Source organism: Silene latifolia, chromosome 1 (genome assembly GCF_048544455.1).
Source record: "Silene latifolia isolate original U9 population chromosome 1, ASM4854445v1, whole genome shotgun sequence".
NCBI lineage: Eukaryota > Viridiplantae > Streptophyta > Magnoliopsida > Caryophyllales > Caryophyllaceae > Silene > Silene latifolia.
Window position 1 is genome coordinate 75,313,741 of NC_133526.1, and position 72,089 is coordinate 75,385,829.

At 37.5% G+C, this 72,089-nt stretch overlaps 1 protein-coding gene, 1 long non-coding RNA gene and 1 other non-coding gene across 3 annotated transcripts; 1 reads left to right on the top strand and 2 right to left on the bottom strand.

Moving 5' to 3' along the window:
- The first annotated feature begins 6,292 nt into the window (after positions 1–6,292).
- LOC141606551 (uncharacterized) lies at positions 6,293–10,212 on the top strand. The gene is made up of 3 exons (XR_012526756.1): positions 6,293–6,411; positions 6,539–6,816; positions 9,683–10,212. It is a non-coding gene; the product is annotated as an uncharacterized LOC141606551 (long non-coding RNA).
- A 12,485-nt stretch (positions 10,213–22,697) lies between these two features.
- On the bottom strand, positions 22,698–22,804 carry LOC141624604 (small nucleolar RNA R71). The gene has a single exon (XR_012534414.1). It is a non-coding gene; the product is annotated as a small nucleolar RNA R71 (small nucleolar RNA).
- Positions 22,805–70,040: 47,236 nt separating this feature from the next.
- Positions 70,041–71,336, bottom strand: LOC141648965 (protein FAR1-RELATED SEQUENCE 5-like). The gene is made up of 2 exons (XM_074457673.1): positions 71,023–71,336; positions 70,041–70,464 (listed from the first exon to the last, which is right to left on the bottom strand). Exons 1-2 carry the CDS (start codon positions 71,334–71,336, stop codon positions 70,041–70,043), a joined length of 738 nt encoding a protein of 245 aa, XP_074313774.1.
- Positions 71,337–72,089: the final 753 nt, after the last annotated feature.

The following is a 72,089-nucleotide window of genomic DNA, read 5'->3' on the forward strand; positions in this document are numbered from 1 at the left end:
TCTTGGGCGGCATCTTGAAACTATACATATATAAGAAAGGGTAGATATGAACACACGTACTAAACTTCAAAACATGAAAACACGCCACCCAGGACCTACTCGATCGAGTTCCCAAACCCACTCGATCGAGTAACGGGCTACTCGATCGAGTGCCCAACATACTCGATCGAGTACCCAAACATCAGACCCCTAACAGACCTTCTGATCTCTTACCTACTCGACCGAGTGACCCCCTACTCGATCGAGTACCCCTAGTTACTCGATCGAGTACCCAAAAACATGATTCTGGACTCAAAATCGTCAAAAACCCACCCGATCGAGTCAGTCCCACTCGATCGAGTCATGCCAATACATAAAAGCTACCCGCATGTTACGTCATATGCTAACATGCTAAACTTTATAAACCACATTATATCATAATAAACATGCTACGCATCTTTTCTACTATCTACGAGATCATTTCATCATGTTATGAAATGCCACATTGTAAATCATCCAACATGTTATCATCTCATCAACAAGTTCCCACATATCACCATTTTCTTTCACATGCTCAACTTTCTACTTCAACACCCAACAATTAACACATTTTATCACATTCTTACACAAGTTAACCAAACACACATACGACTCGACAAACACTTCCCCCATGTGACCGGTTCAAAGTTGTAGGGCGACCCCTGCGACTTTAGGACGTCTCCCAAGCCTTTGCACTAGCTCCTACAACTTTTACCCCGGGTTCATTTTAATTGACTCCCTATGTTCATTAGGTTCATTGGTTACAGGCTTCAGGATCATCGCTCTGATACCATTTGTAACACCCCCATACTCCAAGTGCCTTACCAGGACCACTCAGGTATGAAGACATTACCATCTCGGTTACCCGAGGAAATGATAATCAAACAACAATGAAGAAACAACGTGTTACAATCCTTAAAACCAAACCAAAAGTACGATACATGTTCTCAAACTGACTGTTCTAACTGAAATGTAAATAAACTAAAAGCTACAGCGGAAGACTCCTATCATCATGTCGTGGCATCCCAGCTATCCCAGTACTCATCTCAATACCTGCTCAATATCTGCTCACCATCCCCGAATGGATCACCGCAGTTTACAAAAACAACACCGGGTCGATACTAATCACACAATCAATATAAACAACAATGATAAGATAAACAGACAGCTTAACTGACACACACACACACACAACCAACCAATTCCCATCATCTCAATACTGACTGTCCACTGGACCCGCCACCGCCATGGGGGACCGCAATGCACCCACCAAATCCCCGCTCCACATAGTGAGCGATAACCCTGTCCATTAATGTGCACATCCCTTCTGTGGCGGGTTCCACAGAAGGCGAAACTAGGGCGTGAAGCCACTCCCGCAAGTGACCCCACTCAGCCGAGGCCACGCCTCGCGAACCATCAACCACGATCACAACCACAAACACAGTACAATTATTACATCAAACAACCAAATACAACACAGCAACCAATATCCCATTATGGGACTAATACTGAGTAGGAAATCCTACCTGGTATGCACACAATCAGACGGTCTCTCTCTCTTTGAGTCAAAAAGCCTCTTCTATGAACCCTCCTCCTATCATACAACACATAGAGGCTACCACATCACATACTACACATAAAACCCCCAATCTCTAAATTAGGGTTTAACCAAATCAAAGGAAATACAATAAAAAGGGTACATAGATCTTACCCTCGACGCTAGGAACTCAACGGTACGAACAACGACAAGAACTGATCGTCTGAACTCCGGGAATTGCTAAGAATGCGATTAAGAAGATGAACTTGTTTGCTTTCTCTCTTAAACAGGAATTTAGGTTTTGTAAAAGTGATTTAGAATAATGACGATGAAGCTTAAATACCTTAATCGCATAATTAACAAAACCCGAGAAAACTCCCCGTAAAACCGGACACTCGATCGAGTACCCAAGGTACTCGATCGAGTACCCCCTTACTCGATCGAGTGACCCAGCTACTCGATCGAGTACCCAACAGGTCAGAAACTATTTTATTTCGCAACTTACCCTTACTCGACAGAGTAAGGCCTACTCGATAGAGTACCCCAAGACTTATAAATACGGAGTATTACAAAAATTTTCGAAATTTATCGAGAAAAACAATGTTGCGGTTTATCGGATTTATCAATTATTACCATAAAAATATGAGAAAAATTATTTTTATCAACTTTTTAATTTTAGATCTGAAATAGGTGATAAAATTCAACATGTGACATTTTTCCTTAGTCATGAAGTATGTTTTAGCAATTTTTACTAATTAAAGTCACTATTTATGTGATTTTTCATAAAAAATTCATAAATCATGCATAAAGACTTCATTATAGCCAATAATTTTACACACATCTTGTAAAATTTCATGTGACAACATACTAAATTTCTATGACCAGATTCGAAATATAACTCATATTAACCTATTTTCTCATTTAAATATGATTTTATCTTGAAAAATCCATATTTCAAGCATAACAACTCATATTATTATGAAAATTTACAGGCCATCAGTAGATAATATATGTGAAAACATATCCAACAACCACTGGAAAGGTCGAAGTTTAGCTAATTTTCGTCCAAAAATGACATTTTTATCATAAAAATCACATTTTAATGCCAATAATATATAAAATGAACAATAAAAATCCATAAATAAACCAAAATATTCTAAATACATTTTAGGACCAGAAACTTTAAACATGCAAATTTATTTTAAGGTTTATCTTCATAACCAAATTAATTAGTTTTGTATGTTAATCATATAACTCGGAAAAACTATAAACCGATTTGCATGCAAACAACCTAAGGCTCTTGATACCGCTTGTTAGAAATCTATGTCTCATAATTTCTACATATTCATATATGTTTCAATTAATTTAGTCATAAAATTAATTTAGATCTTATGCATGCAAACATAAATAAGATAAGAGAAGAAATCATTGTTCTTACTATATGATTTCGGTTTTATGGGCACCAACAAGATCTCCTTCTTGTTAGTTCTTGAGCTTTCCAATAATGGATGAACATCCATGACTTCAAAATAGAAGCCCTCCAATAAGTAGCACCCAAGACTATCCCAAAATCCCACAAACTAACATGTACTAGATATTTGTAATGTGGTTTACCTTAAAATCGATTACTAATACTCATATACTACTACTAGTATTATTAGTGTTTGATTTGTACAAATTTGATTCATAAAACTTGATTTTATGAAGAACAAGAGAGAGAAGGTTGTTGGGTTTTCATAAAACATGAGAGAATGAATTATGGAGAAAAATCTCTTTATTTGTCTCTCCAAAAACCGGTGGGATTAAGTGGTTATGGACCATTTTTCTTTTTCCTTTTTGTCTTCACAAGACAAATTGTGTAAGCCTTTGTCCATAGTCATGTCACTATCAAGTGTCATAGACAAATGAATAAGACAAAACTTCTAAAATTTGCCCACCAATTTCGGTTTTGATGTGTAATATGGAGTCCATTTTATTTTCGTCAATTGTACAATTGTATGTCATGTGACATGTCTTATGTCATGTTTTAATTTAAAATGCATATTTAACAAATTAAATATCATTTACAAATTAAATTAATTTCTCATAAAATGGTCATTTAAATACTAGTTAGTATAATTCACAACATCTTGTAATTATAACTAACTTATCATTCTCATTTCGCGTGTTTCGCAAACACCGATTAATTTTAGTAATATAACTTCTTAAATTACTAAATAAAATCTTATTTAATCACATTATAATAAGATGTCATTTTCTCTCTTATGATAATAATTTGTTCAATTTTAAGGAATTAATTAATCTGTATCGACATACAATTGATTAACCTTTTTTAATTAAGGGAATCGTCATTTAGGTGTGACCTCAAGGGATCAATCGATCACCACCGTCGTCGCCACGACGACAAGAATGTCAAACTCTAGCCAGCCAATCATTATCGATATGTGTGGACCAGTTGACTATATATGTTATGTATCATCCCTTTCGTATTCTTGATATGGGATTTAAATATGTGATCAATATGATCGACAATTGTGATCGCATTATTGTCGGGGACACTTACTCCAACAACATGCGTGTCATGGCCCGCCGACTGAGGAATTCAAAATTTTATTTTGAAAAGGGATTAGATTGTAAAATTTAATTTTACAAACTAGGATGCAAAATTTTATTTCGCAAAGAGGAAAGTTCAAAAAAATTTATTTTAAGAACTCGGATGCATGTCAGGGTCTGCCGACCAAAGAATTCAAAATTTTATTTTGAAAAAAAAAAAAAAAAATAGAATGTAGAATTTTATTTTACAAACTAAGATGCGTGTCAGGGCCCGCCGACCAAAGAAATTTCAAATTTTATTTTGAAAAGGATGGATAAGATCGTAAAATTTTATTTTACAATCTTAGATGCGTGTCAGGGCCTGCCGACCGATTGATTTAGAAATTGCAAAATTTTATTTCACAAAAAGGGCAAGTTCAGAAAATTTTATTTTAAGAACTCAAAATGCATGTCAGGGCCTGGCGACCATGGATTCAAAATTTTATTTTGAAAAAGGATGGATAAGATCGTAAAATTTTATTTTACCAACTTAGATGCGTGTCAGAGCCCGCCGACCGATAAGTTTGAAAATTGCAAAATTTTATTTTGCAAAAAAGACAAGTTCAAAAAATTTTATTTTAAGAACTCAAATGCATGTTAGGGTCTGCTGCCGACCATGGATTCAAAATTTTATTTTGAAAAAAGATGGATAAGATCATAAAATTTTATTTTACAAACTTAGACGCGTGTCAGAGCCCGCCGACCGATAAGTTTGAAAATTGCAAAATTTTATTTCGCAAAAAAGACAAGTTCAAAAAAATTTATTTTAAGAACTCAATCTCAAATGCATGTCAGGGCCTGCCGACCAAAGATTTGAAAATTCGAAATAGAATTGAAAATTGCAAAATTTTATTTCACAAATGGCTGGAGAATTGTAAAATTTTATTTTACAGAAAGAGAAACATAGACAATTCAATTGGTCTCCCTTGTGTCGGATTACCATTTGTGGCGGATATTTTGTGAGTTAAAATGGTAACAAAATGGGTTAATGGAGAAAGGGGACCACATGAATAGTGTTGCAGAGAGAGAAAAAGTGGGTACTTTGTGAGGTAAAATGGTATCCGTCACTCAAGAGTGACGGCATGTGCCGTCACAAACAAGAATTTGTGTAGACAATTTTATTGTCGAGGAAAATATACGGACCATCTGCTTTACTCGTACTGAGGTGGATCATGTTTGTTGAACCACACATGTAATTGACGTATTCATTCATTGAATACTCCACAGAGAAAATGAATTTCATTTTGCTTCTTTTACCTTCAACCGACCATACTTTCACCTCCCTTGGGTTATGGGTGTCCTGTCCCTTAATTTTTGGGGTGGCTTGTAGTGCTGTGTCTCGGAACCATATTAGGGTTATGGCTATTCTGCAGCTGATTTTGGGCATGGATGCTCCGTCCCCGTGGCTTAGTGTTCGTGGTAGTCATCGCATGTCAGATTACCTGGTCTGTTGGTCCTATGATCAAAGGGTACGATGTCGAAGGTGTAGGAGGTTCTTCTCCATCGGTGGCGGACTTTGTCGTCTTGCTTACCACTTTGTCTTTCTATGCTCTTTTCGTAAGAGTGTAAGTATACCTTGGTATTGTCACCCTGCAGCTCGTATGTATCGATGGAATTCGGAAGTCTCCCGTGTGTATGATGCTCGTTTCATGGTCAGCGGCTTGTTTTCCTGCTTCTACAATCACGCCCTAATGGATCTTGACCGTCTTGTGGTTGTTTTAATGTTTGCTAATGTGTATGTTATCGTTAGGATGGGCTTGGTAGCGCTAGAGTTGATAGTCGATTCTGCAGTGCTTTATTTAGTCGAATAAACTGCTTTAAATTCGAAATAATGTAAGTTATTCATCGCTTGTTGTCAAAAAAAAAAAAAAAAAAAAAAAAAAAAAAAAAAAAGACCATACTTTCACTTTCCCCTTTTTGTTCAATTGAACTTGCAATTTCTTCATTTCATCAGAAATCCAGTAAATCGTCCTCTTCTTTGATTTGATTTTTTTCCTTAATTCATCTATTGTTACTCAGAGCATTAAAGCCCAATCGTCCTCGAAGATCAGTGCCTATGCCGCCCTTATCCCCGCTCCGTCAGAGCGTCGTCGAGACTGCTCGTTCCTGATATGGGATGCCATTAGCGGTTTTGTGCCGCCATAGCCGTCATTTGAGCTACCGATTGGGGACAAGATGATCGATGATCTTCGAACGGAGTTTGCATGCTGGAATGACAGATACTAATCTCAACGATCAAGTTTTCCGCCGTAATATGACTTCAGGTTAGTTTTTTTTCATCCCGTTCTCTAATTAATTCTCTTAAATTCCTCCATTGTCGCTCAACGAAGCTCCAATCAATTGTCACTTTGTGAACCTGATAATTAAATATTTTATTCATTTATTCACTAGAGAATGTGATCAAACCACTACGGCTCTCTGATATGGAATGAATTCAGCGTCGGTTGCGCGTCGTGGTTGACATTCGAGTGCTTGATTGGCAACAAGATGGTCGGTGTTGGAGAACCGTTGAATTGGCTCCTGATATGGGATGTAACCAGCAACAGTTATTGTACCGTCGGATAAGCAATCGTTCGAGCTTCAGATTGGTGACTGGATGACTGATGATGGAGCATTGTCGCACCCCTTGGCTGTGACATTTAAGCAAATGCACCAGCTCCGATCAAGCTGTGAGTATTTCCGTCTCTTTATTGACTGATTCATATTTATGCCTCTTTTCTTTGTTTTATTTCTTCACTGGTCAAGTCGTATGCTTGATTATACGATTGAACTGATAGTTTTACTAGTCTTGCGAATCAAGTTGTGTGCTTGATACATAGCTTCTGGCCAAATTATGGGTGCTTCCCCTTTCTTAGTCGATTGATGTTGAAACTATGCTCTCTTTTTTGTTTTTTATATTTTTGGTTTTATGGTTTTACCGATTTCTCTAATCAAGTGGTGTGCTTGATAATACGACCGAACTGATTCCACAATTATGACATTAATGCAAATAATTTATGATGTAAGACGCAAGTAGTTTGTTGATAATGCAAATAGAATGCTTATGATGCAAATGATGCAAGATGCTAATGTACTTAAGACAATGGAGACAAACACTAGCTAATTGACAATGCATTATTTTCCTAAAATAGACCACAGACACATGACACATCTCATTTCTAGTCCTGTTAATTTTTTTCAAAACGTGCTACTGAGCATGACCTGGTAAAGGGACGGAGTATTCGAGTTCGGATAGCAATCCAACCTTTGGCCCTTTTTTTTCCTTTAGAAATTTAACTGATCGCGATCGGAACTATTTAATTTGGGTAGCTATTCTGTAACTCTCATGGATAAGAATTCATAACTGGTAACTCCACATTTGATATGGAAAAGGATTTCTATTAGCTCCTGATTTTCTTAGGTGTGTGTAGGTCCTTCCATCATTTTGTATTTGGCTGTTTTCTAAATGCAATCAAAACCTATGTGCAAAGAGTGTTAACTTATGCCCCTGGTCTTAGCTCAAACTCTTCACTCTGTGTTTTGTGGTATCCTCTTGTTACTTTGGTAGCCCCCTGGTACTTCAGGTATTTTCGTGTGTAAGTCACATAGCTAGCACACCTGTTTTCTTCTCCTTTTTCCGTTTTTTTTTCCGACCTGATATGGGCCGTGGTGTGCCAATTTTTTTTTCTTATTTCTTTTTTTTTGCCTTGGATTTGGAGATTCATATTGTATAATGAGTTTTGATCTCTTTACAGTAACAAGCTCGGCTAATTACCCAAAACTAATAGCATAGAAACAAAATACTTTTGTGACCGTATAAACTTAGTGTACATCCCCCAAATTCTTAGATGCTAAACGAGGGTGATAAATGGAATGGAGTAGAAGGTTTTATGGTGTTAGAAGACACTGGAGACCTGTGTGCCTCTCTCACTCACCTAAATGAATGAAAGGATCGTCCCAAGAGGAATGGAGACAGTAATTGTGAATTGACTTGTCTGAGAAATAAAAAAAATGACTACTCTGCAATTTTTATTTGCATCTTGGACTGGATCTTTTTTTTGCCTTTTTTTACTGGAACTTTTTTTTGTCTTTTTTTTTTTACTGGAACTTTTTTTTGTCTCTTTTTTTTTACTGGAACTTTTTTTTGTCTTTTGAATTTTTGAGATTTTTGATACGGGATAAAATTGCAACTTTGGCTGGATTTTTTTTTGTCTTGTGAATTTTTGAGACTTTTAACATTGGAGTTGATTGCAAATTTGACTGGAATTTTTGTTTACTTGTGAGAGTCTTTGGTGTGAGTATTTTTGAGCTTGTATTAGTAGTTGGACTCACATCTTAAGTTCATTCTAAGGGACTAGTGGTCACCTATAAAACAGCACGGAGTGCGCGCTTCCGTGGCTTATTTGGTATGTTTGGGCACGGGTGTACTAGAAATATGGTTTGAATATTTTTGAGCTAGTTTCCTAGCACTAATGGGAATAGATGACAATATTTACTAAAATTGTCGATTATGTGAGTTTGTGTGCTCATCTAGTAGTCGTTTTTTTTTCTTTTTGGATCTAGTAGTCATTTGAAATATGGAAAATTGACAAATTTAGTAGAAAGAGAGTTGTGCTCATTTAGATTAGTAGTCATATGAAATATGGAGAATTTGACAAATCGGGAAAAAAGAGAGTCTCCAAACCTAGAGGTCACCTAGAGACACGACGATCAAGGAATTATCACACCACAGATGATGGAAAAGATGGTCAAATGCACGCCCTCGTTTAGGCTGACTCTAAGAGATCGACTGATCTACACTAAAGAGATACGACCTAAAGTATTTCAAATCTATTCTACTAGTTAAGGGTAAATAGTAGAACAAGTGACTAATAAAAATGACATGCTCTTTTTATTTATTTATGCAACTAAAAAAGGACTAGGATGGTCCTATCTTAATTAGACACTTATGTAAACTAGTGTGTTTTTTTTAGGTAATGTCAGGAACACTCGTATGAGATTATATGACTATAAGAGTGAATTTTCTTATTCTATTGACATTTTTGTTCTTACTCTTGGTTTTTTTTTATATATATGTAAGTGAGAAAGGACTTGAATGGTCCTAATTTTATTAAATTTTGATGGAAACTACATGTCAGTAGGTATCGTCTAGTCTTCATGTACCCTTCTTTTGTTCCCAAGCTAGAGTGGCTATTAAAATTAGGGTATAGTTTACTCCTCCCTATCCCGGATCATGACATCTTAGCTTTTAGAAAACGATTTTATTTATTTTATAACAGACAAGACTAGAATGGTGGAATATGGTGAATGCACATGTATCTAATGCTAGCTAAGACCTGAATGCGAGTACCTAATTTTTTTATGTCTGCAATACTCTGCTTTGCTTAGCTTTGCTGTACTGAACCTATTATATGCAAATGCAGGCCCTATATAAGACAGTCTAAGAATGGAATTTACTATGTGAAGTGCATGTGTCGAACTACCTAGGATGCTGAATGCTGCACACTGGATTCAATGATGCAGGTACTGATATTTATTTTTTGACATGTCATGCAGGGGACGGGACGGACACGCCGACGGACTAACGCTGACACACTGAACTGCTGAATGCCAAAACCCGTGCCATGTTCTATGATGCTTCTATAAATGATCAGATTATGTGCATAAGCATGCCCTTACTGAGGAATGTAATGGTTTACGTACCGGCGATGATATGATATCTAATGCAAGGCTAACCAGTGTAGTGACCGCCTACTGATAACGCTATGTGTAGATGTAAAATAAAAGTATGGTCAGAATGCAGGCTACATAACTTCCTATTTGAGACTTTGTTGTACAGAACTGAAGAGCTATGCTATGCTATGCAGACGATATGATACTATATGCTGATGCTCGGAGGGGGTGTGGTCATGTGCAGATGCTTTTTATATTTACAAGATGAAACCTGAAGTGTGTAAGGACTCAATGCAATGTTTAGACCAATTTATTAATGCACATGTACGTTCATGATGTCTACTGTAGTTATCGGTAGCTGAGACATGTCCATATCAAATTAGCAAATGCAAATTAAACTACCGTTTTTTTTCTTTTTTTTTTTTTTGAATGTATCATACAAGAAAATAAATGTCAAAGCATTAACAAGACGCACAAGATATCCTAACAAAGGTTCTACGGGATCTATGGTTAGGTTTGTGGGTAGGATATTGGGTACTCAAGACATTAAAATACCGCGAGGGTATCTCTCGCTTTTGTCTTCCCCAAATCGTATGGGTAGACGAGTTCTTAAAAAACACGACGTCATGAGGTAAAAAATACGTGTAAGGCCTAGTCGGTCGAATGGACCTTCTAAGTATACATCGTACCTTACCGAGGGTAAATTAGGGTACCTTAAGATGGCGTAATATTGGCTAACGGGGAACCTACGTTTTTTTTAACATCTGAGACAAGATATTAGCATCGTTAATAACGAATACAATAAAATAAAAATAAGAAAAAGAAAACACAGGGAACGTGTAATGCATGGCTTATTCATAAGAAACAATTCATATTGCTTTGAAACCTCAGTGCACATATCCAGACAATTTAACAAGAATCAGCAACTACGCAGTAAGAGTGATAGCACATAATTTTTGTTGACCGACTACAACAAGTGTATGAAATCAATCGCACACATACAATTTCGTCCAAAAATATACTCCCTCCGATCCAGACAGATGTAAACACTTCCCTAAAACGGACGAACCAGACCAATGTAAACATACCATATTTGGCATGGAAAATGACAAACTTACCCTTACATCCACTACCTATTTACAACTTTACCATCCACTCACCCACTCACCAACTAATTATTTAATCCACCTAAAGTCATGTGGCCCCAATCAATATTTCCTACTTTACCCCTCACATTTCCACATTTTCTTAAATAACCACTTTTTGCTTACGTTTACATCTGTCTGGATCGGAGGGAGTAATATTATAAATAAATTTTAAGTCTTACCCTCTTATAAAGTCCCCAGCGGAGTCGTCACTGTGAGATCCCTGAAAAAATCTCCTTTTTGAAAAATAAATAAATAATATGAAGTCGCCAGTAGGTTTTATAAAAAACATACAAAAATAAGTTAACGGAAAAAGCCCCTTTTGATCCCTGATATGGGGACTGATCCGTCACTCTGGTCTGAACCAAAGATTGCGGATTCAGGGGTAAAGGTAAGGTCAGGGAAGGTGTTAGGCACCCGGACCGCCCATCAAACTGACGGCATCTACTATTTATTTGTAATATTACATATTTGACGAAAATTGAATAAAAACAATGTTAGTTATACAAATTATATACAAGCAATAAAGTAAAATAGACGAAACAAAAGAATTAAATAAAAAGAAAGAATAGAGAAAACTTATTTGAATCTGGTACCCTCAGGCCTATCTGGATGTTGACTATGAATGAATTTCGGTTTTGTCGTAAATTAACGGCTCTTATGCGCTTATATGAACTGGGATGATTTATTTGAATGATTTGATTTGAAACTGGGATAGTATATTTGAGACGGAGTATGAGAGTATGGAATTTGTGGGCGAGATCTCCGTCTGGTATGTATATGTTTGTCTCTCGGTGTAATCGTGTTCTCGGTCTCCTGAGAATATTTTTGTCCTCCTGGAATTATTTGTGAATCTCCTCCCCCTTGAGATGAGAAAGCTAAAACTATTTATATACTTGTTTAGGCAACGTAATTGGGCTAAGATTAGAACTCGGAAAGATAGAATTTCACATTTATTTCTTCTGTATATTGCCTCTATGTTCTAACTAAATGCAATTCTATATGACATATATAACAAATGAATGCAATCTAATCTACACTAGATGATGCATGTTCTAAGTAAATGCTTAGGCACCTTTGATCAAACCTCCCCAAACCGATTTAAACACTATTTCTAGTGTAGGAGAAATGAGGTTTGGTCATTAGTGACTATGCAAATTTAACTATATGAGACATGTGAGATATATTACAATGCAAGCTATACTATATGATTAGCTATGATGTATGTCACTTCGTGGTTGAACCTCCCCAAACCGAATTTAAACACTATTGTTAATGTAGGAAGAAAGAAGTTTAGTCATGAGGTAATGATGTGACTCTTAATTGCGCACATTTAGTCCTCTAATTGAACCTATTTTGCATACTAATATAGCATTTCATAGCCATTTTATCCGTCAAATCCTTCTTATTTTGCTTTCCTAGTGCATTTTTTATGTTTTATAGGAAAGGAGATAATGAGACGGAATTCTCGTCTCTCGCGCATACATGGAAGCTTGTTGACAATCTTGGATGGACTAGTATGAAGAGGAGGCAAGAATGATGACCAAAGATGTAGGAATAAAGAGTATATAGAACGATCATAGGCTTAACAACAAGAAAAAGGGAAACTGCAGCTCAACCCGCTCGAGTTGTCCTTCAACCCACTTGGGAAAATCTCAACCCACTCGGGTTGAGACTCAGGATGTGCGTTTTTCACTCGGGACGAGTGAATTCCCTTATAGGACCAACCATGCTTCAGGCCAAAACGCGGATTTCCTTGGGAGTTGCTACAGGATCCGCGCATGTCCCTCGAGACTTGCAAAGCTCTATTCAACACTTAAGCTTTGTTATTTAGTAATCTACCCTTGCTTAACCTAATGATGTACCACTATATATACTCCATTGTATTACCTAGCTAATTACCAAGCTTTTTTAGATTAGCTTAAGCTCTCATTAGGAGTAGATTAGAATAGATTATCCTTTAATCATTCCACAAAATTACGCATTAATTTTTCCTTAATTATTGTTCAAGTTTATTATTGGGTAATTGAAGATTATTGGGTTATTATTGGAGAATTGACAACTCTTCATCAATCAATCAAATTTTCTTCTATTATTCTTTCCTTTCCAATTGTTCATCTTAAGTTTGGTATAATTCCATTACTCTTTGCTCTTTATTGCTTATTTCTTCACTCTTTTATCATTTTTATACTTGTTGTGATGAATGACACAATTGATAACATGTTTTCCATGATAATAAGTGAGTAGTTGCTTAACTAGGATTAATGGGGGATTAGGGGAACTATAACATGGGGGTAGATCCATACTTAATCTAATATGTTATCTTATGATTCCTTGCTTGTTGTAATGTCAACCTATGCACATGTTATGTTTGATGAAATGCTAGACTATGAAACCTTGCATTTTTTACCCATCTCTTATCTATTCAACAAGACTTGTAAAATATAAACCAACTTGAGTGTTGTTAGACCATGCATAGAAGTCAATAGGAAGAAAGTAGGTCGACTTGTAGGCGTTGTACAGTCTAGATGACTCGGCTCTGGGACCCAAATCTTCCTATGAACCGTAAGACATAAACTAACTCGGCTCCTCTACAATATTAATTGCTTGCAACTATGGAAACATGTTTTTATGATCACCACCATGAATCCCCTATGAAACCATGACATCCTAGTATCCTTTATTATTTTTTTACATCTTTATTTGCTTTATTTCTTGTTTTACTTTATTGCTTTCATTAGATTAGAATCAATCAATCCCAATCAATTGTAACAACCCTTAGCACAACTACGATTAGATTGAACAATTCAAGTACCCCCGTCTCGTGGATCGACCCCGACTTGCTCGCTATGCTATTAGTTGGGTATAAATGTGTTTGAGGGTGTACAACGACACGCTCATCAAAATGGCGTCGTTGCCGGGGACGGTGTTGTTTATTTGAATCGTTCTTTTGTCTAGTTTTAGTTGTGCTTCTTCTTGAGGAATCTTGGTTCCTTGAGGATTTTATTTCTTGTACTTGCTTTATTTCATATGATCAACATGTCTACTTTCACTTTTTGGCAATTTGAAAATGAGTCATTTGATAAATATATTGCAAGATTTGAAGATTATATGACTCATGCTTGGCATCATGGTTTTACTTTTTCAAATTATGAAGCATGTTGTGTTGTTTATAATGGCATGAACCTTGAAACCCACAAATTGGCATTTCACTTGAGTGGTGGTAGGATATGTGAGATGAGTTGTGAGAAATTTTGGGAATTTGTTGAGTTCATGGCCACCGGATGTGTTAAGCAAACTATACATGACATCTTTGAGAGTGCCAAAGAAGGTATGGAAGCGATAAAAACCACATTTCAAAAATTCGTTAAGGAAAACTATGATGAAAATGAGATTTGTGAGAATGAGACACCTTCCTATAACCTTGAGCCTACCCACTATGTTCACAAATTTGCCCCTCCTTGGGAAGATGGAGTGCTAGATGAAGAGAGTGATGATGAAGAGGAGTACATTCTTGATTGTGAAACCAATGCTTGGATGCCGTCACCTTACTCTTACTTCCATGGAATTTGATGTTAATGGGCAAAGTGAGAGTGTGATGGATGTGAGCTTGAGTGAAAACTCTCCCTTTGAGGATGACATATTAGAGGGAGACAATTGTGTTGAACTTGGTGAGCACTGTTATGACAACCCCTTTGATAATGGACCTTGTTGGGATGAGGAATGTGACAAGGACATTTGGGAACCCCAAATAGACACCCTTGAAATCACCTTAGATGATAATGAGAGTACTTGCATTGAATGCGGTGATTTTGACTATTTGGAGGACGAGTTGAGTGAATTGCCAACCAACTACCCATTTCATGTTCCTACCATCCATCACATCTCTTATGATTTTTGTCATAGTATTCTTGACATGCTTGTTCGGTCTTTCACTTGGGCATATTTCAATTGCATAATCTTGAGTTGCTATCCATGCCTATTCATGTCCCACTCTCAAGAATTTGACCGACTTCTACGTGCTTTGAGTGCTAGTGATAATTTTCTATGAAATTGTTTATTGACAATATTTGGTTTGATGGAGTTCCTCAATAACCATCAACTTGTATATATGCATTTAATGTAGATTTGCATTCATTTAATAAATTGCATGAGAGATGAAAGAGAGGGATCTCATATTTTGAAAAGAAATGGAGAAAATGGAGATTTTGGGCTTGTGCACATCTTTCGTATCATCAAAAATGAGTTGGGTCAAAAATTCGCTAAAATCCGTGGGTCCCGAGCCCAACTCGCGCGAGTTGAATACCAAGGAAAGAAAAAATTCTTCCTGTAAGAGAATCTAGGCGGATTCCTGAGAAAATGCGCGTCCCAGAGCTTCAACCCGAGCGGGTCAAAATCAACTCGAGCGGGTTGAGGCTGAACTCGAGCGGGTTGACCCTGAAATTCATCTTTTTCTCTCATTTGGCTCTTGTCATTGTTATGTATGCGTCCTATCTACCATCTTCATCCCCTACAATGATTGTAAGAACCTTTTCTTTCCCTATCTCTCATGTATAATTGCATTTATGTAGTTACCTCGTGATTAAACCCCTTTCTTCCTACATTAGCAATAGTGTTTAAAATCGGTTTGGGGAGTTTCAAGCATGAATTAACATACATCATAGTTAATCATATAGTATAGCTTGCATTGTAATATATCTCACATGTCTCATATAGTTAGTTGCATATAGTTAAACTTGCATTCTTGTATAGTCACTAACGACTAAACCTCATTTTTTCTACACTAGAAATAGTGCTTAAATCGGTTTGGGGAGGTTTGATCATAGGTGAGAACATGCATCATTTAGTGTAGTGTAGATTGCATTCATTTGTTATATATGTCATATAGAATTGTATTTAGTTAGAGCATGCATTCATTCATATCATATCATTGCATTTGTACTTCAATTCCCATAAAACTTTAAAAATCCAAAAACATGTATTTCCTTTTTATTCCTACTCCTACATGTATATTGAGGACAATGTCCAAAATAAAGTGGGGGATGTATATTCCAAAATACTTAAAAATTGAAAATTTTCGAAAAATCCCAAAAATATGTTCTTTAATTTCATAAAAACAAAATCCATAAAAATTTGAAAATTTCAAAAACCAAAAACATGTTCTTTCCTTTGTAGAGTAGAATTGTATATATTATATATATTTGTTTGCTTGTTTGTCACTCTTATCACATGGGGTTGACTACGCCACATTCGAGGCATGAAGGAAATAGAAGACCGCATGGTATGATCTTTCCAAATCTCCTTACTCCTTTTTGTATGTTAATGACAATGTGGCTATATTTTGATTGATGCGGTATGAACCAATGTGTTGCTAAGAGTTTGCATCTAGATTATATGACATAATAGTTGATAGAAGCATATGCATTAGAGTTGTATATATGTTAGTTGCATCATGGCATGTAGTTTGCATGGTAGAAAATTTTGTGAAAATGTCTAGTTGGGAAGCTTGGCAAGTTGTATATATGTTAGTTGCATCCTTGAGACTTTGTTTGCTAAAATACCCTCAAGACACCCTAGGATGTGTCATACTAGTATCTTTTGACCCATGGACTAAGGCCTAGTCAAGAGTACCTTGTGGTGTGATAACTTCTTGGCTACCGTTTATTCCAAGGTAACCTTTGAAGCCATGCATCCATCCTTACACTTCTATCATCATATTTTGTCAACAAAAAGGGAATGGGCACAAAAATCTCCAAATTGAGTTCAAGTACCAAAATCAAAATCAAAAAGTTTGCAAAATGCATCAATGAAAAGAGGAGCAAAAATACTCATATGCTTTAATAAAAGTACCCTTGCTACAAATGGGGTTACTTTGAAAAATTTTCAAAAATGCAATATTGAAAAGAATTGCCAAGTATCAAAATGCCAATCATCAAAAAAAATGGCAAGAAATGTTCTTCAAATGTCAAATACCACAAGAAATTGGGGGGAAAAATAAATCAAAAGCAAACTACCATTGTGAAACTCAAAGCATATTGATTCCTTTTATCCATTGATCTCATTTTTGTTGCATGATGGAGAGGGGACGACCCTTCTTCTTGTCTAGGCAAGAAGGGAAATTCCGCGATCCTACAGTGTTTCTAACACCATAAGGAGTCTACTCTTGACGAAAGCATTTAGCGATTGTGGACAAAGGTACCCTAGTTTGACACAACTTGGAGGTGATTTGTTGGTATCCTTTTAGACTTAGTAGCTTGGAGAAACAATATCTATGATGGAGTGTGTACCCTTAAATTGCGTTCCTTGTAGATGATTTCTGCCACTTAGATGAGGAAAGTGGCTATTCTTTTGATGCATCCATTACTTGTTTTGTGTGCTTAATGCTTGGATGTATCGCCATTTTGGCAAACCCCACCTTGCCTTGAAAGAAGGCATCTTACCTCATAGATGTCTTGTTGTGAGTTGAAGGGGCGGAGTGATACCCGCTAATTATGTCAAATCGGTTATATTATTAGGATAGTTTAAATAAAGGTCTAGTTCTAGTCACCTCTTTACTCGGGACGAGTAAAGGTTCGGTTTGGGGATGTTTGATGTGACTCTTAGTTGCGCACATTTAGTCCCCTAATTGAACCTATTTTGCATACTAATATAGCATTTCATAGCCATTTTATCCGTCAAATCCTTTCTATTTTGCTTTCCTAGTGCATTTTATATGTTTTATAGAAAAGGAGATAATGAGACGGAATTTCCGTCTCTCGCGCATACTCGGAAGCTTGTTGACGATCTTGGATGGACTAGTATGAAGAGGAGGCAAGAATGATGACCAAGGATGTAGGAAAAAAAGAGTATATAGAAGGATCATAAGCTTAAAAGCAAGAAAAATGGAAACTGAAGCTCAACCCGCTCGGGTCAAGAACAACCCGCTCGAGTTGTCCTTCAACCCGCTCGGGTTGAGACTCAGTATGCGTGTTTTTCACACGGGACGAGCGGATTCCCTTACAGGACCAACCATGCTCCAGGCCAGGACGCACGGATTTCCTTGGGAGTTGCTACAGGATCCGCGTATGTCCCTCGGGACTTGCAAAGCTCTATTCAAAACTTAAGCATTGTTATTTACTAATCTACCCTTACTTAACCTAATGATGTACCACTATATATACTCCATTGTATTACCTAGCTAATTACCAAGCTTCTTTAGATTAGATTAAGCTCTCATTGGGAGTAGATTAGAATAGATTATCCTTTAATCATTCCACAAAATTACACATTAATCTTTCTTTAGTTATTGTTCAAGTTTATTATTGTGTAATTGAAGATTATTGGGTTATTATTGGAGAATTGACAACTCTTCATCAATCAATCAACTTTTCTTCTATTATTCTTTCCTTTCCAATTGTTCATCTTAAGTTTGGTATAATTCCTTTACTCTTTACTCTTTATTTCTTATTTCTTCACTCTTTTATCATGTTTATACTTGTTGTGATGAATGACATCATTGATAACATGTTTTCCATGATAATAAGTGAGTAGTTACTTAACTAGGATTAATGACGGATTAGGGGAACTATAACATGGGGGTAGATCCATACTTAATCTTATATGTTATCTTATGATTGCTCGCTTGTTGTAATGTCAACCTATGCACATGTTATGTTTGATGAAATGCTAGACTATGAAACCTTGCATTTTTTACCCATCTTTTATCTATTCAACAAGACTTGTAAGATATAAACCAACTCGAGTCTTGTTAGACCATGCATAGAAGTCAATAGGAAGAAAGTAGGTCGACTTGTAGGTGTTGTACAGTCTAGACGACTCAGCTCCAGGACCCAAATCTTCCTATGAACCGTAAGACATAAACTAACTCGGTTCTTCTAAAACATTAATTGCTTGCAACTATGGAAACATGTTTGTATTATCACCACCATGAATCCCCAATGAAACCATGACATCCTAGTATCCTTTATTATTTATTTACATCTTTATTTGCTTTATTGCTTGTTTTACTTTATTGCTTTCATTAGATTAGAATCAATCAATCCCAATCAATTGTGACAACCCTTAGCACAACTACGATTAGATTGAACAATTCGAGTGCCCCCGTCCCGTGGATCGACCCTGACTTTCTCTCTATGCTAGTGGTTGGGTATAAATGTGTTTGAGGGCGTACAATGACACGCTCATCGGGTAACTACATAAATGCAACTATACATGGGATATAGGGAAAGAAAGGGTTCTTACAATCATGATCTCAATGGTTTGTATATTGTACAAGATGAAGATGGTAAATAGGATGCATAAATTGCCATGTCATGAGCCAAATGAGAGAAAAAGTGAGTTTCAAGGTCAACCCACTCGAGTCAATTTTAACTCGCTCACGCTCGAGTCGATTTTGACCCACTCGAGTCGAGGCCTTGGGACGCTCGTTTTCTTCAGAATCCGCCCGAGTTCTCATGCAGTAAACTTTTTTTTTCTTTCTTTGGGCTTCAACTCGCACGAGTTGGCCTCGGTCCCCACGGATTGATGCAAGAATTGGCCCAAAGCTCGAATCCTTCATTTTCTTCATTTCTTTGCATTTCCTATCTTCTTATTTTCATCATTTTCCTTCAAGATGCTCAATCAAAATATGAGATCCCGCCTTTTCATCTCTCATGCGATGAATGCATACAAGATTACACTAAATGCAAGTATATTACAAATGGTGGTTTGAGATAGGAATCCACCAAACTAAGTCAAATGGCAAATTTCATTATCCATGGAGCTTAATGCTCTTAATAGGCGATCAAAGGCTTTTGAATAGGCCTCAAATAAGCTCAAGTAGGACCTTGGCCACTTCAAAATATAATAGAGCCAATCCTCCACAAGGGGCTTCTTATTGAAATTTCTCCCCTTCACTTTGGCCTTTTCACCATAGCCTTTTTGTCTCTCTAAACTAGCAAGCTTAAAATTCTTGTCATTGGGAGGCTTCCATTATCTCCCGGCTCCCTCAAATATGGAGATGATGATAGCATTTAGCTTTATCAATCCTTCAAGAATAGAAGGAAAACTCTCATAGCATTAATGATGGGATAGCTTAGCAATTGAGATTGTGGGTGCCAAGTCTCCACAAGTAAGCTCATTTATAACTTTGTTCTTGAGCTTCTCCACCAAGTACCTTTTATATAACAATTTGACCTCTTGGATAAGGTTTACCATATCATCTCAAACAATCATAGGTTCCATGGTGGGTGCGAAAAGGTCATCATAGTCAATAGTAAAGAGACATTCATCTTCTCCATGGAAGCTGATGTGACCATAATTAGCGCATATTTAGCCCCCGAATTAGCCTTGTTCCCATGCTTTTTAGTGCATATTTGGGTTATTTATTGTCTTTAGTTCTTTGTTTTGCATATTCTTTGAGATTTTAATCCCTTGGTAGGAAAGGAGTGCAAATCTTGCATTTTCATGGCAAAACGAGACTAAATTGATTGAATTCAATGACCAAGCATCAAGGAGAGACAAGATTAGAAGGCCTTTGTACATATTATAGTAGATGAGCAATGTTGAGAAAGGATCCTTGAGTCCCCAAGGAAATCCCCAAGGAATTTATGAAGAAAAGGGAAGAAAAGAAGAAGAAATGTTGCAGAGGTACAATCCGTGCGGTTTCTCCACAATCCGCTCGTCGTCCTCAAGCACAATCCGTGCGTTTTCTCTTTAAGACACTCGGGTTAGCAGCCACCACAATCCGCCCGGATTCCTCCAAAGACGCCCGTGTTCCACCGCCATAATCCACCCGTCCCGACTCCAAAACGCACGGATTCCTGTACAGCGCAATTTCGTCTTCTCCAAGCGACAAAGAAAGAAGCCCTTCCTTCGAAAAATACCGGCTCCTCCCTGCTCAATCTAAAAAGTGTAATTACTAGTTTAGCCCTTAGTTAACCCTAATGCATCCCCCTAATTTCCACTATAAATACCCCATTAGTCTAATTAGAAGAGCATGTTCTTCTTATCAATAACTAGAGTAGTTAATATCAATCAAATCTCTCTTTAGTATTGTAATCAACAATTAATCAAGTTCTAATACAAGTTTTATTTCCTTAATCTCTCTTTTGTTCATCCTTTATTTTGGGTAATTGAAGATTATTTGGGTTATTATTGGGAGATTGACAACCTCTCAATCAAGCATCAAGTACTTCTTTTATTCTTTGCTTTATTATTGGAATCATTAGTAGGTATAATTCTCTTAATCCCTCTTTAATTATTGTTAATTACTTTCATTTATTCATCATGTTTCCTTTTGTTGGTATGATTGACAACCTTGCTAGCATGATCAACATGATAATGAGTGAGTAGTGACCTAGCTAGGGTTAATGGGTAATTAGGGGAAACCAACATGGGGAATGATTCATGCTTAAATTAATATGCTTTCATGGTTTATTTGCTTGCTTGCTTTGATCTCAACTCATGCACATGTTATGTTTGATGAAATGTGAGCCTATGAATCCTTGCATTTTTTACCCATCACCTATCTTTTCAATAAGACTTGTAAAACATAAACCAACTCGAGTCTCATTAGACCATGCATGTTGTTGAGTAGGGAAGACTAAGTCGACTTGTAGGTGTTATACAATCTAATCGATTCGGCTCCGGGACCCAAACTTTCCTAGGATTGTAAGATATAACCCAACTCAATCCATCACAACAATAATTGCTTGCTTATAATTTGAGAACATGTTTGTATGATCAATTCCCATGATTCCCCTATTACCCCATGACACCCTAGTGTTTTTTATCAATTGTTTACAACCCTTTTAATTCATCTTACTTATTTACTTTCTTTGCTATTTAGTTTAGTGACCTTCTACATCAACCCAAATTGTGACACCCCTAAGACACCACTAGTTTCAATAGAAATCTCATCTCAATTCCCGTCCCTTGGGATCCGACCTTTACTTGCCTCTTTACTAATTGTAGAGTTGTTTGTGAAGCTATAAATTGTGTTTTGATTCGGACGTGACCCAACGACCACGTTTATTTAATTGTGAACACGAAACGGACCGATCAAAAATGGCGCCGTTGCCGGGGACGGTGTTTACTTGATTTAGATTTTCTTTTATTGTTATTAGTTGTGTCTTTCTTTGCCTTGGGGAAGTAAAACTCCTCAAGGTTTGTTCTAATTATTTTCGAGTTGTTTGATATTTTACATGTCTAGAAGGTCACAAGGTGATTTGTTACCTTTTGACCGTGAAATTGAAAGAACCTTGACAAACAATAGGAGATTTTCTAGGAGGAATTTGAGAGGTATTAGTGAGGTTGTTCAACCAACTATTGAGTTCATCAACCCTTTTGCAAGAGAAGGTGGGGAGGACCCATCACAAAATACCCCACAAAATCAACCTACAATGTCTAAATTTTCATAGCATTCCGTACCCACCGAGGAGAACCTACCCAATGGTACTCCCACACCACAACATCTAACCGGAAATTTTATTGCCAAATCCGCCTTTATCCAATTAGTCGAAAGGAGCCAATTTGGGGGGATGCCTAGTGAAGACCCTCATTCTCATATGGAAACCTTTTGTGACTATTGTGATGCGATTTCTCAAACCGGTGTGACTCAAAATCAAATTCGATGGGTCTTATTTCCTTTTTCTCTAATTGGCCCCGCGAAACAATAGTTGAAGGGCCTTGATAAGGCCACTCTCGGAATAGATTCTTGGAAGAAGTTGGCTCTAGCTTTCTACAAAAAGTTCTACCCACCGGAAAAGACTAACATGCTAAGAGCTCAAATTACGGGTTTTAAGCAAAGGGATGAAGAATCTTTGTATGAAGCTTGGGAGCGGTTTAAGGGAATTTGTCGCTCATGTCCTCATCATGGACTTAGCGAATGGTTCTTGGTACAACAATTTTGGAACGGTTTATATGAAGATTCAAGGAACATTCTCAACATGGGATCAAATGGAATGTTCACCGAAGTTGATGACAATCAAACATGGAACAAGATTGAGGAAATGGCGGTCCATAACTCACAATATAGTAGACCTCGCAAGGCTACTAGAGGAGGAAAGCATGAAGTGGACTCCGTTACTCAATTGGGTGCTCAACTTAGTGATCACATTGACACAATCAATTTGAAGTTTGAAAAAGCTATGGCTAGACTTGAAGAAGTCTCAAAATCACCAAAGCATCATGTTAATGCCATGACAGCATCCTCATCAATCCCAAGTGGGATATGTGAGAATTGTGGAACTTTGGGACATGACCAAAGTGAATGTAGGGGAACAAATGAACAAGTAAATGCTTTCCAAGCATACAAGAGTGGTACCCCTTATTCCAATTATTACAATGAAAACACCAAGTTTCATCCAAATCTCTCATACAAAAGCCAAAATGTTCAAAATCCTCAAACAACTTACACTCCACCTCCCATGAGAAACCAAAATCAAAGACCCTTTTACAACCAAAACCAAGGTTACCAAAATCAAAATCCATACAATCACCAAAATGACCAAGGTTTTGATGTTCAAAAAGCGGTCCTCCAAATGCAAAAGAATCAACAAGAGTTTTTCACTCAAATGCAAAACGATAGTCAAGCAAAGGAAACCTGGCCACCATCAACAATATTCTAGCTCACACCAAGATGTTGGAAACACAATTGACTCAACTAGCATCTTCAAGCTCACAAAGACAAAAGGGGCAATTAACACCTCAAAGTAATCCCCCAAGACATGAAACGGTTAGTGTCATTCACTTGAGGAGTGGTACAAGGTATGAAGCACCGAAGAAGCAAGTTGAGGATGAAGTTGTGGAAGCTAGTGATAAGGAAGAAATTGTGCAAAACTCCAAAGATGGAGAATCATCAAAAGAAGAAATTTCAAAGAAAAATGAAGACAATGTCAAGGAGAAGGAGCCCATTGTGATTAGACTTCCTTTTCCAAGTCGTCAAGCCAAGCCCAAATTTGATGACCAACTTGGAAAGTTTATGGAAATTGTGAAGAATTTGGAAGTCTCAATTCCTTTCACGGAATTAATCAATCACGTGCCGGCCTATGCGAAATACATGAAAGACATCCTCACAAAGAAGAAGTCGATCCGGAAACTTGAGACTATCGCCTTCACTAAGGTGAGTAGTGCAATACTTCAAGGGAGTTCACCTCCAAAACTAAAGGATCCGGGAAGCTTCTCAATACCGTGTACCATTGGCGACACCACGATCAACAAAGCCTTATGTGATCTAGGGGCTAGTGTGAGTGTTATGCCGTACTCGGTAAGTAAAAGGTTGGGGATGAGAGAGCTTAAATGCACCAATATCACACTCCAAATGGCCGATAGATCGACGAAGACACCATTAGGGATATGGGAAGATGTCCCCGTGCGAATTGGGAAGTTTTTCATCCCGGTGGACTTTGTCATTGTTGATATGGAGGAAGACTCCAACATTCCAATCATTCTTGGAAGACCCTTCTTACACACCGCGGGTGCGGTGATTGATGTAAAACATGGTGAGCTCACTCTAGAAGTGGGAGATGAGAGTATAACTTTTAATCTTGACAAGACTATGAAAGCTCCTCATTTACATGAACCGTGTTTTATGATCGATCATTATAGTCGGAAGGATGAAAGGAAGAAGTCGGAACTCCAATGGAAGAAGAAAATTGAAGATGCTCCATTCAAAGAGCAAGTGAATTGTGACAAGGAGAGCTTGCAAAGCTCACCAAAATCAAGCAAAGAAGAAGAAGATGGCCTCATTGGCCAAGAAAAAGAAATGGGAAAGTTGTCACCATCAAATCAAGAGATTTTCAATGATCAACTTAATGAAGTTTGTGGTCTTTGAGACGACGAATTTGAAGGGATTTTTAATCCCTACATTGGTAATGCCATCGATCAAGACCGACAACAAGGGCCAAGGTCTATTGAAGACCTCTACCATGATAATGAACAAGCTTTTGATTACTTTTTCAAGGTATTGAGCAACATCAACAACACCTTGGACATGCCCCCTTGACATCTCATCAAGAATGAGAGTTTGGTGGAGTCCTCCATAAACCACCATTTGTAAATATTTCTAACTCCCTAACTCACATTTCAATTCTTGTATTGCATTTTTGTTATTTTTGGATTTTTATACTTTGAACAAGATAATTATCATGTTTGAGAGAAGTGAGGGAGGGATTAATAATTTCAATTAATGTGTAGTGCTTTAGCTTAGTGTGGGGATGACAATTGCCTAGGCTATCCATTCCTTAGTAGTGCCCCCACAATGAAGAACACAAGATATGAAGAAGAATGGAAGAATGACAAGGGATATGCGTTGTACACGGATAGAACTGAATCCGGGTACAAAGGGGTCGAATCCGAGCGGATTCAGGAGAATCCACCCGTCTTCAGACAATCCGAGCGTGTTGGGTAGAAGACGCACGTCCCTCTGAGCTGAACTTTTGAAATATTTTTGACTGTCAGCGAATCCGGGCGTCCTGAATTCAAATCCGCCCATCTTCAAAAAGCCGCCCGTCCTGAAAGGAAGACGCCCGTCTTCTTGGCTGAGGAAAACAAGAAAAATTTCTTTACTGAAATCCGCCCGTCTTCTACAGAAGACGCCCGTCCCGTGTTTGCAAATCCGAGCGTCTTCCCTTAAAGACGCCCATCTTTAGGCGAGTTTTTCCCAACCCAGAAAAGGCAGAATCCTCCCGTCCCGAGCAGAAACCGCACGGATTGCCCCTACAGTTCAAATTTTTTCGGGCTTTATAAAACCCCTCCCACATTCATTTCTTCATTCCTTCATTCATAACACTACTCAAAACCCTCAAAACCCTCATCCTCTCCATCACAAAAACAAAATTCCTCAACTACATTCACCAAAATCAAATCAAAACATCCTTTTAATAACAAATCAATCACTCCTTTTTCAATAAAAATCAAAACCAAGCACAAAATTTTCAACCTTTGAGTCGATTTTCGAATTCATAAAGGCAAAGCCTTTCATCTTTAAATCGATTTGGGTGCACTAGAAATTGAAGATTTTTCACTCTTTCTTGGTTAATTCATCAATGGCAAGGACTAAGGGAGCAACAAAGGCAAAGGCACCAAAGGCAAAGACACTTTCATTAAGGCAAAAGACTATGCAAGCAAAGAAAGCATTGGCTATGGTGGTAGCAAACCCAAACTTGGAAGTGCAACAACAACAACCACCTCCCATGGGTGCAACAACATCTACTACTCCGGAAATTGATCAACTTGCAAACTATCCGGAGGTAACTTTCATTTCCAAAACCCATAGGGACACTTTTGCTAAGTTTGCTAGAAAATCATTTCAATCCACCAAGTTTATATGTGAAGATACCTTAGAAAAATTGGGTGTCCTTGAGCAAACTAGAGCCTTTTTCAAAGCCATGGGGTTGGAGAAATTGTTTGAATCAAAAGAATTGACATACCCCTCCCTTACCTTAGAATTTTTGAGTTCTTTGAAAGTTAACAAGGTTGAGACTATGGAGAACCTTGAGTTTCGTCTAGCTAATGTTAGTAGATGCATCTCCTTTAAGGAATTGGGTGAAGTTTTGGGTCTTAGTGATGAACCGAGTAATTTTAAGAATCTTGGAAAATATGACCCCGACCCTCTTTGGAAGGCGATTTCCGGAAGGAAATTTGAGGACTTTCATGCGAGTCGTGCTCTTTTAGTCCACCATCCGGGCATAAGAGTATGGCACAAGGTCGTAGGGAACACCATCAATGCAAGAAAAGACACCAACCATTTCACCAAACTCGATTTTGTTCTTCTTGAGTCGGCTTTGAACATTGGAAGAGTACACACCAAGCCTTTCAACTTTCTAAGGCTTTTGGTGTATAGAGCTCAACATTGATTGTGGGAAGAAAGGCACTACCGTTATTGTGAATGGAGGCCTAGTCACTATCCTAGCTAAATACTTTGATCCTAACTTCAACAAAGATAACAAGTATGAGGCGAAAGAAGGTGGTCATCTCGTTGATTTGCATACTATGATACACAAGTACAAGTGGGTTGCCCATAACCCTCTCGACACCAAGTATGGATGGCTCACTAGTGAGGCTAGTTCTTTCACTTTGCCTTCAAAGATTTGTCGATTGAGTGTCCACCGGACCAATTATCTACTTCCCCTTTCAAAAGAGGCCGAGTATATTATCCAACAACAAAAGGGTGAACTTGAAATACCCTCCTCTTCCATTGTCACACCAACTTACCCTTTTGAGTACCAAGAGTTCAAGCCGGAAGGTGTTGAAGCAAGAAATGATTACTTGACTCTTCTCATGCAAGCGATGCACAAGCAAGCCTTTGAGGATCGGAAAAATGCTTACTTAGCTCAATATCCACCCCTCTTACACTTAGCTAGGCAAGGACTACTTGACCCATCATGTCCTTTGCCTAGTTGGGCGGATAAGGAAGTCCTATTTCCGAGTGCATCTAGGGTTGTTCCGGGTGATAATGAGGTTGTTGTTAATGAAGAAGTTGATGATAACATTGATGAAGAAGCTAGTGAAGAAGGAGAAGAGGATGATAAGCAAGGTGAAGAAGAAGATGAAGAAGCAAGTGAAGAGGGAAGTGGCAATGAGACCACTTCTAATGAGGAAGATGATGATAGTGATGATATGATGGAAGATTAGCAAGCTTTGGAGGCTCCTACCCTCTCAAGGTTTGTCTATTTCTCTCTTTGTTCTATTTATTTTTCTTGATCATTGTTGGAGTAGTCCTAGCACCATTGAGGACTCACACCTCGGTACTTTTTTAGGTGTTCTCATTTTATTGTTCCCACTTTCAAAATCCAAAATGACAAATTAGTTTCATGCATTGCATAGTGTGTGCATGAACTACACCCATCCTTGGACATTAGCAATAGTGTCTAGATCGGTTTGGGGAAGTTAATGCATACACAATAGGAGGTAATCTAAATTATCCTCTCCGTCATAAACAAAAACCATACATCATGTAGTGTAGACTAGTGTAGATTGCATTTAGTGTAGAAATCATGCATCATCTTTGCATAATTTCCCATCATTTTGGCCATTGAGGACAATGCCCATATTAGTGTGGGGATGGGGAATTCTAACTTAACTTTTATTCAAAAATCCAAAAAAATTAAAAAATTTCGAAAAACCATAAAAATTTGAAAATTGAAAAACCCAAAAACATGTTTATTCCTTTTGTAGTGTAGTTATATTGTATATATTGTATATATTGTGTTTGTTCTATCCTTGTTCACATTGATTGACTACGCCACATCCGAGACATGAGGATCATGAAGACCGCATGGTATGATCTTTCCAATCTCCTTTTTTCCTCTTTATGTTAATGACTATGTGGCTTTATTTTGATTGATGCGGTATAACAATGTGAATTTAGGACTTGCATTTAGTTTATATGTCATATTAGTTGATAGAATCACTTGCATTAGGATGAATATATTAGTTGCATCATTGCATATAGTTGCATTTAGATAAAACATTTTGAAAAGTGCCTAATTGAGAACTTTGACAAGAGCAACTAAGCCATTACAAATACTTTTTCAACTTAAGACTTTGCCTACTAGAATGGTTGTAAAACACCCTAGATAGTGTCATACTAGTGTCTTTTGACCCATGACCCAAAGCCTAGTCAAGGGTTTGCATGTGAGTCACCTATCCAACCCCGTGATGCGATGTGGACTTGGTTAACTTGTCTAGGTGACCTTGATTGACCTTGTGGTAAGGCAACCCAAAAATATTTTCTATCAATAAGCTTGAAGTGCTCATTTCAAAGAATTTTGTCATGTGGAAGTAATTTAATGCCAAGGAAACCTCAAATGTTATGAAATGTTGAGAAATTTAATTGTTTTGATGGAGGCGTACCACTTCGATGTGCTTTGGAGCGGGATCCATTGAATTGGGCCCCCACACGGTTGTGCATTCGGCCGCCCAGAGACAGAGTGACTATCACCCCGAAAAGCTATTGTCTAGAGGTTAACCGGTTGCCTAATAAGCGATTGGCGAAAGCAAAGGACACTAGCCCGGAAGGGACAAACCCCATCTTAAATTTTTTAAATGTGAAAGTTAAATGAGGTCAAATTTTGAATACTAGTCATATCCACCCGTTGTGTATAAAGATTTGAGCATTTCATTCCCAAAAAGCCTTTTTGTCAAGCCACTTTGTCGAGCTTGGGACGATCCATGACCTTTACTTTTGTAGAGAATTCGAGACTTGTCATGTCATATGCTACTAGCATCATAGGGATCATCATTCCACCACCATCTGATCGCCCTTGACGAAAGCATTTGGAAATTGAGGACGAAAGTATTCTAGTTTAACACCATTTGGAGGTGATTAAGTGCCATCCTCTTAGCCTTAGTAATTTGTTGAACTAGTATTTGTGAAGGATTATATGCTCTTAAATTTGCTCTCTTTTAGTTGCCTCCGCCACTTGATGAGGAAGTGGCTATTCCTTTTGTAGATGCATCAATTATTTGATTTTGTGTGCTTAATGTTTGGATGTGTCGCCATTTTGGCAAGACCCACCTTGCCTTGCAAGAAGGCATCATACCTCATGGTTGTCTTGTTGTGAGTTGAAGGGGCGGAGTGAGACCCGCTAATTGTCTCATATCGGCTATGTTATTAGGTTAGTTTAAATAATGGTCCTAATCTTTGTCACCTCTTTACTCGGGACGAGCAAAGGTTCGGTTTGGGGATATTTGATGTGACCATAATTAGCGCATATTTAGCCCCCAAATTAGCCTTGTTCCCATGCTTTTTAGTGCATATTTGGGTCATTTATTGTCTTTAGTTCTTTGTTTTGCATATTCTTTGAGATTTTGATCCCTTGGTAGGAAAGGAGTGCAAATCTTGCATTTTCATGGCAAAACGAGACTAAATTGATTGAATTCAATGACCAAGCATCAAGGAGAGACAAGATTAGAAGGCCTTTGTACATATTATAGTAGATGAGCAATGTTGAGAAAGGATCCTTGAGTCCCCAAGGAATTTATGAAGAAAAGGGAAGAAAAGAAGAAGAAATGTTGCTGAGGTACAATCCGTGCGGTTTCTCCACAATTCGCTCGTCCTCCTCAAGCACAATCCGTGCGTTTTCTCTTTAAGACGCTCGGGTTAGCAGCCACCACAATCCGCCCGGATTCCTCCAAAGACGCCAGTGTTCCACCGCCAGAATCCGCCCGTCCCGACTCCAAAACGCACGGATTCCTGTACAGCGCAATTTCGTCTTCTCCAAGCGACAAAGAAAGAAGCCCTTCCTTCGAAAAATACCGGCTCCTCCCTGCTCAATCTAAAAAGTGTAATTACTAGTTTAGCCCTTAGTTAACCCTAATGCATCCCCCTAATTTCCACTATAAATACCCCATTAGTCTAATTAGAAGAGCATGTTCTTCTTATCAATAACTAGAGTAGTTAATATCAATCAAATCTCTCTTTAGTAATCTAATCAACAATTAATCAAGTTCTAATACAAGTTTTATTTCCTTAATCTCTCTTTTGTTCATCCTTTATTTTGGGTAATTGAAGATTATTTGGGTTATTATTGGGAGATTGACAACCTCTCAATCAAGCATCAAGTACTTCTTTTATTCTTTGCTTTATTATTGGAATCATTAGTAGGTATAATTCTCTTAATCCCTCTTTAATTATTGTTAATTACTTTCATTTATTCATCATGTTTCCTTTTGTTGGTATGATTGACAACCTTGCTAGCATGATCAACATGATAATGAGTGAGTAGTGACCTAGCTAGGGTTAATGGGTAATTAGGGAAAACCAACATGGGGAATGATTCATGCTTAAATTAATATGCTTTCATGGTTTATTTGCTTGCTTGTTTTGATCTCAACTCATGCACATGTTATGTTTGATGAAATGTGAGCCTATGAATCCTTGCATTTTTTACCCATCACCTATCTTTTCAATGAGACTTGTAAGACATAAACCAACTCGAGTCTCATTAGACCATGCATGTTGTTGAGTAGGGAAGACTAAGTCGACTTGTAGGTGTTGTACAATCTAATCGATTCGGCTCCGGGACCCAAACTTTCCTAGGATTGTAAGATATAACCCAACTCCATCCATCACAACAATAATTGCTTGCTTATAATTTGAGAACATGTTTGTATGATCAATTCCCATGATTCCCCTATGACCCCATGACACCCTAGTGCTTTTTATCAATTGTTTACAACCCTTTTAATTCATCTTACTTATTTACTTTCTTTGCTATTTAGTTTAGTGACCTTCTACATCAACCCAAATTGTGACACCCCTAAGACACCACTAGTTTCAATAGAAATCTCATCTCAATTCCCGTCCCTTGGGATCCGACCTTTACTTGCCTCTTTACTAATTGTAGAGTTGTTTGTGAAGCTATAAATTGTGTTTTGATTCGGACGTGACCCAACGACCACATCTATTTAATTGTGAACACGAAACGGACCGATCAGAAGCATACCTTAAACTTCTCAAGGATGGGTTCCTCAAGTGAGGCAATCTCACAACTCCATTCCTCTTCTTCATTCCATAAGTCTTTGCAAGACACATGTTCTGCATAAGCTTCTTCCTAAGGCTTGTCATCATCGCTATCTTCATACGAATCATAAATAGGGGCTTCAATCCTTCTCATTAACTCTTTCTCCAACACCTCAATGTTCACATCAAATGACACACCCGCATACTCACAAAGGCTAAGAATATTTGGTTTACTCAACCTCATATCTTTTTCATCAAATACCACACTTTCATACTCACAAGAGCACAATGAGATTGGCTCTTCCCACTTCACATCTTCTTCCTCAAAGGTCATTACCTCAAATTAACATTCATGGTCAATGCTCAAGAATTGGTGAAGAGTGGTTGCTTGGGTTTCCTTCATTTGGGCAATTCGAATTGCCAACTCCTCACCATAGGTAGCAATGCTTTGAAGAACATTGTCCCTATTTTGGCTCTCCTCTAGCACTTGTTTGAAGAAATTTTATTGATCTCCCATCATTTGGAGAACCACATTTTGAATGTCAAAGTTTGGCTCATCTTCTTGTTATGCGTGGGTGTGAAAGTGGTCATATTGTGGCATTTAGAATTGGTTGTAAAGTGAGTCTTGGGTGGGTGGTTGTTGTGGATATTGGGTGTGGTGATTTTGGTGGGCAAAGTTGGGGTAGTAGTTAGGACTTTCATTGTATGAGTTGTAAGGTAGGTTTGTGTTGACTTGCTCCTCAAACTCCCTATACCCATTGTAGTCATACTCAAAAGATCCACCATATACTCCATATGCCAAGTCTTGAACCATCATAGCTAAGATAAGGAAACAACTACAACCAAGAAAACTACACAAAAACGGTAAGAACGACCTTGAGGAACAAGTTCCTCAAGGTTAAAGCACAATTAAAATAGACAAACAAATAAGAATTTAATCACAAAACACCATCCCCGGCAACGGCGCCATTTTGATGGTGAGCGAGTCGTTGTTCACTCAATCAAACACATTTATAATCTCAATTTATGCTAGTGTCACAATTAGTTTGGGTTTGCGGTTGATAGTTTTAAACTAATGGAAGCAATGAAAGGTAAAACAAGCAATAAAAACAAGGACGTGAACAAATGATTAACAATACTAGGGAATCATAGGATCATAGAGGAATCATGGTGAAATAGCATAAATGAGTCATATAGATGCAAGCAATTATTATTATTGGGATTAAGTTTGTGTATATCTTACAATTCCTAGGGAAACTTAGGTCTCGAAGCCGAGTCGGTCAAGACTTTACAACACCTACAAGTCGACTTGGTTTTCCCTATTCATGGTGAGAACATAAATGAGTCCTAGGAAGGTTTGGGTCCCGGAGCCGAGTCGGTCAAGACTTTACAACACCTACAATCGACTTAATTCTTCCTATTCCACTATATGCATGGTCTAAAAAGCCTTGAGTTGGTTTATGTCTTACAAGTCTTGTTGAAAGGATAAGATAATCATGCTAGGTTGTCAATCAAGCAATTCATCAAACATGACATGTGCATAAATTGAAGAAACAATAAGCAAGCATTCATATGAACTCATTAAGCATAAATCTTTCCCATGATTAACTCCCCTAATCCCCCACTAATCCCTAGTTAGGAAACTACTCACTCATGATCATGGAAAACATGCTAACAAGGGTGTCCATCATATTAACAAGTCTAAACATGATGAAGGAGTAAAACAATAAACAAGGATTAAGTAAAGAGTAGAGAAATTGTACCAACTTAGGATGATCAAATAGAAAGCAAAGAATAATTGAAGAAAAATTGATTGATTGGTGAAGAGTTGTTAATTCTCCAATAATAACCCAATAGTCTTCAAATTACCCAACTAGATCTAAGAATTCTTAAATTATAATTAAGGAAGGATTAAAGTGCAATTTGTGGAATGATCAAAGGCTAATATATTCTAATCTACTCCTAATCTAATCCGAGGGAACTTTGTCTACACTAAGAGGGCTTAATTCCCACTTAGAGGACATAATCCTCAATTTATTACAAAGAGAGTATATATAGTGATACAAGGATTAGGTTAACTAAGGGCTTAAATGACGATTACACCCTTTAATTTACGTCAAAGCCTTGCAAGTCCTAGGAAGGGACGCTCGACCTCTTGCTCGAAGATAATCATGCTGTATGGGGAGACGCCCGACCTGTAATGGGGGACGCTCGTCCAGAGCTTGGGGATGCATGGACCGACTTTGGGTCGCCCGTCCTCAAGGGCTTTTCTTCTTCTTTTTGCTTGGCTGCCTCGTGATCCGTGGGGATCATTTAGGAGCCGTGGGGGTCCTTTGTCATTTCCCATTTTCTTGCTTTATTGACTTAGGCCATTAGTGTTAGTCTCCTCTTTGGTGCTTGGTCGTTATATGTTATCAATTTAGCTCCGCTTCACTCCATCTAGCCAAGTTGTGCTCTTCTCCTACAAAGGACACCAAACCTCATAGAATATGCATAGACGGAAGCTAAAGACAAGAAATGACCTTAATACATACTAAAAAGTATAGGAACTAGGCTAGTTAGGGGACTAAATGTGCGTAAATAGGAGTCACATCAATTCCACCACTTAGCTTATCCCCAAAGTCTCACGCAATGCAACTACTCTATCAAATTCTAATTCCTTTAGTTCCTCAAACTCTACACCATCATGATTCGTTATATTCTTGTCCTATAACTCCTGTCAACCTTCACTCAACTTACTTTAATCCTTATGTTCCCACTATTTCTTTAGTACTATCGTTATCTTCTCATTGCTTCAAAACCCCAATCCCATTAATTCGTATCAATAACTTCTTATTCATTCTTATTGATAATGTCTCTAAATATGCTACTCACCCTCACTCACCACCAATAAGTCCAACCACTCAATGATTACTCTTTAGTTACTTGTACCCTGCCTTAACATCTCCGGAAAAAAACCAAAATTCACTTCATACTGTTACCTTCTTAAAGAATCACATCTAGAATTCCAAACACCACGACTATATACCAATCCACATTGCGGCATGAATCAATCTAAGCTCGCTAGACACCATCCCTTCCATACTACTATAACGTCTCTCCATCACATCTATCCTTGGCCAACAGAAGCTTTCTTATTCCCTTCCGTCAATTCATGCAAATCCCAAATTGCATTGACTCATATATCTCATTCATCCTTTATTCTTACATTCCTCAAACTTACATTACCACTTGACCACATATACTCATCACTGCATTCCTCAAGATCACACCCACCACACCTCATAAAACTTGCTCCTTGACCCAATAAACTCATCAACTTCTCTTTTATTTGCCATACTCACATTTGTTGCTCAGAAACCACGATAGTCGCAATATGATGCTCCCCACATTATAAGATCCATCTAACTCATGCAATAAAACCAATACATATGTAAAACAATGCATTAAGAAGCAAACAAACATATTTGAAATAAATATAACATGCAAAGGTGTCGAAGGATAAGCATAAGACCATAACGGGGGGTTGCTAAGTCGAGTGCTCAATCTACTCGACCGAGTAGAGGAGATCAGAATCACGCATAACCGGTTTTCGGGGTTGCTCGGTCGAGTGAAGAGGTCACTCGGCCGAGTATGGGTCACTCAGTCAAGTGTGGTGGTCCACTATATTGAGTAAGGGCCACTCGGTCGAGTAAAAAAGGCCACTCGACCGAGTGTCCGACGCAGTTCTAGCATTGTCCAGTTTTCGTAAAACAGTCATATCTCCCTCATTTCTTGATCATTTTGGGCGTGCAACCTACCGTCAGAATCGTAAGAGAAAAAATTATTACCTCCAATTGGATTGACATCAATATAATTCCTAGAACTCGACTTATGACAGTTTTAAGACAACCGGTTCCTTCCATAATCAGACTTCACACAAATCAAATTTTCTTAACAAAACAACTTAAAAAGTAAAGATGCAAACTATAACAACTCAATACTCTTAAAACTAGTATCCTAGGTGATATTTTATCATACCAACATGTAAGTTAAACACAACATTCAATATGCATGTCAAAAGTCGCCTTACTTCATGTAACACACCACGTTAATTGATGAGGTCCAGTGATAAGCTTACATGACTAGTGCTTAAAGAGATTGAAAGTACTACTCATATCAGCAAAGTGCACTTTCTTTTATGGTCATCCATACGAAAGAACTTCAAAGTTAAGCGTGCTTGGCTGGGAGTAGTCTTAGGATGGGTGACCTCCTGGGAAGGTTCCCGGGATGAGCATGAGTGAGGACAAAATGCGCTATAAAGGACCTGTGTTGATCCGTGGGCCATGTACACAGCCTTGTGAGCTATCATAAGTAACCTCCCGACCCGGTTTGGGCCGGGGTGTTTCACTTCACATGTTTAATTCCTTCACAACTCGCATCATACTTTTAGCAATTCATGTTTATGCTTCCCACCAAATAATACTCATCACATCTCATCAATATGAAATTCAAACCAAACATATCACAATTCTTTACTATTCACATTGTTCCTCCGCTTACTCATGCCAATCATATTACACATCAAAATTACCACATTACTCCACATATCCACATTAATGCACATAAACTATAATATTATACAACTTTCACATCACATACCACATGGCATACATTTTACCCAACTCTCATAACACCCCCGTAGTTACCGGTTCCAAATCATAAGGGCTGTAGTGCGGTTTCAGGACGTCTCCTAAATAATTGTGGTAGCTCCAAACAATCCCTACCCGGGTACATTTTTTTTACACCCTACATTCATTTGGTTCATTGGTTTAGGTTCTAAGATCTTCGCTCTGATACCACTTGTAACACCCCCATTTAGGCATTTACCAAGGAGCCTTAACAAGACCTTCCCTGATAAATAAGGATGCTACCATCTCAATTGCCTTAGGTAGTACATATCAAAAGGATCATAAAGAAACATTTTATTAACTTTTAACAAACTTAAAGCGAAATACAAAAGGTATACAACTCAACTACTGAAAGATAAACATACAGCTGGTGGAAAACTACAATCATCTACAACAACAAAACTTAGTATCATCGCAATCCCTCAAAACAACCCAGCAGCCAACCAGCAATCATAAAACATTTGTAAAGTCTTACTGCTCACCATTTGCCGACATTATGAAATGGATCACCGCAGACACACAAGAGAAAATAGACAACATACCAAAACCACACAGGGTCAGTAACAGAATAGGATGAACGCATAAACGATAGTATAATAGAAAGGCACAAAATACACATCAATACTGACTTCCACCACTCCAACCTCCATAGTAACCAATGACTCTCATTGCAACGAGTAGTCGGGTTTCCATCGCAGCGGGTAACCCACCCCTGCCGATAGCAAACCGCAGCGTGGACATCAAATTACCGCTCATCACAATGAGCAAACCCAAGCTCATTAATGTACACATCCCCCTTGTGACGGGAGTCACAAGAGGCGAAACAAGGGGGTGAAACCATCTCCCGACATGGGTCATAATATCCATCTCATCATGTAATACTCCGTATTTAATGATTATATATAATAATAACAATAATAATAATAATAGTAATAACAATAGTAGTAACAATAGTAACAATAGTAACAGTAGTAACAATAATAACAATAATTACAATAATTACAATAATAACAATAATAACAACAACAATAATTACAATTACAATAATAATAATAATAACAATAATAATAATAATAATAATAATAATAATAATAATAATAATAATAATAATAATAATAATAATAATAATAATAATAATAATAACAATAATAATAACAATAATAACAACAATAATAATAACAACAATAATAACAACAACAACAACAATAACAACAACAACAATAACAACAACAACAATAACAACAATAACAATAATAAGAAGAACAATAATAAGAAAAATAACAATAATAATAGTAATAATAATAGTAATAATAATAGTAGTAATAGTAATAAGGGTTTTTCTAACATGTGCCCTTAGGGCACATGATAATAAGCTAAATAGGGGAAGATTTTCAAGATTATTATACTAGTTATGGTAAACATAAGTTTCAACTCTAATTTATCATGAAATATTCTCAACAATATTTCCCCATTTAGCTTATTATCATGTGCCCTAAGAGCACATGTTAGAAAATCCATAGTAATAATAGTAGTAATAATAATAATAATAATAATAATAATAATAATAATAATAATAATAATAATAATAATAATAATAATAATAATCATAATAATAATAAGGGTAAATTTAGAACTTATACCTTACCTATCAACACTTTTCAAATCTTATACCTACCATAATTTTTTTTCAAAACTTGTACCACAAATACCTAAAACTTATAAACTAAGTACCAGCTGACAATTCCGGTGAAATGAGTGAAAAATTGACCCTTTTGCCCTTTAAACTACAAGGGTCACACAAATTTAAAACCCCAAATTCTCTATTCCTCTTCTCTCTTTTACTATCCCAAAATTAAAAACCCCAAATCCCTTAACCATGTCCATCTTAATCAATCTTCAATCAATCAATGTTCCTGAATTAATCGACTGAGGTATATCGTGCATTTCTTATCAATAATTATCAAGTATGTGCAGTTAAGGTTAAAGTTTTGACTGCTTTTCATAATTGCGACACAAAATTAGGGGGTTTTCATCATTTTGGTGAACCATATTCATTCAATTAATTCTGAAATATTGAGCTTGTAGAAAAATCCTAATTTTATAAGCAAGTGTTAGGCCATTTTCATGTTTCTTTTACCCTAAATTTATGATTTCGCTAGGTTTGTAGGATGTCTCTAGAGCCAAAGAAACACTACTTCCTAGACTTTGGGAGGAGTTTGATCAACTACCATTGTTGACATATCTGTAAATGACAACAAGCAATCTAATTGAATGAAACCTAATGTTAATTTGGGGTTTTCAGTTACTTTTAACCTCAAATAAAATGGAGAGAAAAAGTAATGAAATATGAGAGAAAAAGTGAGCAAGACGGTTAAAGGAGGGGATAATTAACAAACATTACCGCAATAGTTGACATTAGAAAATCAATTTAATTGAATATGGGAAGAAGAAATTCAAAATGAAGAACACACTCAGAGATATGGTGTTATAAAAACTATATGAAGGGTAAAATTGGAAACAAACATTACATTTTATGTCTAAAATATGAATTCCACCGGAATTCATTCATTTTTCTCGCCGGAGTTGTGATTTGGTATTGGGTTTATAAGATTTTGGTATTTCTGGTACAAGTTTTGAAAAAAAAACATATGTTAGGTATAAGATTTAAAAAGTGGTATTATGTAAGGTATAAGTATCAATTTAACCTAATAATAATAATAACAATAACAATAACAATAACAATAACAATAACAATAACAATAACAATAATAATAATAATAGCCCATATTGTCTCTCGGCTCCCCACCAATTTCATGTAAACTTTTATTTTTCTTTTAATTAAAGCTGCGCGCATCCTTTTATAATAATAATAATAATAATAATAATAATAATAATAATAATAATAATAATAATAATAATAATAATAATAATAGTAGTAATAGTAATAGTAATAGTAGTAATAATAATAGTAGTAGTAATAGTAATAATAATAATAATAATAATAATAATAATAATAATAATAATAATAATAATAATAATAATAATAATAAGATTTCGGATCATATGAGAATGGCACAAGCGTGAGAACCGTGAGAACGCGCGTCAGTCGTTGGATCTTGTCTGACGCGGCTAATCTAAGGGCCTATAACGCGCGCTGCTTTACCAAAACTTGAGGGCTTTGTCTTTCTTTTTCACTGAAATCTACCTCGCGCTTCTTCGTTAAGCTTTCAACCATGGATTCCGACCTTCTTTGTTAAGCTTTCAACTATTTCTCTCTCTTTATTCTCTCGTGGAGTTGCATTTTCGTCTTTCTTTGGATTTTCTCTTACCTATTTCGTCATGAAGGTGAGTCTTGTTTAGCTTCAAGCTTTTCTTGATTTAAATCGTTAATTTATGTAACTCTACTGTAATCTAAAATAATGTTTCTTATGTTCATTTTGCCGGATTATTTATTTTATTGATGAATTTTGAGTTCAGTATTGTTTTTAAAATCGAAATTTGTGTTTTCATTTGCATGCTATCGGAATTTGTATTTGTCGCATTGTTTGTTGATTTCGTAACTTGCTTATACATTTCGATTTGTTTGTTGTTCTTTAGTTTTATCTAATTTGTGCTTTTTTGAATTTTTGTTGAATTTAAAGTACTTTTAACGTAAGTAGCATCAATTTAAGACCACATGCAAAAGGTCATAATTGAGTGCACATTATTGTTGTAGATCATGTACATTTCAATAAAACTGATAGGACATTTCTTCGTGAAACGTGTACAACACAACAGAACTGATTAATATTACATGCAAAACTACTTTCAGTTATTGAAGCGCAAAGGCGATCCTGGAACTGTTACACGCCGTATTTCTCCGAGGTTGAACAACCTCGGTCCCCACCGTTGATGATCCTACTCCAACGTTCTCCCGTATTACCACCCGGATGTCACCTAAAAGTTTTGTTGATGTCCTTCGATACCTTGATTACAACCAATGGTGTGCTCTAGAAGAGATTGGTTTTTCTTCATTGTTTTGGCTAAGGGTTACAAGGCTTCCTTTACGCCTTGGTTATTGGTTAATTGAGAACTACAACCCGTATTCGGATTTCATCATTCTACCCGATAAACAGCGCTTTCGTGTTTCTGCTTCTTGTATTCATGATGTTGTTGGCCTCCCAATTGGAGGAAAACCTTTTTTACTTTCATCTTTGTAGTGATGAAGATGCAGAATGTGATGCGTTTTACGCGCATTGGAAAGCTCAATTTCATGTTGATGGTCAAGTGGATATCAAGACCCTTGCATAGCATATTATTTGTCATGATGATTACAGTGATCAATTTAAGATTAATTTTGTGGTGCTTGCTGTGTCTTTGTTAATGCGCAACAATCGAAAGCGCCGTCGTCAATCACCATGTACTAAAATCGGCCGAGGAATGTGTCCGCCATTGGTCACTTGATTGGTGTCAATTTGTCATGGAGAGTTTGCGGTATAACACAAAGGATTGGGTCAAGAAGGGGAAGAAGAATCACTTTGGTGGACCTCTCCTGTTTCTAATGGTACAAATCTTATGTGTTACATTTATTGTTAGTTATTATGGTTTTAAAACCCATTTTACGCTTATAATCCTGTTTTTACTTGCAACTTGTTTATGTTGACCGTGTTGTCCATGAAAAACGATTCGTAGAAAGAGATTACTATACTCTTTTGAATTGGACATCTCACGCACTTTTCTCAAGGGAAAAGCGGAGATGGAAGTCGGTCGATTTGGTCTTGGTCGTGTAAAAGGTCGATTGATGGAAAGAATTAGATTTTCTAATCCATGTAGACAAGTGGTTGAAAAAGTGCGGAGAGTGTCGAGGGATGTTAGTACTGATACAAAATCTCCAATTTCATACTCGTCTCCGGAGGTATATCCATTTATTCTTGAAGTATTCACTATTCCTTTTCAAGATTCACTTTGAAATATTTTCTTTGTACCTTCATAGTACTAAAGATGTACCTTCATAGTACTAAATATGTACCTTCATACTGTGCCTTGTCCAGGAGTTTGCAGATGACTACACTGCTTCAGCAAAGAGAGTCATGGAAGATATGGTTGTGTTAGATGAGAAATACGCGGTTGGTTTGCAATGTTTCCCAGGTGAAGAGTGTGTCAAACAGGCCCATTCGGCAACTGAATTTGTATATTTGACATATGGTGGTGGTACCGAAGATGTGTCGTGTGCACCGCCGTGGGAATCCAAAGACACTAGATGAGGATGAACAGTTTATTCTTTGTAGCAAATGCAAATGAAAAGCGTACAAATTGAAACTTGCTCGTGCTAAACACACGAGAACAATGTGCTAAGTGGAGAAATTCATTTGTACACATCACTTTGGTGAATTTTCGTTCGATTTAGGGTTGGAGAAAGACTTTGCTGAGAGTGAGGCAAGGTTAGCCGCAGCTAAAGGGGTTAAACGGGATTGCCGTGTCACTGGTGAATCTTCTTCAGCTACCAAAAGGGTTCATTTCATGGCAAGTCCTTCTTATATACCTCTATCCAAAGAACAAGCAACATCATCTCGTTTTGATCCGTTGTTTTCTCGCTATCCAAGATGACACCAATGTGTTAACGCCTCTTCTGCGGTTCACCTTCAAGTGGCTGATTATGTTTTCATGACCGGGCATTAACAATCGTCGTTCCAGGTAATCTAAAATGTGAACTTGTTAAATTAACATTTTGTGAATGTCATTTTCACTGTTTCACACCGACAAGTAATTTGTTATATTTTTTGCTCTAGTGAGCACTTATATTCGTACAAGACTTATTTTGCAACGCGAATGCATTTGTGGTCATTAAAGCCGTCTCAACATGTTTCGAGTGTTGTCATTGATTGTTGGTCATCATATTTGAATTGTAAAGAGGAAGAAAACAATCTTGGTACTCCGAAGCGGTTCTTTTTTACCACGCTTGTGCATGTAAGTACATTTACATACACTCTTAAATGTCAGTGTGTAATATGTATTTTGAAATATTGTACTTCCCTCTTTCGTTACTTTCCCATGCAATCAGATTAGCGAAACCCACCCAGTTTAAGTGATGAAAAAATTTATGAATTATTCGAGGCTCGTGCAAACATGGAGTTGCGACTTTTTTCCGGAATAGAAATAGCTTCTATCGCACTCGTAAGTTGTTATTGTTTGCTTCACATACTTTGCAATTTTCTTTGCCATTGTTGTATTGCATTTTAAAAAAATTGAGACATACTATTATCGCATAAGTTCTTTCTTTTTTAGATTAATTCCAACTACTAAACTCATTTGAACCTCAACTTGTATATACCCATTTTATATTAAAAATATTCAGATTAGGCCAAAGTAGGATAAATGGCCATTTAACACAATGTTAATGCTATAATTTCTCAATGTACTTTCTAAACGTCCTAAATGTACTTTTAAAATATTTACAATGTTAATGTTGTAATTTCTCAATGTGGGGAATATCTTATATGCATGAGCAATTGCAACTATATGCACACGTTGGGAACATAGACCATGAGTCATACTATCATTCCATGTCTACATTCTGCTTTTGTTTTATTTCATCTGCTTGAGTCAAAGGGAATTTTCTTTGCGTTTGTATTAAATAAGGTCACTTTATATTGCAATGTCCTGTTTTCATTTTTTACATGTGCCTCATGATTAGTTAAAATGTACCCTTTGAAGAGTTTGACTGTACTTATGGTTGTACGTCATTTGTTTTGTAATTTCAGTTTTTTTTTCCCAATTGTACACGAGAAACACTTTTTCGTATACGTGGTTGACCCGGTGAGGAAGCGTTTCGTCATTCTTGACAACTCACTCTCGGATGAAGATGCCATCAAGAAATATGGTGTATCTCCACCGTTAACGATATGTTTGAATTTGACACATTTTTGTTGTTCTATTGACTTTTGACTATTAGTCACGCTTAACACTGGTTTACAATATTTTGTCATAGATTGATGCTTTTGGAAGGTTTTTGGGTGAGAACCCAAAAACTTCCGACTCTAGCAACATTGTGTTGGCTATGGATCCCATTGTTGCAAAGCTTAGTTGGAGAAATAACTACAATGTTGATGACTGGGATATACACAATGAGACACATGGAAACATTTATGGGATTAATCTCTTGGAAATGTGGCCTGATGAAAAATGATGTGAGTGTTGGTTCTTATTTTAAAGAAATTCATGTTCATTGTGTTTTGCCTATCTTGTTAATTGTTGACTTGCTTTGCAAATGAGCGTGCTTAAAGTGTTACGATACAAATATCTATGCACATTACTTATGTTCGAGCACAACGATTGCCATGAAACTGTTGCTGATCATGCGAAGAAGGGTCATTTCTCTAAAGCTAGTGATTACATTTAATGTTCAGATATTATTTACGCAGTATGTTAGAATTTGTCTGATGACATCGCTGTTCATGTAGTATGATGTTTTAAATTCTAGTGTACGTTAGTATGTGTAATGATTTGTAATTGCATAAGCAAAATGTTTAATTTGTGAACCAATGTTTTGTTTGTAATACTCCGTATTTATGGTCTTGGGGGTACTCTATCGAGTAGCCCTTACTCTGTCGAGTAAGGGTATGTTGCAGAATAGAATAGTTTCTGACCTGTTGGGCACTCGATCGAGTAGCTGGGGCACTCGATCGAGTAGGGGGGTACTCGATCGAGTACCTTGGGTACTCGATCGAGTGTCCGGTTTTACGGGGGAGTTTTCTCGGGTTTTGTTAATTACGCGATTAAGGTATTTAAACCAATTCGTCTTTGTTCTAAATCACTTTTTACAAAACCTAAAACCTGTTTAAGAGAGAAAGCAACTTGTTCTTCTTCCTAATCGCGTTCTTGACAATTCCCGGAGTTCAGACGGTCAGTTTGCATCGTAGTTCGTGTCGTTGGATTCCTTGCGTCGAGGGTAAGCTTTTAATGTAATTTATATAATGTTTTGTTAAGATTAGTAAAACCCTAATTTAGGAATTGGGGGTTTTTATGAATAGTAATTGAATAGTAGTATCTATGTGTTGTATGGTAGGAGGAGAGTTCATAGAAGAGGCGTTTTGAGACAGCTGTAGATACCGTCTGCGTGTTGTGCTTTCCAGGTAGGATTTCCTACTCAGTATTAGTCCCATAATGGGATATTGGTGATGTGCTGTAGTTAGTTGATTGATATGATGATTGTAATTGTAATTGTGATTATGCTTGTGGTTGTGTTTGTTGATGGTTCTCGAGATGCGTTCTCGGCTGAGTGGGGTCACTTGCGGGAGTGATCTCACGCCCTAGTTTCGCCCTTCGTGGAACCCGCCACGAAAGGGGATGTGCACATTAATGGACGGGGTTATCGCTCGTACGATGAGCGGGGCTTAGGTGGGAACGGCATGCGGTCCCCCATCGGCGGGTCGGTCCAAAGGGACGGTCGGATTGAGATGATGGGAGTTGGTGGTGTGTGTGTGTGTGTGTGTGACAGTTCAGTTGTCTGTTTGTCTTATTGTTGTTATCTATTTTGATTGTGTGATTAGTACGACCCGGTGTTGTTTTGTAAAACTGCGGTGATCCATTCGGGGATGGTGAGCAGATATTGAACAGGTATAGAGATGATACTGGGATAGCTGGGATGGCCACGACATGACGATAGAGTCTTCCGCTGTAGTTTAGTTTTATTTACTTTTTAGTTGAGAATAGACAGTTTGGAATAATGTATTATACTTTCAGTTTGGTTTCGAGGATTGTACTTATTCATTAAACTACTTATAATAAATGTTGTTTCTGTTTTGTCTATTTGATTATCATACCTCGGGCAACCGAGATGGTGATGTCTTCATACCTGAGTGGTCCTGGTAAGGCACTCGGAGTATAGGGGTGTTACAAATGGTATCAGAGCGACGATCCTGAAACCTGTAACCAATGAACTTAATGAACATAGGGAGTCAATTAAAATGAACCCGGGGTAAAAGTTGTAGGAGCTAGTGCAAAGGCTTGGGAGACGTCCTAAAGTCGCGGGGGTCGCCCTACAACTTTGAACCGGTCACATGGGGGAAATGTGTGTTGAGTCATGTGTGTGCTAAGTAACTTGCGTGACAATGTGATGGAATGTGTGATTTGATTGTTGGATGTTGAAGGAGAAGTTGAGAATGTGAAAGAAAGGTAATATATATGTAGACGTGATGATGGAATAACATGTTGGATGTTTACAATGTGGCTTTAATGGCATGATGAATTGATCTTGCTGATAGTAGAGTAAATGCGTAGCATAGTTATTATGATATCATGTGATTTTATAAATTTAGCATGTTAGTATGTGACGTAATATGCGGGTAGCTCTTACGTATTGGTGGTACTTGATCGAGTAAGGCGGACTCGATCGGATAGGTTTTTGGCGATTTTGAGTCCAGAATCGAGTTTTGGGGTACTCGATCGAGTAACTAGGGGTACTCGATCGAGTAGGGGGTCACTCGATCGAGTAGCCTAGATACTCGATCGAGTGGGTTAGAGATCAGAAGGTCTGTTGGTTCTGGAGTTTGGGTACTCGATCGAGTACATGGGGGCACTCGATCGAGTAGCCCGTTACTCGATCGAGTGGGTTTGGATACTCGATCGAGTAGGTCCTATGCAGCGCGTTTTCGTGTTTTGAGGTTTAGTACGCGTGTTTATGTTTATCCCTTTCTTATATAGTTTCAAGATGCCGCCAAAGAGAAATGCTTTGTACGCGAGAGCTGAGCTTATGACTACGGATGACATCGTTAAGATGTTGGAACACCAGACGCTCTTTCTCGAGACCCCAAGAGAGTGAATGAGGACAAGGATAAGAGTAAGGAGAAGGAGGTTGACCATGCTAAAGTCAGCCTCTATATTGCGAGGTTTAACCCAAAGGAGTACAAGGGGGTTGAGGAGCCTAACCATCTTGATAGTTGGGTGAGGGAGATGGAGAACATACTAGATTTAGTTCGTCGTCCCGATGAGATGAGAGTGGATCAGGCGCATTCTATCCGAGGGAGGCAAATGGCAAATGGTGGGATTCAGTGAAAGTGAGTGCCAAGGAGATATATACCAACCAGGGGTTACCCGCTATACCTTGGGAGGAGTTTCGTAGGGGGCATGAGGAAGGAGTTCGTACCTGAACATGTGAGGAGTAAGTTGAGAGAGGAGTTCGACAAGTTTAAGATGACGGCCGAGATGTCTGTGGCTGAGTACTACAGGCAGTTCAATGAGAAATCCAGATATCTTTGAGGACATGGGTTTGAGTGAGGAGAATCTGGCTTTGAGGTTTGAGAGAGGGCTAACCACGAAAATTATGGATAAGTTACCCGTGGGAGTTCTTACGATGTGAAGGAAGCATATGAGAGGGCCGGGAGAGCTGAGAGGCTAGTGGAGATGGCTCAGGAGAGGTCGGGTGGAGAGAAGAGGAAGTCCGAGAGCGAGGGTGGTGGCCAATCTAATTTCAAGAAAGGCAACCACAATCAATCTAAGGGATTTTCTTCTGTTCTGGGTTTAGTCTTTGGAACTTCCTTTGGGCGAGGTCGTGGGAGTGTGAGCAACACCGGGGAGTGACTGCTTTGGTTGTGGTGGCGTAGGCCACAAGAGACATGAGTGCACGAGCGCACGGATCTTTTCGAGAGACTCCGCACAGAGCTTTGCAAGCAACAGACCAGCCGGATCATGGCCAAACCGGGAGGTCGAGCTATCGTAGTGGAGGCAACCGCAACGGCGGTAATTCTTATCAGAAGACACCGATGAACAACAACAATAATCAAGGGTCGGGTGCTAAGCCGACCGCATCGCCTAGTCTTGTCCGGGGAGGTGGGCGGAAGACCGATGGCAAGTTGTTCATGATGGACAAGAAGGCAGCTGAGGAGGATGCGCACATTATCACCGGTACATTCCTTGTTAATGGTATTCCTACGTTTGTTTTGTTTGATTCGGGGGCTTCTCAATCGTTCGTGTCTTCGAGTCATGTAAAACAGTTGGGTTTGAGAGTATATGAGTCTGTTAGGGAGCAAGTTTTCATACCTTCAGGTGAGTCTGTATCGTGTGGGAGGTTGTTTAGAGATGTATCTTTGATAGTTGGGCAAGTCGATTTCCCTGTAGACTTGCTAGAGTTTCCTTTTAATGGTTTTGAGATGATAGTTGGGATGGATTGGTTAGGAAAGTATAAGGCTAAGATAGACTGTCATCAAAAGAAAGTGTCCCTAAGAGGTCCTAAGGGTGTAAGTGTGTCTTACCGTGGGTTTCTAGTCAAACCCAAAGTTAAGTTGATTGCAGCTGTCACTTTGAAGTCGTATCTGAGGAAGGGATGTCCTCTGATTTTGTGCCATGTGAGAGATGACCGGATAGAGAGCCCTATTGATGAGATACCATGGTGGGGAGTTTGCGAGATGTCTTCCCGGAGGAGATTCCGGGGTTGCCACCGAAGAGGGAGATAGATTTCACCGTTGAGTTGAAGCCAGGGACGGGGCCAATCTCTAAGGCACCGTACCGTATGGGTCCTAAGGAGATGGAGGAGCTTAGGAAGCAGTTGGATGATTTGATAGAGAAGGGATACATTAGACCAAGTGTATCGCCTTGGGGAGCACCAGTTCTCTTCGTGAAGAAGAAGGATGGAACTTTGAGGTTATGCATAGATTACCGGGAGCTGAACCGTGTGACGATAAAGAACAAGTATCCTTTGCCAAGGATAGATGACCTGTTTGATCAGTTGAGTGGTGCAACGGTCTTTTCTAAGATTGATTTGAGGTCGGGATACCATCGGTGAAGATTAGAGATGTGGACATACCGAAGACACTTTTTCACGTCGAGGTATGGCCATTATGAGTATGTGGTGATGCCATTTGGGTTGTCTAATGCGCCGGTGTTTATGGATTTGATGAATAGGATCTTTAGACAGTTCTTGGATCAGTTCGTAGTAGTGTTTATCGATGACATCTTAGTCTACTCTAAGACTAAGGAGGAGCATGAGGAGCATCCGAGGATCGTGTTGCAGACGTTGAGAGATCATGAGTTGTATGCTAAGTCTGTCCAAGTTTGAGTTCGGTTAGAGAAAGTTGCTTTTAAGGGGCATGTAATCTCTAAAGATGGGGTAGCCGTGGATCCGGCGAAGATTGAGGCAGTGACAAAGTGGGAAGCACCGAAGAATGTTGCTGAGGTTAGGAGTTTCTTGGGTTTAGCTGGATACTACAGACGGTTCGTGAAAGATTTCTCCAAGATAGCTAGACCGATGACAGCGTTGATGAGGAAAGAGAACAGGTTTCGTTGGGATGAGAGTTGTGAGACGGCGTTCCAAACCTTAAAGGAGCGTTTGACCACGCTCTCTGTCTTGGCATTACCTGAAGGGAGCGAGAATTTCGAGGTCTATACAGATGCCTCGAAGAATGGGTTGGGATGTGTGTTGATGCATAATGGTAAAGTAATTGCCTATGCTTCTAGGCAGTTGAAGCCTTATGAGGAGAATTACCCTACTCATGACCTGGAGTTGGGTGCAGTGGTGTTTGCTCTCAAGATTTGGAGGCACTACCTTTATGGAGCAATCTTTAAGGTATTTTCTGATCACAAGAGTCTCAAGTACATCTTCACGCAGAAGGAGTTGAACATGAGACAGAGGAGGTGGATGGAGCTGATTGGTGATTACGACATGGAAATCATCTACCATGAAGGGAAGGCCAATGTTTTTGCTGATGCTTTGAGTAGAAAGAGTGTACATTCCTTGTGTACAGCTCTATCTTTGATGAGGCTGAGGGATGAGGTAGCGAGCTTTGGGATTCATATGATGCAGAAAGGAGATGCTATGGGTGATATGACAGTACACATGGAGTTTTATGATGATATTCAAGGTAAGGTTCAGTCTTTAGAGGTGCCTGAGTGGAAGTGGGAATCCATTTCCATGGATTTCATTGTGGGTTTACCTAAGAGTCAACAAGGTAACAATATGATTTGGGTGATAGTGGATCGGTTGACCAAGTCAGCTCACTTTGTTCCAATGAAAGATACATGGACTAAGGCACAATTGGCTATGGCCTATCGAAAGAACGTGCTTAAGTTACATGGAGTCCCTAAGGACATAGTGTCTGACAGAGATGCGAGGTTTATATCAAGGTTTTGGAAGGAGTTGCAGGAATCGTTGGGAACAGCTTTGAAGATGAGTACAGCATTTCATCCTGCGACAGATGGGCAGACTGAGAGAACAATCAAGACTCTTGAGGATATGTTGCGGGCTTGTGTGATGGATTTTGGTGGTAGCTGGGAGCAGAGGTTGGACTTAATAGAGTTTTCTTACAACAACAGCTATCACACCAGTATTGGTATGGCACCGTTTGAGGCTTTGTACGGGAGGAGATGTAGGAGTCCGATCTGTTGGGACGATAGTGCTGAGGCAGTGGTTTTAGGACCAGAGATGGTACACGAAATGGTGGAACAGATTAAGATGATCAGAGAACGGATGAGAGCAGCTCAGGATCGACAGAAGAGTTATGCAGATCTACATCGTCGGGACATAGAGTTTCAGGTTGGGGACAAGGTTCTTCTGAAAGTGTCTCCTATGCGAGGAGTTATGAGATTTGGGAAGAAAGGCAAGCTAAGCCAGAAGTTTATAGGGCCTTATGAGATCTTAGAGCGAGTTGGGGAAGTGGCTTATCGTTTGGCTTTACCGGCTGCTTTGGAGAGAGTGCATAATGTGTTTCATGTATCGCAGCTGCGGAAGTATGTGAGTGACCCGTCACATGTGTTGGAAGCAGAGAGCTTAGAGCTGGATGAGTCTTTATCGTACCTTGAGGTGCCTAAGCAGATCCTAGACCGAAAAGTTAGAAAGACCAGGAGTGGTGAGACAGTTTTGCTTAAGATCCTTTGGTCTAACCACGAGACCGAGGAAGCTACATGGGAGGCAGAGGATATAATGAAAGAGCGTTACCCTTTCCTTTTTGATCAGGTATGTATGGTTACGGGGACGTAACCTTGTTTCTTTTAGGGGGGTAGGAGATGATCGCGAGAGTTTTTAAGTGTTTTTACACCCCTTTTATATGTTGTGTCGGTATGTTTGTCGGGATAAGTTGGGTTAGTAGCATGTTTTACGTTGTGTTTATTTTTGACCTTCGAGTCGGGAAGCTTATGGGAGTACCTTTGTTTAGTAGTGGTTTGAACTTCGGGGACGAAGTTCCTTTTAAGGAGAGAAGACTGTAATACTCCGTATTTATGGTCTTGGAGGTACTCTATCGAGTAGCCCTTACTCTGTCGAGTAAGGGTATGTTGCAGAATAGAATAGTTTCTGACCTGTTGGGCACTCGATCGAGTAGCTGGGGCACTCGATCGAGTAGGGGGGTACTCGATCGAGTACCTTGGGTACTCGATCGAGTGTCCGGTTTTACGGGGGAGTTTTCTCGGGTTTTGTTAATTACGCGATTAAGGTATTTAAACCAATTCGTCTTTGTTCTAAATCACTTTTTACAAAACCTAAAACCTGTTTAAGAGAGAAAGCAACTTGTTCTTCTTCCTAATCGCGTTCTTGACAATTCCCGGAGTTCAGACGGTCAGTTTGCATCGTAGTTCGTGTCGTTGGATTCCTTGCGTCGAGGGTAAGCTTTTAATGTAATTTATATAATGTTTTGTTAAGATTAGTAAAACCCTAATTTAGGAATTGGGGGTTTTTATGAATAGTAATTGAATAGTAGTATCTATGTGTTGTATGGTAGGAGGAGAGTTCATAGAAGAGGCGTTTTGAGACAAAATTTGTAGATACCGTCTGCGTGTTGTGCTTTCCAGGTAGGATTTCCTACTCAGTATTAGTCCCATAATGGGATATTGGTGATGTGCTGTAGTTAGTTGATTGATATGATGATTGTAATTGTAATTGTGATTGTGCTTGTGGTTGTGTTTGTTGATGGTTCTCGAGATGCGTTCTCGGCTGAGTGGGGTCACTTGCGGGAGTGATCTCACGCCCTAGTTTCGCCCTTCGTGGAACCCGCCACGAAAGGGGATGTGCACATTAATGGACAGGGTTATCGCTCGTACGATGAGCGGGGCTTAGGTGGGAACGGCTGCGGTCCCCCACTGGCAGGGCTGGTCTAGTGGACAGTCAGTATTGAGATGATGGGAGTTGGTGGTGTGTGTGTGTGTGTGACATTCAAATTGTCTGTTTGTCTTATTGTTGTTATCTATTTTGATTGTGTGATTAGTACTGACCCCGGTGTTGTTTTGTAAAACCTGCGGTGATCCATTCGGGGATGGTGAGCAGATATTGAACAGGTATAGAGATGATACTGGGATAGCTGGGATGGCCACGACATGACGATAGAGTCTTCCGCTGTAGTTTAGTTTTATTTACTTTTCAGTTGAGAATAGACAGTTTGGAATAATGTATTATACTTTCAGTTTGGTTTCGAGGATTGTACTTATTCATTAAACTACTTATAATAAATGTTGTTTCTGTTTTGTCTATTTGATTATCATACCTCGGGCAACCGAGATGGTCATGTCTTCATACCTGAGTGGTCCTGGTAAGGCACTCGGAGTATGGGGGTGTTACATTGTTGCACTTAATTAAAGTACTTTTTTGTCTATTTTTGGCGTGCTATTTACTTGAACGTTATTATCTCCTTGAATAGCGACTGAATTAGCAAAATAATATAATGTACATTTCAGGTCTGCTTTTAAATTTCTTCTGTAAAACAGTACATGCACATTATAAACATACATAATGGACATTTGAATTAAATTGAAAGCACATTTATTACTATTATTCATTGAAAACAGGGAAATAGGTCTAAAATCACTTCAACGATCTATCTATAACGACATCATAATCTAAGTATATGAATGAACTTTTGAAGTTTTCTATCTTATTAAACGATCACATGCATTACAATTTATTTAATATTTCATGTTCTTTTTAAAATAATTTAATGTACCTTTAAATATAATATAATGTACATTTTCCAAACAGTGCTTAATGATATTTTAGTTGCACCTAATTATCAAAAAATGCACATTATGAATATAGATTATGGACATTTAGAACTTTTAGAAAATACATTGACAAATTATAACATTACCATTGTGTTAAATGGCCATATATCCTAATTTGACCTAATCTGAAGTTTTAAATTATAAAATGGGTATATAAAAGTAGAGTATCAAATGAATGGTTCTAGTAGTTGGAATAAACAAAAAAAGAAAAATAAAATAAAAAATGGACTTGCGAAATTATAGTATGACCCAATTTTTTTAAAAAAACCGCCACTTTAAACTTCTTCTCTTTAATATCTTACGTATTACTTTTTGATAAACCTCACAATTAAATTGTACTCGCACGTTTTCTCATTCTCAGATCGTTCATTTACTCTTATCGCTCTCTATCGGAATGAAGGTTATACTCTTTGCCTTTAATTATTTGCTAAAAACAACTGTGTTTACTTTTCATCTGCTTCGAATTTAACATAGTTTCCTTAGCTGTTAATGTTCGAAGATGTTCATTATAAATTAGTCCTACTATTATTTCTCAGGTTCATCAATATGTCTAAATTTATACGCATTGTTTCCTAATGATTTTGATGTACTTTGCTATGGCTTAATATTTTTAAATGTTTAGGATGTATTTTCTTCATGTACTTTTTTAATGTTTAGCATTTACTTTCTGGATACGTGTCCTTCATATCAATATGTCGGAATTTATACGAATTGTTTGCTAATGATTTTGATGTAGTTTGTTACTAATGTTTAGCATTTACTTTCTGGATACATGTGCTTCATATTAATATGTTGGAATTTGTACACATTATTTCCTAATAATTTTGATGTTCTTTGCTATGGCTTAATATTTAGGATGTATTTTCTTCATGTATTTTCTTAATGTTTAGCATGTTCTTTCGGATATCTCGTATTTTTAGAGGCTTTATGTTTCTGTCTTATATGTTTTTTTCTCTTTTTATTTTTTAAAAAAAAAACATTTAAAATCAAGAACACAGATGTCACTATGGTTGTGCAAATCACCCTGATTCACCTCTTGTTTGTCAACCTCCATCAAGATTCAACACAGACTCTTCTTCTGCTGAGATAATTGAAGTTTCTGACAGTCCTACAATAGGAGTAGTACATCATCCTAGCATTTGTCATACTTTACAAACAGTTGACAAAAAAAATTCTTCTGTTGCGATAATTGATGTTGCCGACAGCCCTACAATAGACGAGATTGTTAATCGTCCTAGAGTTCGCCGCACTTCGTGTAGCATCTTAAAAAACTCCTCTTATCCTTTGTTGATTGATGTTCCTGACAGCCCCATTGAAGATGGGATTGTTGATCCATCTTGTAACTGGCCACGCATTAAACAGACTGTGAGGGACAAACATGACATTGTTAGGGCTACCTTAGGAACAAGTCATGCGAAGTGCCACCGATAGAAATTATTGCTCATTTAATCAAACACCAATTCAAACGTCATATCAAACAGACCAGGTTTTCAACAAACAGCCCACTTCTGCTAGCAAACACATAGCGGCTCTTCGTAAAGTGAGAAAATTAATTGCTGAACGGAATAAGGATGCGCCTACAAACGCTGCTGTGTCATTCAGTTTAGGTGTGTTCTCGAAGATGAGGACTCTTCTGTTTATGCAAAGACCAGAGCGGGGTAAAAAAAGAAAGAAAAATTGTCTGCGATCGTCCATCTTTATATCCGAAAACAGGGAATCAATATCAGTTTAGTAAGAGTCCTTCCCGTGAACCTCTCCTTGATGCTATTGACGACACGAATCCCTTCATACCTTTGACATCAATGCAATATCGATTTCAAATTATGTGTTCACTTGTACGCCACGGCTCTGTGGATAACAGTTGGTAATTACATACAGAAGATTAAATATTTTATATTCATTTACATAGTTCATCTTTACATATCTCACTAATCATAATTCTATTATCATTTTTTTGTGCGAGAATACGTTATTTGAGTTCAAAAATAATGTCCTTGGTTGGGATCAACTGTTGTCATTAAAACCGTATCACTATATCTCAAGCTTTGTCATAGATTCTTGGTCGGCATATCTAAACTACAAAGAAAAGGATGGGAATCCAACCAATCCCACACGATTCTTTTTTAGTACACTTACATATGTAAGTTTGGTCATTGTTTTCACGTGTTTCAGTTTACTATTTCCAACATTTTCACATTACTAAAATTTTATCTTCATTGTGCAGTTGTTATTAATGAATAACACAGTGCTTCTATTGATGATCATCGTTACAAACCTTTCAAGCGCCGCATCGAAGTAGAATTAAATGAGTTTGAGTGGATTGATCTTCCATCCATTGAACTAGTGAGTCCCTCACTTCATTTAGTAATTGAAATTAAATTCAGATATTATTGTAGTAGTCTATTTAAATAGAAGTCGGTGAATGTACTTGTCAAAGTTTTCAAAATGTGCTATTACTTAACATGAAATTAACCTTTATTTGTCAGTGACCTTACAATTGTTTCTTTCCCTGATGCTAGTTCTTCTTCCCTATTGCTCTTGAGAATCATTTTGTGTTGTACGTTTTCGACCTGCCAAGGAAATGTCTCATTATTCTTGACAACCGCATTAGAAGGGGGAGTGTCTTAGAAGAGTATGGTGATAGTGTACTTGAACGGTAAATTTACATTCTCCTCAACTATGAATTATTATCGTTCACTTGCATTGGTAAATTCATGTATATTATGGTTCATCTCGTCTAATTTTTATTATTGTGTTACAGGGTGATGCTTTTGCACGGTTTTTGGGTGAAAATCAATCAACTATGGAGAAAAGTAATATAGTAATGGGCATGGATCCTACAATAGCAATGCTTCCATGGAGAAATAACAAAAATATTTTTGACCGTGGTATTTACACCATGAGGCACATGGAAACATTTATGGGAATAGCCACTTGGGACTGTGGACTGTCCAAAATTGATGTGAGTTTTACATTTTAATTGTAACTTATTTAGAACAAATCAATGTTATTTTGTTGGTTATTAAATTCTAATTTCATGTTTTTTTTTTTTTTTTTGCAGATGAGATCGTTGACAATGCTGAGATTCAAGTACCTATGCACGCTACTAACATTTGAGCACAACAAACATCGTAACAGCATTATTAGACATGCATTAGCATGTAACGACATTCCAAAATAGTTCCTGAATATGATTTATTAGTTTGCTTTTGTACTTTTGATCTTTGGCGTATGTACATTGAAGTTGTCTTGGATGTGCATTCACCCAAGGTACTTGTTATAATGTACATTCTATAATGATCAGTTGTCCATTTTAAAGAAAACAAATGTTCACCAAAATCAATGATCTTCTTGCTTTAATACGAGAATGTTCATTTTAAGGAAAACAATTTTACATCCTGTGTAACTTTCTTGCTTTAGGATCTCACAATTGATACAATTAATTTATATCGTGCGTGGTCATTTTAATACAAGAATGTTCATTTTAAGGAAAACGAAAAAATATACTCCGTATACACCAATAGCAATATTCGAAATTGAGTAAATATGTACAATTAGTACGTAGTATTTTAATTTAACAAAAAAGTATATCATATGTTGCACACAATTTTCCTACTTGCCCAAATAACCCCAACACACGTAAATCTAGGGTGGACCTAATAATACCCTATTATGGAAGTATAGGCAATTTATGTTCTTATAAAACACACAATTAGGTGTAAATCTAAAATAGATAAAAGGAATACTTCTTTCAAACAATCTTTCCAAAGAAAATAGTTTTTCAACTACGGAGTATTAGGTAACTTCTCCATAAATTTTGGTTATACTCCACCTTCGTTTTCAATACTTCTTCATTGCCAGGTAATCACGTTCATTTACTAAATTGTCCTGAATTTCGTCCATTCTTTTGGTGTATTTCTTAGGTAATTATACTTGGTTGATTTAAATCATTGACAAAATCACCTGAAAATCACGCCTCTTTTGTTGGTTACATTTTTCATCGTTTTCAATTTAATTGGATGTTCATGTCAAGTTTAATGGGATGTTATTTATTGTTTACAATTGTGTGAGATTTTACGTGTGTTGGGATAATTGGGGCAAGTACGAAAATTGTGTACAGCATATGAAATACGAGTAATAGGTAAATTAAAATACTAATTGTACAATTTACTCAATTTCGAATATTGCTCACAGTGTTCATCGTTTAATTAATAGTGTTTTTAAAGTTTACAGTATGATGTTCTAAATGCTATCGTCCAATGAACATTTTGGCATAACCATTTTAAATCATGTCTACGAGCAAATCATGTCATTATTTTGCTTGGGATTGGTAACAAATTATGAAGAGGAAGACAGAAAACAATTCATTGCACATCATCTTGATACAAAGAAGACAATGCTAGGATGGCTATTCAATGGGAAGGACGCCATAATTGCGGGGTGGAGGATAACTATGCAAAAAACACAAGATTACAAGATGAAACTTACATGCTACAAATCTTTCAAAAAGTTAATCAAGTTGACAAACATAACATGGAAGCAGTATGCAAGTGTTGGGCTAAGATGTTTATCCTACACAATGAGGAAGCCCGTTTAAGAGAGGAATATGAAAGCAGATTACAGACAAGCATTTCATTTGGGGTTAGAACGACTACCAGGGATAATGTAGTGGTTTTCCGAAGGTGTCTTTGTTACTTGACAGACAATCTCTTAACAAGGAGGACATTGCATCTGTTTCAATATCATTTGGCACCCGAGTTAGAAAATCTTGTTGTTGTAGACAGTGAAGAAGAAGATTTTGACTCTATCCCAACGTCAATTTCCCGACCAGCGGTCGAACTTGCTTTTATTCTATTAAATCAAACCGAGTAATATTATATATAAACAGGTGAGGTACATTTGAGTATAAGTTTTATATTTACCTCATACCCCTTGTACCTATTGTTGATTTTCAATGTCCATTCAGAATATAAGAATATAAGTACATTCTCTTATTTGTTAATGATATTTCATTATATTGACGTAGTACCTTTTGTAATTTTTGAATTTTCGATACATCATGAAAAGAATTGTCCCATCACTGTATTTACAATGTCCATTACGTGCAATAACAATGTACCATTTAAATTAAATAATATAAATTAATGCATCTAATAATTACACTCTCAGATGCAAGTTGTAAAATAATTCAGGTGAAAAGACACCACTATTCATGATTATTTACTTAAATGAGACATGTGTCAAATGGAAGTTGTAAACTAATGCATGTGAAAAGACAAATAATACTACACTCATAAATTGTAACTTCTCCTATTCTTATCCAAAGCAGTTTATATGTAAAACTCACTATAAATACTTACCTAAACTACTGTGGTAATTACAAAATCTAAGGAATACTCATACAAACCGTCTTCTTTGCCTTAAAAAGGTGCTCTAATTTCTTTTTTTTTTTTTTTTTTTTTTGTTCTTATTATTTTTTCCCTGCAAAAGAAATGCATATCTTCATGTAAATAAGTATATCGAATATTATTGCAAGAATAATGCGAGAATGGAATAGTAATATGCTCTGGTAATTTATTTCATACAAATAAATGTTTCTATCTAATGTATTCCTGCCAATGTCCATTGTCATGCCTTTAAAGGAACATTTATTTTATTGATAATGTTCATAGGAAATATTGTTGTGCACTTTGATATAGCATATATAAAAAATGTATTGAATGTTAATGACAGTAAACGACACAATACTATTTAATTAATATTAGAAATACTTACAAAAGCCATTCAAGACTGTTTCAAAATCACTTTAAATATAAAACTCACTATAAATACTTGTCTAAACAAGTGTGCTAATTACAAAATCTATGGAATAATCATATAGAAAACGTCTTCACTCCCTTGAAAAGGTGATCTGGTTTATGTAATATAGTAGCCTATATAACATTCAGATTATTTCATTTATAAGTATTATTTGATTAATCAATATGTTTTTTAATCTTGTGAAAAGAAATATATACTATAGTCCCCAGATGAATTAAAAGTTGTTTGTGTCCGAAAATCAAACTGCATTTGTGGCTTGAACGTTTTGCCAAAATTAAGTATAGTAGATATTTCAATCTGGCAATGTGCTTAATATTTGCAGGAGAAGATTATTTTACCTTTTGCTGTAATCTGTTTTCACAATAACATTGTTTGCTCTTTGCATGATTATACAATGTGAAAGCCCACGTTAATTTGTTTTACCCTACAGTATGGCCTTAAATATGGTTGAAGTTGGTACTTCCCATACTGCCTTAAGTTTATTGTCAATCTTTTTAAAATACGTTTATTTTTTGCCTGAACCAGAATATGAGTTCGGTTACCAATATGGAAATAATGTCGGATATCGAGCAAAAACTCGCTAATGTTGAGTATGATCTCGCTGAAACTAAACGTGAAAGAGATTCACTGGATCAACATCTTATTGAGGTGCTTGGTCAAAACGAAATATTAGAAGAACATCGAGAAGCGCCTGTACGAGAAATGAAATAGCTGAAATGAATGCAAAGTCACTACAACAGAGGCTGGACATTGCTGAAGCGCAGATGAAGTTTATCACGGCTGAAAGAGACAGCATAGCCCGACAACTTGAAGCTAATAGACAAAAACAGTACACAGAGGCTGACATGGACCGTCAGTTTCTCACCGGTGTCACACAATTTGCACGAGAATCATATGCTCTTCTTGATGGTGAAAAAACTATACCTTGGCCAAAGCATCGTGAAGGCTATGGAATTAATAGACGGTTATAAGAGACATCTAAAGGAGGACTTGCTGGAGGGTGAGAGCAAAGTGTTCATCCATCTGTTTGCATAGAACGCAGAAAGCGTTAAGAACTTTGATGTTAATTTATGTATAATTATAATATGCGGTTAAGTTTAGGAACATATGCGTTTTGATTAAGTATTATTGTCAGAACATATTAGCAGTTTATTATGAATGTTTATTTGAATCTAAATTATTATCATCTACCTAAGCTTTAACTGTTTAGAATTGACCCTTTCTAATGTAAAGCCAGTTACAAGACTGATCAACTATAATGTACTTTCAACATTTTAAAAATGTCCATACTACTATGTAACGATGTACCAAAGCTTTAACCCCGCATTTCTTTCAAAGATTATCCTCTTAAAATAAGGGAATGGGTTTGAGGTTGAACTAAGCAGACCGCTGTCTGCCTAATGCAACCATAAATCCTTCACTGTCCCGTTTTAAGATACTCAACCCCCTAATTTTAATCACGTCCCCCAAAAGGGTTCACTCGTCCCCTCTAGGGTGTCTTTTTGTCTTGCCGCCTTCGAATGAGAAGCAAGGGAAAGGGTTTAGGGTTTGATTAGGGGGATCCGCGGTAGCGGTCCGCCTAATCAAACCCTAAACCCTTTCCCGTCCCGTTTTAGGATACCCGGCCCCCAAAAAAGGGTTCACTCGTCCCCTCTAGGGTGTCTTTTTGTCTTGCCGCCTTCGAATGAGAAGCAAGGAAAGGGTTTAGGGTTTGATTAGGGGATCCGCGGTAGCGGTCCGCCTAATCAAACCCTAAACCCTTTCCCGTCCGTTTTAGGATACCCGCCCCCCCAAAAAGGGTTCACTCGTCCCCTCTAGGGTGTCTTTTTGTCTTGCCGCCTTCGAATGATAATCAAGGGAAAGGGTTTAGGGTTTGATTAGGGGATCCGCGGTAGCGGTCCGCCTAATCAAACCCTAAACCCTTTCCCGTCCCGTTTTAGGATACCCGCCCCCCCAAAAAGGGTTCACTCGTCCCCTCTAGGGTGTCTTTTTGTCTTGCCGCCTTCGAATGAGAAGCAAGGGAAAGGGTTTAGGGTTTGATTAGGGGATCCGCGGTAGCGGTCCGCCTAATCAAACCCTAAACCCTTTCCCGTCCCGTTTTTTAGGATACCCGCCCCCAAAAGGGTTCACTCGTCCCCTCTAGGGTGTCTTTTTGTCTTGCCGCCTTCGAATGAGAAGTAAGGGAAAGGGTTTAGGGTTTGATTAGGGGATCCGCGGTAGCGGTCCGCCTAATCAAACCCTAAACCCTTTCCCGTCCCGTTTTAGGATACCCGGCCCCCCAAAAAAGGGTTCACTCGTCCCCTCTAGGGTGTCTTTTTGTCTTGCCGCCTTCAAATGAGAAGCAAGGGAAAGGGTTTAGGGTTTGATTAGGGGGATCCGCGGTAGCGGTCCGCCTAATCAAACCCTAAACCCTTTCGCGTCCCGTTTTAGGATACCCGGCCCCCCAAAAAAGGGTTCACTCGTCCCCTCTAGGGTGTCTTTTTGTCTTGCCGCCTTCGAATGAGAAGCAAGGGAAAGGGTTTAGGGTTTGATTAGGGGATCCGCGGTAGCGGTCCGCCTAATCAAACCCTAAACCCTTTCCCGTCCCGTTTTAGGATACCCGGTGCCCCCAAAAAGGGTTCACTCGTCCCCTCTAGGGTGTCTTTTTGTCTTGCCGCCTTCGAATGATAAGCAAGGGAAAGGGTTTAGGGTTTGATTAGGGGATCCGCGGTAGCGGTCCGCCTAATCAAACCCTAAACCCTTTCCCGTCCCGTTTTAGGATACCCGCCCCCCAAAAAAGGGTTCACTCGTCCCCTCTAGGGTGTCTTTTTGTCTTGCCGCCTTCGAATGAGAAGTAAGGGAAAGGGTTTAGGGTTTGATTAGGGGATCCGCGGTAGCGGTCCGCCTAATCAAACCCTAAACCCTTTCCCGTCCCGTTTTAGGATACCCGGTCCCCCAAAAAGGGTTCACTCGTCCCCTCTAGGGTGTCTTTTTGTCTTGCCGCCTTCAAATGAGAAGCAAGGGAAAGGGTTTAGGGTTTGATTAGGGGGATCCGCGGTAGCGGTCCGCCTAATCAAACCCTAAACCCTTTCCCGTCCCGTTTAGGATACCCGACCCCCAAAAAAAGGGTTCACTCGTCCCCTCTAGGGTGTCTTTTTGTCTTGCCGCCTTCGAATGAGAAGCAAGGGAAAGGGTTTAGGGTTTGATTAGGGGGATCCGCGGTAGCGGTCCGCCTAATCAAACCCTAAACCCTTTCCCGTCCCGTTTTAGGATACCCGGCCCCCAAAAAAGGGTTCACTCGTCCCCTCTAGGATGTCTTTTTGTCTTGCCGCCTTCGAATGAGAAGCAAGGGAAAGGGTTTAGGGTTTGATTAGGGGATCCGCGGTAGCGGTCCGCCTAATCAAACCCTAAACCCTTTCCCGTCCCGTTTTAGGATACCCAACCCCTCAAAAAAGGGTTCACTCGTCCCCTCTAGGGTGTCTTTTTGTCTTGCCGCCTTCGAATGATAAGCAAGGGAAAGGGTTTAGGGTTTGATTAGAGGGATCCGCGGTAGCGGTCCGCCTAATCAAACCCTAAACCCTTTCCCGTCCCGTTTTAGGATACCCGGCCCCCCCAAAAAAGGGTTCACTCGTCCCCTCTAGGGTGTCTTTTTGTCTTGCCGCCTTCGAATGAGAAGCAAGGGAAAGGGTTTAGGGTTTGATTAGGCGGACCGCTACCGCGGATCCCCCTAATCAAACCCTAAACCCTTTCCCGTCCCGTTTTAGGATACCCGGCCCCTCTAGGGTGTCTTTTTGTCTTGCCGCCTTCGAATGACAAACAAGGGAAAGGGTTTAGGGTTTGATTAGGGGGATCCGCGGTAGCGGTCCGCCTAATCAAACCCTAAACCCTTTCCCGTCTCGTTTTAGGATACCCGGCCCCTCTAGGGTGTCTTGCCGCCTTCAAATGAGAAGCAAGGATCCGGTTAATCCAACTCTAAAATCTTTCTCGTCCCGTTCCCCCCGCCCTTGTTATACTAAAAAAAAAAAAAAAAAAAGGTTTACTTGGTCCGTCGGGTGTCGTTTTTTTTTTTAAAAAAAAAAAAAAAAAAAATTATGTTGACGAGGGGATTGAATCCCCCCGGGTCCATGCATTCTCGCACCAACACATGGAGCATGTAAGCCACCCCTTTCGGGGACTGTAGTGGCCAAGCTTCAAGGTAACTAACTAACTATTTTAGGGTATCATTTCCTTTATTTTTTAACAGTTACATTATAATAGTAACTAACTACCTACAAGAAAAAAGAAACGGAGTAAAAAAAAAAAGTAGTAACCAGTTTTTAGCTCAGTCGTTTTACATTACAAGTATAGACGTTGTCATAGGAGAATTGTTCAACAAAGAAGATAATTTTGACGTTACGCCCAATTTCCTCCGTTATACTAAGGTATTTTCTTTTCAATTTCGTTTCTTCTCTATCATAACTTAATATAATGTTTAATTTGGATCACTTAATTGTTCAATAGCAGTATAATTTTGATGTTTTGATTTCTGATATTTATACTACTTTACTGTTAAAAATTAATTCGGATTAATGTGCTTGAATTATTTTTTCTACCTTTAGAAACACATTCGCATTGTTCTTCCCCAATTTTATATCTCTGAAGTATTCTTTTAACATTTACTTTCTAGTTTCTGTTAATTTTGAATTTTTAATTGAAGGAAATAATATATATTGTTCATACAACTTTAAATTAATGTGCGTATTGTTTTTAATATAGAAATCTTTCTGAATCATCTAAAAGTACATTATCTTTGTGACTAATGTACATTTCCTAAAATTAGGTAACCGGTGATTATTTCTACATGTCAATTTTATATTTTCAATTGAATGTAATAATATAATACATTTAGTTTAAAATAATATGCCGTTTGTTTTTAATATAGGAACTGCTTCAAATATGTAAAGAACATTATATTTGTTATTAATGTACATTTCGTAAAATTAGGTAAATCGATGATTATCTCTAATTGTGAATTTTTGGGTTTTTAATTGAAGGTAATAATATAATGGACATTCAGCTTAAATTAATGTGCCGTTTGTTATTAATATAGAAATTGTTCTGAATCATCTAAAAGAACATTATATTTGCGATTAATGTACATTTCCTAAAATTAGGTAACTGATGATTATCTCTAATTGTGAATTTTTGGGTTTTTAATTGAAGGTAATAATATAATGGATATTCAAAAATTAATGTGCCGTTTGTTATTAATATAGAAATTGTTCTGAATCATCTAAAAGAACATTATATTTTCGATTAATGTACATTTCCTAAAATTAGATAACTACTGATTATCTCTACTTGTTTCGTAATTTCATTTTATTATTACGGACTATGGAGCAGGAAGATAAAAAATTTCAAAAGCGGAGAAAAGTTACTTTTATTTTTCCACCAACCGAAAGTTCCACCGATGGTAAAAATGAGTGTGCTCCATTTACAAGAAAGCGTAAATCAGCTACTATTAACAATAAATCTAAGTCTATAAAATCTTTCGCAAAGAAGATAAATGAAGAAAGTGACGATGATCTTGCACTTAAGAAACAAATTGTTTCTGTTAATAAACAAATTGTTACTTGCACGAAAGAAAGTCCTCAAAAGGGTAAAGTAAGTAATAAGATGGTATTGGGTTCCAAGTGTAAGCAGAAGTTTGATTTCTCTTCGTTTAAAAGTGCATATACGAGAATGTCTCCTACAGGAGTAGTTGAGGTAGTTGAACGTTTGTCATACGAACAGTGGTGTGCGCTAGAAGAGATTGGATTTAGTGGGCTGTTTTGGTTAAGAGTTCGTTCCATTCCTTTAAAGCTTGGGTACTTGGTTAATTAAGCAAATAACCCATACCAAAATCAGATCGATCTTCTTGATGGTGAGAAGTTGTACTTGAAGGTTTCGATGTAAGATCAACATTTGGATTTCCAATAGGCCCTAAAACAGTTGAATTATCCAAAACTCATACTGAATCAGAAGAGTTTCAAGAGTTTTATGGCAAATGGAAGCAACAATTTGGTATAAAAGATGGACAAGTTCCACTCAAAACGCTTGAGAATTGGTTAATAAATCATGATCATGGTGGTGATGAATTCAAGGTTAACTTTGTTGTGTTTGCTGTTTCTTTGCTAATGAGAAACACGCAAAAGCCTTTGGTTAATCATCATGTTTTAAAATCGTTGATGAATGTTGATGAAATCAAATATTACAATTGGTGTTCCTTTTTGTTAAAAAGTTTGCAAGAAAGCAAGATTGAGTGGGTGGAAAAGGAGACTCACTTCGGCGGGCCACCTTGTTTTTGGAGGTAAAAAGTCCCAAAAAATATATTTGAAGTTCATAAATTAATTTAACATTGGAAGGTACGTTTTCATTCTCTTGTAATTAATTTTTTTTTTTTTTTTTTTTTTGCAGCTTATCTATGTTGATCGCGTTGTTCATGTGGAACGAAAAGTTGAAAGAGATTATTATACGTTGGTAGGTTGGACTAGTAGTTTGTTAACATCGAGAGAGAAGGATGAGATGAAAAGCGGTATGTTTGGAAATGGTAAGTTGGAAGCACCAATGGAGGAGGTGGTTGACAATACAGGTGTCGAATCTGTCTATCAAACAAAGGACTACACGGAGGAGTATATTCTTGATCTTGCTAAATGTATAACTAGTTTAGCTCAGAACATATCATCTGTTAAGGCTAAGTTAGAAAAAGGAGCATCAATAATTTAGGAGAACAGACTGCTCGGAAGCTCGTGATCATGCATTTAGTTTACTCAATTTGTCAAATGAGCACAGCCTCGCTGATAGTGAAAGTTCTGTTGGTATTAATGTTGTTGATATTCCAGATGCTGTTCCTGCTGCTGAGATTGATGTTAGTAATCATCCTTTGGTTGTTGAAGCTTTGAATAATGTAAACATAACTTTAAAAAATAGTATTCAAGTTGAAAGCATGTCATTGAAGAGGCCGATTTTTTATACATACAAAAAGGTAAATATGTTGATCATATTTTTTGTTATATTATGTTAACTTGGTGCTTAAGTGTATTGTTCTTTAATTTGATACATTTCAACTATTCCAGAAGCCTTGTGCATTGAGAAAAGAAGGTGAATTAGTTGACAATGGGAATGAAGATAACAAGGAAGGGGTGTCAAAAGGAGAGTCAGAAGAAAACAAAGTTGAATCAGTTGAGGTTGAAAATGGGAATGAAGACAACAAGAAAGAGGTGTCAAAAGAGGAGTGTGACAACAACAAAGAGGTGTCAGAAGGGGAGTGTGAAAATGGGAATGTTGACAATAAAAAAGATGATGACAAAAATGTACGAAATGATTCGAAGCATCTTTATGTTGATAGTGACGCGGAGAATGAGGAAGAAGCCAATACGGATAATCTTATAAATACCCTTGTATGTAGCATGTTATCTGAAGATTATAGTGAAGAACCCAAGGCAACCAATCCCAATCCAAGCTTAGATATTAGTACTGAACTTGATTTACTAAGAGGAGACACTGACCCATGTACAGAGCCATCTAAGTTTCAGCACTGTATTGCTGACTACGTCTACTACACCAAGGGAAAAGGCACTGTTCTTGCTAGGTATATTTTATTCTACTCATTATGTTCCTTTTATTTAATCATTCTGTACATTTCGTTTGGGTATTATGTGCATTATTAATAAAGATAATGTACATATGTGTAATTAACTGACTTGTTTTGTGTAACGTCCGAACCAAAGAGAAGCTCTTTGAGTTTAAGAATGTCGTGGGTAACCGATATCTTTTTGCATCTCTAAAACCACCTCGGTATATAGCAGATCTTTGTGGTTGATTGTTGGTCAACTTACTTGAATTTCAATGAACTTGAAAGAAAATCTTCAGCACCACGTCGATTCTTTGCTTCAACCCTCGTATTTGTATGTAAAATTTTATTTCATTCTATATTACAATAATTTTATGTTATACAAGTGTATATTAATAGAACAATATTATGTTCTGTGTGTGCAAAGAAGCATTTCAAGGGCAAAGGAAAGAATTCAAATTTGAAAGAGAATTGGAAGTATTCAAGAGGCATTTTAGAAATGAGTTAAATCATGCTGGTATTATTGATGTGACAAAAGTTGATATGGTTAGCTCAAACAATATATATAGTCAATACATAGTGTTTTCTGCTGCTAATTTTATGTCTGTTGTATCTTCTAATCATTTCTTATATAAAACAGTTTTTTTTCCCAATAATATCCGACAAGCATTTTTACCTGCTCGTATTCAATATGGAGAAGAACAAGTTTGTCATTCTTGATAATCAACAGCATGATGAAACCCCAAAAACTCGTTATGGAAACAAACCTTGGAATATGGTAATTGTTCAGTTGCCTTTCATTGGTTATTTTTTCTTTTACAATGTCATATTTTTTGCATGGTCTCTCTATATAGTTTGATCTGAATTTTTCCATGCAGCGTAATGCTTTGGCAGAATATTTCAATGACATTGGTGATTTGAAGGAAAGAGTAAGAGCAATGGAGCCTGCTGTATTGAAAATGCCTTGGAGAAACCATCAAAATGTTGTTGACTGTGGTATTTACACAATGAAACACATGGAAACGTACAAGGGGGGTCAGTATTGGACTTGTGGGTTGACAAAAAACAACGTAAGTTTCTAAACAATTTATATCCAATAATTGTAAATGTACTTTTGGTTTAATTAAATGATCTTTCTTAAAGTATTAAAAGCACATTCTTGTTTACAAGTTACCTATCTTAAAGATATTTTAACTTTTGTAGATGGATGGACTTCGAATATTGAGAATCAAATATCTTTGCACTTTGGTTTCATCCAAGTGCAACATTGTTTGTGATGACGTTTTAACAAAGGTGAAGCAGTATCAAGAGAAGCCCTTCCCAAAGAAACTGGATTCGTCTGATGAAGAATTATACGAGGGTGATGAGACTGTTGGGGATGAGAAGATAGACGATGAGGTAGTTGGAAAGAAAGAGAAGAGTACCGATGATATTGGTGTCCCCGACAACAATGAGACTCATTATGGTTAAGAAGAGAAGAATGGAGGTAGGTTGTACAGAAGGGAATATTATACCAGATGGCTATGATGCTTCTGAGAAGAATGAGAACATGACAGATGTGAGTAATACAAACGACAAGAGTATAAATGAGCATAATCTGGTTGACAGTGGTGACACTACCAAGGGCGAAGTCATCAACAATGAAAATGTTCATGAACATGAAAGTAGTCAACCAGAGTCTCTGAGCATCCTTGCAAATCGTAATTTACTAAGCACAGATACATGCATTATTACTCCTCTTACTGAGTTTCAGAATTGCATTGCTGATTATGTGTCGTATAGTAGAGGAAAACATACCGATTTAGCCAGGTATATATATATATATCTCTACTAATGTACAATATTTAAATTTAAAATATTCTGTATCCTGTTTTGAGTTAACACTGGTAGTCCTGAACCAGGGAACTTCTTGTGCATGTGGGTGAAATTTCTCTTCGGAGTATTGAAATGGCAACGCTACGACAATCTAAATATTTAACGAGTGATGTGATCGATTGTTGGGCAAAACTTTTGAATGCCAAGGAATCTAGAAGAAACTCTTCCGAGCCTTATCGATTTTTTTTCACCACAGCTGTGTGTGTAAGTCAAATATTTATATAAACTTATTTCAACAAGTAAATTTTGTAATGTTTTTTCCCTTGATTAACATCAAAAACTTTACTTGTCTTGCATCTGATGATGCTTCATGGAGAAGTGGACACTGTTGAAAATTTTATTGTGATTAACGATATAATGAAAGAAGAGTTTACCCAATTCTCGGTTAACCCAGATAGAATTGATTTGGTTAGCATTGACAATATACACTCTTTCTGCATGTTATATTTAATTTGCTTGTTGTCTAATTAAATCTTTTAAAATCTACAATTCTTCTTCCCATTATATATAAAAAGGCATTACAATTTACTAGTCATTGACATCAACAAGTATAAGTTCATCATCATTGATAATGTGTATCGTGACGGAAAACCAGAAGAATTTTTCCACAATAGACCACTGTCTTTTGTAAGATTCTATGCTCTCTTTTGCTTAACAGCACTACATACTGTTCTTATTCATTATTGTGAATGTACAATGACTTTACATAGAGTGTACCTTCCCCAAAAATTTTGTGTCCGTCTTAATTTTCTAATTTTTGTGATATTGTACCTCATAATTATTAGTGTCCTAATGTTTTCCTGCACCCCTTCTCCGCCAACGTAATGTTCTAGCAGAATACTTGAAAGACATCGGTGTTTCAAAGGTAAAAGTTGATCGCATTAAAAAACTGCAGCCTATTCTTGCAAAGATGAAGTGGAGAAACAACACTAACAAGACTGATTGTGGTGTTTACGTTATGAGACATATGGAGACATTTAAGGGTAATCTAAATTGGACCTGTGGGCTTAAAAAAGGCGATGTGAGTTTTAGAAGTAATATAATTATTTTTAATACATAATTCAGTACACATTTGTACATGTTCTAATCCCTTGTTTTCTTTATTTTGCTAGGATGCTCCCCTCGATTCTCGGAAGAAATACATTTCATATATGATTTCAACAGAAGGCAATGTATGTTTTGATGCTGTACTAAAGAAGGCAATGGATTTCCGTTCAAACCCACTGCCATGGGAAGAATATGATGATGAAGATGAGGAAGATGCTGAATTGAAGCCGTAAAAACTTTTTTTAGTTTCGTTTGTGACGTGTGTGAGTAATGTAACATATATTGAGGAAGTCATGCGAGTCGTACAACCCAAGTTTGAAAAATTTTAATTCAAGAGAGTGTTATATTCCGGAAACAAATTTCAATAAAGTTTATTATGTTCTTACTGAACAACAATAATGTTTATTGTGCAAAACGTCTTAAAATTATTGTACTCTGGGAAAACAATTCCAATCAAGTTGATGTTGTCCCTGCAGAACAACAATAATGAACCTTTAATACAAATGTAATATACTTTGGCTATAAGAGTAATGTACTTTGGCTATAAGAGTAATGTACATACAAGCCTTTAAGAATGTTCCTTGCAGAACAACAATAATGATGCTTTAATAAAAATGTAATATACTTTCCCTATAAGAGTAATGTACTTTGGCTATAAGAGTAATGTACATACAAGCATTTAAGAATGTTCCTTGCAGAACAATAATAATGATGCTTTAATAAAAATGAAATATACTTTCCCTATAAGAGTAATGTACTTTGGCAGTATAATCGAATTGTGCATACAAGCCTTTAAGAATGTTCTCGTAGTGTATATTATGGATGTCTATCCTTGAATCAAAAATTTGCACCTTCCACTTCGTTATACGATTCATCTTCTTCATCGTCGTCCTCCACATCATCAGATTCATCTCCTTCATCGTCGTCATCTTCATGGTAGTATTTGGTGAATATGCATCAAAATGTAGATTAAATATCAGATTTTATAAGGAGAAAATGGCCAAAATGAACAACTAAATTGATAATAGATTTAATGTTAATCAAATATACATTGCTTTGAAATTTTCATCTCATGCCTTTAGAACAACCATAATGTTCATTGCACAAAGAGCTTATGTGCCTCCATATAAGATTGAAGATTTTGGAAGGTAAATACTATCCGCTATGCTTGTATAATTTAATAATTATTTAACATTAATGTAATATGCTTTAACAAGAAACCAAATTATAGATACCTGTCAGATGTTTTGTTTCTTTGCAAGTTCTAGAGTTGTGTCCTTGGCGGCCACATGTTTTGCAATACCTCTTCTCTTTTCCTCTCTTCTTTAGGGCTTTTAACATTTGTGATTCAATTCTCTTGCCCTTGGTCCTACCCTTGTTTTTAGATTTTTTAGGAACATGAATCACCAACTTCTCAGGTATTTTGCAGCCCACATACTTTTCTATTTCTTTCATCTTGTCTTTCTTCTTTGCTTTGGTACACTTCATTACTAATCATATCCAATCTAATATCTCTCGGTTTTTTCAATCAAAAGTTTCATGTCGTTATCATCACACTCAGCTACGCCGACACAAGAATAAACCTCTTGCCACAGCTCGGTACTCAAACTTTTCCGGTCAGAAAACTTTTGAGAGACATCTATCAATTTGCCATCTTTGTCAAAGACAGGCTTACTCATTGCACTTTTGTCCATCTTTGCGTTATGTCTTTTTACGGTATTTTCTGAAAATCTTGGTTGTGTAGAATCCAAAGGCGGTGCACGCACAACAAGCCCATTCTCTCAAACATAGAACAAGAACAAGTAATCTCCATGTTATCTGGTGAATATGCTACGTTCCATGACTTATTTGGCATCTGCAAGTCTGTTAGAATATATATTTTTGTCTCATCAATCTTCTCCACATCTTTAAAACGGCAATCAGATAAAGCTGCAACCAATTCTGTTTGGAAGTCTTTGAAAATGTTGTGCGAGTACATTTCAGAAGCATGGACTTCAAGGTTTGACTTTGTTTTCCGTGGGATTTCTGAGTGTTTATTGTCACTGTTCAATTTGGACTGCTTGTGTCTTTGTGCTTCCAAGGCACTCTCATAGCACACCCAAAACTCAACAAGGGTCAAATGAGGTGTGAGGAACCTGTCAAAGAAACTGTTTTCACTCTCAGACCTAGAAGTAACCCTCATCAAGCCGACATTGAAACATCTTTAAAGTAGGCGGGGATCCACTTTCCGAGATTATACAAATCTGAAAACCACTCGTGTTCTACAAGTTGATAATCAGTCATTATCTTTCCCCATTGTTCTTCGAATTCATCAGGCTCAAGTTGGTTGTTCGAAACACACCTATTGAGCCTGGTCTTAAAATCCTCATCTTGAAACAGTTGATAACTGACTTTCTCTCTTAGTTTCTTCATTATGTGCCACATGCACGATCGTGTGTTGACTCCTTAAACACTTCCGGGACCACCGACTTCATTGATTTGTCCTGATCAGTAATTATAATTCTCGGTTGGCACCCACCCATTGCTTCCAAAAATGTCTTGAACAGCCATGTATAACACTCAATACTTTCATCACCTAACAACGCAGCTCCAAACGTTATGCACCTTTTGTGGTGATCAACTCCTGTGAAAGGGACAAACACCATATCGTACTTGTTTGTTCTATATGTAGCATCTCATTGATAAAACCTCACCGAACAATGTAGTTCTTTATGCGGATCGGATCTGCCCAAAACACTCCAGCCAGGCACTTGTTTTCATCTACTATAAAATCAAAGTAAAATGAACTGCATGTGTCTTTTCTCCCTATAAGATTTTCAACAAACATTTGTGCATCAAAATTACCAATGTAGGTTTTTATGTCCCTGACAAAGTTTTTGAAATCAACCTCAGTAGCCCCAATGTTGTTGTAACCTCCACACAGCTCCTTCCAACCTCTATAGGCCTTCACACCACCTAGTTTTAGCACCTTTACCTTTGTGACAAATTGCTTCTGTACCTCTGTCATTTTTCGGTTTCCTTTCAAGAATATTGTAGATTCAGGCGAAGCAAGTGGATGGTTATGCGCTTCATCGAATCTAGTAACAATATAAGTTCCATTTTCTTGGTATTTAAACTGCACTAATGCACGACAGTCAATTCTTGTAATCGGCCTCACACGGCTTATGTCATCACACCAGATTCTCGCATCATTCTCAGCAGATCGGTATCGATTTCGATCCTCTTCCTTTTCCTACTTTCCTTTACACCTTGCCTATTGCAGACAACATTCCTTAATGCAAAACTGTTTGGTAACTCATTGCCTTTAATCCTTTTTGTTGTTGCAAGCCTTGGCGTAAACCCACAGATTGTACAATATTCTTTGTAGAATAACTCTGCTGATTCTAGCGTTTCAAATACTTGTCCTACTTTAGGTTTTTTTCCTCTGGACAGAATGGAATGTACTTTGAGTGCATTTAATGTTTCAATTCTTGTCCTTGGTGTTTTAAAGTTGTTATTTGTAGAAGAAGACGTAGTTGCATCACTTGTACTCATTGTCTGGTTCAACAGTAGTTAAGTAAGTAAGTATATTGAATATTATTGCGTCAATAATGCAGTAATCCAATTCTAATATGCAGTAATCCAATTCTAATATGCTCATTGTCCATTATCATGCCTGTAAAGGAACATTTATTTTAATGATAATGTTCATAGGAAATATTGTTGTCCATTTTGATATAGCATATATATAATGTATTGAATGCTAATGACATTAAACAAA

What these genes read in the sequence shown, in the direction of transcription:
- LOC141648965 (XM_074457673.1), bottom strand. Translation starts at nt 71,336, where the DNA reads ATGACAGAGGTACAGAAGCAATTTGTCACAAAGGTAAAGGTGCTAAAA. An exon ending in ATAAAGAACTACATTGTTCG is followed by an intron (nt 70,465 to 71,022) that starts GTGAGGTTTTAT and finishes TTTCTTTGACAG; the next exon opens with GTTCCTCACACCTCATTTGA.